General features: G+C 36.4%; 3 protein-coding genes and 1 pseudogene across 4 annotated transcripts in view; all 4 read right to left on the bottom strand.

The window, feature by feature from the left end:
- Positions 1-3,166: 3,166 nt before the first annotated feature.
- On the bottom strand, positions 3,167-15,453 carry LOC148096938 (scavenger receptor cysteine-rich type 1 protein M130-like). Of its 2 annotated transcripts, XM_087834036.1 has the most exons (19): positions 15,393-15,453; positions 14,037-14,357; positions 13,737-13,832; positions 12,920-13,135; positions 12,612-12,803; positions 12,336-12,490; positions 12,006-12,153; positions 11,451-11,759; positions 10,130-10,435; positions 9,547-9,843; positions 8,873-9,175; positions 7,986-8,282; positions 7,454-7,726; positions 5,656-5,822; positions 5,120-5,228; positions 4,719-4,907; positions 4,196-4,288; positions 3,477-3,626; positions 3,167-3,351 (listed from the first exon to the last, which is right to left on the bottom strand). In XM_087834036.1, the coding sequence occupies exons 1-19, from the start codon at positions 15,451-15,453 to the stop codon at positions 3,167-3,169; spliced, it is 3,867 nt and encodes a 1,288-aa protein (XP_087690162.1). The 2 variants fall into 2 exon arrangements, with proteins under 2 accessions (XP_087690162.1, XP_087690163.1); XM_087834037.1 differs by lacking the exons at positions 13,737-13,832; positions 14,037-14,357; positions 15,393-15,453 and having other exon boundaries at positions 4,193-4,288; positions 5,126-5,228; positions 12,920-13,117.
- A 13,543-nt stretch (positions 15,454-28,996) lies between these two features.
- LOC148096939 (scavenger receptor cysteine-rich type 1 protein M130-like) lies at positions 28,997-42,057 on the bottom strand. The gene is made up of 19 exons (XM_087834038.1): positions 41,984-42,057; positions 39,831-40,175; positions 39,563-39,661; positions 39,177-39,395; positions 38,925-39,104; positions 38,633-38,787; positions 38,296-38,443; positions 37,741-38,049; positions 36,368-36,673; positions 35,817-36,113; positions 35,090-35,398; positions 34,209-34,499; positions 33,649-33,921; positions 33,081-33,244; positions 32,550-32,652; positions 32,195-32,344; positions 31,065-31,160; positions 29,854-30,000; positions 28,997-29,713 (listed from the first exon to the last, which is right to left on the bottom strand). The coding sequence occupies exons 1-19, from the start codon at positions 42,039-42,041 to the stop codon at positions 29,529-29,531; spliced, it is 3,834 nt and encodes a 1,277-aa protein (XP_087690164.1). The 5' UTR covers positions 42,042-42,057; the 3' UTR covers positions 28,997-29,528.
- A 15,952-nt stretch (positions 42,058-58,009) lies between these two features.
- On the bottom strand, positions 58,010-58,721 carry LOC148096940 (uncharacterized; annotated as a pseudogene).
- Positions 58,722-67,338: 8,617 nt separating this feature from the next.
- The window catches only part of LOC102786222 (scavenger receptor cysteine-rich type 1 protein M130-like), a 13,452-nt gene continuing 10,187 nt past the window's right edge, over positions 67,339-70,603 (bottom strand). The window contains exons 15-19 of the mRNA XM_087833747.1: positions 70,485-70,593; positions 70,148-70,306; positions 69,649-69,744; positions 67,792-67,944; positions 67,339-67,645 (exon numbers count right to left, since the gene is read on the bottom strand). Of these exons, the coding sequence (XP_087689873.1) occupies positions 67,461-67,645; positions 67,792-67,944; positions 69,649-69,744; positions 70,148-70,306; positions 70,485-70,593 (702 nt within the window). The 3' untranslated portion in view covers positions 67,339-67,460. The remainder of the gene's footprint in view (positions 67,646-67,791; positions 67,945-69,648; positions 69,745-70,147; positions 70,307-70,484; positions 70,594-70,603) is intronic.

A 70,603-nucleotide genomic window follows, 5' to 3' on the forward strand; every position in this document is an offset into this window, starting at 1 on the left:
GCACAGATAATAGTCAACTATCTGATCATTTGTGACCTTCACTGATGCTTTTTCTGTACTGTGATGAGTTTTAAATCTGGCTGAATAAACCATTCTAGGGATGCACCGATACCACTTTTTTGGAAACGAGTACGAGTACGAGTACGAGTACTTGCATTTCAGTACTCGCCGATACCGAATACTTAATAAAAACATGATTTAAATTTACAGGTAACAGCTTTAGTCCTATAATTTAACAAAAAACAAAACAAACAAACAAGGGACTGGTTTGGAATTAAGAACATTTATTTAAAATGAAAAGCATGTTGTATGCAACATATTACAGAATAAATAATTATGAAAAAAAAATTTAAACAGTGACAGTGCAACTCAAGTATTGTTTTCAGTTTATTGTAAACTCTGCCGCTTTGGACAACACAAGGGGCATTAATAAACATCTTTGCTATTTAGTGCACAATATTTGAATAAACTAACAACATCCACCAACATAGAACTGTGGCAGTCAGTGCAACTGAGGTAGGTATTAACATCAAGTCTAACATGACTCACTTAATGGAGAGAAAAAGTGAGTGGCAGTGAGTTTAAGAAAAGTAGCTTTTCTGCATTATCAGCAGTCAGACTGTTTCTGTTTTCATCTATAATGTGTGACACTGAGCTAAAAAGCCTTTCACTTTCCACACTGCTACATGGGGCTGAGAGGTATTTACTCGTCTGTTTCTCTGTTTAGACGTCTCACTAGCACAGTCACAGCTGGGATGACATCAGAGGCTAGTGCGTCGTAGCTCCTCACTTTTTTAGTTAGTTCCTCAAAGGGGGCGAGGATGGCAACAGTCGTCTCCATAAGAGCCCATTGGTGAGCGGTGAGATAGTCAGGGAGTTCATGCTCGGACACCCTCAGCACTCGCTTTTGCTCAATGAGGGACTGGAGCATGTAATACGTGCTGTTCCAGCGCGTCTGTACGTCCTGCTGCAGTCTCTTTATTGGCTGGTTGAGCTGTCCCTGAATGTCCTCGCGGCGGGAGTAGGCTAAGGCGGAATGTTTAAAATGCCCAACTATTTTCCGTCCCACTGCTATAGCATCAGCTATGCTCCTCTGTGCTAATAAGCATGGGTAAATAAGCGTAGGTAAACTCTTTGTACTCGTTGTTGTGTTGGGATTTTGGTGCTTGATTAAATTACTTGTGTTAAATGCGCTACCTTTTGAGCCTCCTCTGGACAATTTCGCTAAGCACAATTTGCAGTCCGCCTTTGTTTTCGCGTCTTCGTTCACTTTGAAATATTTCCACATGGCTGACTTGTCTCGCCTGCAGTGTTGCCAACTCCTCAGTAAGGAAAATCGCTATTGGTTGTCCTAAAAGTCGCTAGAAGTCGCTAAATGACGTCATCACCTAATTTGCATAATTGGTCATGCTAATGTAATTGTAACCTACGCTGCTGGAGAGAGAAATAACATCGTGGACGAGACATAAAGTGAGCAAAAAACGTCCTAAATGCATTTAGAGTTTATTTAGAACTACAAATTAAATTTCTTTTAGCAATTATTGTTTTTTGTAATGTCACAATTCCAACCCTTCTCCTTTACCTGGGCTTGGACCGGCAAAAGTGACCCGAAATAGGCACTCTGGTGGAGTTACTTTGTGTGTGTGTGTGTTTATAAGTAGTTTTAAACCTGATCCACAAAACAGCATAAGAGTAAAAGAAGAACTGACTGCGTTACAGCACCCGCTGCTTGTTGAGAGTAAAAGCGATATGCGCTTTTACATCTTTTTTAGCGACTTTTTTTAGAAAAAAAAAGTTTTCAGACCCCCTAGCGACTTTTTTTCTAAAAAAAGTCGCTAGGGGGTCTGAAAACTCGCTAAATATAGCGACAAAGTTGCTAAGTTGGCAACACTGCTCGCCTGCCCTTCTCTCAGCTCTGAGCTGCAGCCGGGGCCTGGGGGCGGGCATTCGGGGCCTGTGGGGGGGGGACTCGGCGCCTGTGATTAACCCCTTACATGCCGCTCAAACATAGACAGGTCTCAGACCGTGGTATCGGTCCCCGGTATCGGGGGACTTTTGACGAGTACCAGTACTTTAGAAAATGTGGTATTGAGGCCAGTATCGGTGCATCCCTAAACCATTCCTCTGCAGATGATCAGGTAGCTGTTTTATAACTACTCTAAACCCTTTATAGACTTTATAGACTCTTTATAGACTGCAGTAAAGGTTTATCATATTATCATATTTCTTCATATTAGACAGATATGCATCGCTTTCTGGAGAAGGTCTGGAGAAGTCTGTATCTATTTCAGCTTCAGTTACACCATGATCCCTCCGCAAGGCCTCTGACAGGGATGCTAGATGTGATGTTTACACGAGATATGAGGGGCACTGCTTACAAATTAGTCTCCTTGCTTGTATCGCTGTCTCTCTTCTCAGTGGTCTTCTAATAGCTGCACTAGCCGGTCTGTCAGTGCCTTAGCAATGACCTTATTCATGTTAACATTGGTAGCAAGCAATGACTCTAGCTTTGACCACCAGGAGAAATTATTAAGTTATTACATAGAACATTAAATTGTGTGATAATGAAATTTTATTCAAAATGCTCTGATTCGAAGCATTGATTAAAAAAAAGAAAGAAAGAAAGAAAGAAACAAAAACCTAACCTAAAAGAATGGGACATTTTATTTTCAGTTTTAGAACTTCAGAGACTCTAAAACCGACATCTTATGGATAAAACGGCTTATTGTGCTGTGTATCAAACTATATATAGCATACATAACATACAGTTTGATACTCAACATCTAAACCATTTCCCAAATTCCTGAGTCTCTGAGGCATCACTAGAAGTACTTAAAGGTTCAAACCTAAAAACGTAATAATTATAAAAGATTTAATTATAATAAATGTGACATATGAAACACTGTAAGGATGTTTATAAAAACCTTACATTCAATTATAGGTTTACAAACAAACAAAAAAATAGAAAGATAGAATACTAGTACTTAACATTCTTTTTATATATTATACATTTCAAGTTTTTATCAAAAGACAGATTTTGCTTCTTTTTACACTGAGGTTTTGGGTCAAATTGAATTTTATTGTAGTCATTTAAAATAATATCATTTAAAGAAGGCAAATTTTACATGATCTGATTTTTTAAGTAGGTGCTAAAGCCATATTTGGCTCACCCATCCACATCTGGCTCTAGGTAGTCCTCATCTCTCTCCACCAATCCTGGGGCTGCTGTGTTTAAGTCATCAATTGTTTTGGAGCTGTTGTGAACCTCTGCTGTAGTCTGTGTAGTTTCAGTAATCATACCAATGTCGTCATAACTTTCCTGTGAATCTTCCTCTTCGTAAGTCACCCCATCTGTCACAAAGAAAATCAGATTGCAAATGTTAAACATTGATTAGTCTCACTGATGCCATTTTCAGATTTACCAATACTGACATGTGAAAACACTGTGATAGTGCTAATACTTTCATTATGGACACCTTCATGAACGTTGATGTCTCGGGCAGCAGGAGCAGTCGTGCCTGAGAAGGTCAGGTGTCGAGCCTCATCTGCTTCAATATCCTCATAAGGTAAAGAGGAAACACTTTGCCCATCTTTCTCTGAGATTATTTCCGCCTCTGATCTGACTCCTGAATGAAAAATAACATGAGAACACTTATATAAAAAAAGTTTCCCCCAAAACTCCCACATCTCAGATATGTGCATATTTTTTAATGAAAACTGAACCTTGACTAGTGCAGAAATTTGAAATCTGTTTTATATCTCTGTTTAGGCTCACGCTGAAAGGGAAATTGTGCACCTTTAAGTGGACATCAGAGAAGCAGTAGCTCAAAGCAAGAAGACAACATCGAAAAGTAAAGCCAAATTTAATTCAGGTAAGGTTTTCGTTTCTATAGCCAGAACCTCTCAAGTTGATGATATAGTGCAATTAAGTAGACATAACTTCAATTGGCGTATTAATATGTAATAATGAATAATATTATCAGTGTAAAGTATAACAGTGTTTTAGGTATTACTGCTTCTTAAATGACCACATCATTACCACAACAAAAATGAGTTTTAGTTATGTACACATGTTTAAATGACACTAAAATCTAGACTTTGATTAGGATTAATAACACGAATATGAAAAAACTGAATGAATGAACAAAATAATCAATCAATCAATAAACAAATGAATGAATAAATGACACACTACCATGACTGAGGTCTTCCATCTCATTTTCCTTGTCTATGACATCCTCATATTCCCCACTTTCAAACTCCAGTTCTTTCCCAGGAAGCATTCTTGCTGAAAGATTAATGTATTACACATTAACTGCAGCTGTCTAACCAATGCACTGTGCTATTGAACCAGTGATGTACCAGTGTACCAGGGTACAGCACAAGACAAGGAAAATCGCAACACACGCACAGGTTTGGGTAATTCTACAAGTTCTGTATGTACATTTTCAATCAAGTAAGCAATCTTCGACATTGCTGATGTGCTGCTTGTTCAGTGAGCAACAGTGACTGTGTTATTTAAAATGCTGTCTGAAAAGCACAGAGAAGTCAAAATTCAGTCAGTATGCTGAAAGACTGCCCTCTTGTGGCAAAAAGCCTCCAATGCCTTTTTCTTTAAACTTGGATGATGAGGATGGATCTCATGTTCAGTTTAGTTTTTGATATGTTCTAAGGTAATTTGTTAAAAGAGAAACAAGCCATGTAATAAATATACTCACATGAAACTTTGGACTTCCTGGCTCTCTTGACACAAAATCGTATAAGTACAGAAATCAAAATTATTACAACAAGAAGAAATCCCACACCCACGATAATAGGTGCTATGGATGTAGAAGGAGGTGGTGAGGTTGGTGAGGGTGGTGGGGGTGGTGAGGGTGATGTTGGCGTGGGAGTCGGTTTCACATAGCCTGAAATAAAGCAAAGCCACTTAGGTTTTTCTGGATCCAGTCACAGTGAGAGCTGTAGTTGATTCATCATGTTTATCTGCACCACCTCAAGGTAAGTAAGCTCAGAGTTTATTTTAAAATTAAAAAAAAAAGCCTCTTCTTTGCAAAACATGTGAACGAATATTTCTGAAACCAATAGAACATATTAAGAAAGGATTCATGAATTCTCTTACCGGGACAAATGATTGTAGCTGGAGAAACTTTTACACATGGATGTTTTTTGACAGAGCGCTTGATGTCCATGGTAACATCAATGAACTCCAGTGTTGTTTCTAAGTTGATCTTGAATGAAATTTAAACTTTTCACATTTAGTGATACAACCAGAACAAAAAACACTAAAATATCTCTGGCAGTAAAAAACAGGCCTGACTGAAGCATCAAAGCAACACACAGCAAAATAAGTCACTAGAAGTCCAAACCAAAGGTAGGACAGTCCATTTCTTTTACGCTTCTGCAAATTTTGTGTCAAAAAGTGTCCAGTAAGTTTTTAACTTAAAAAACTTTGAGCATTTTGTATTTAGTCAGCTACACCTCCCATACATTTCTTTCCATTTCATAAACCTAAATAATATAAAAGTCACATTCCAGTCTTCATTATTAGATTTAAATAAGCTGAAACACAGAGCCAGGAAACTGTCCATGATTTTGGTTTGTAGCATACGAGATAAATTAGTGACTGGTTTCAAGAAACAGAATGTAAAGATTTACCTGTTTGTCTTCCGTAGAGATGCTATGGTTTTCTTTCTTAATCTCTTCACAGAGCTTTCTCTCTAACACTGGGGAATGATTAAATGGACAAACTCTTTCCCACTTATCTCGATAATTGACTTCAAGGACACCTCCATATTTTTCAGTAGTGCGGAACTTTACACTTTCTGTAAAAGCAAAGAAACAAGCTCATCCACTTCTGTCTGACAAATATGATGTTAGAGATGGTCTGCTTGAGTTCATAATGTGTTTAAAAAATGAACAAAAATAACTTGTACATTTTTAAAATTTTTGAGATGACTTTTCTAATGAACAAGCCAAATGGTCATTGTTACAGAAACTGGAATAAGTTCCTTAACAGTGGCATAAGCAATTTGAGAATGTCATTGTCATGTTTCCTTTTGCAAAAAACAAAGACCTGTAACAATCACCCCAAGATAATGAATTAAAATACTACTATAGTTAAGACAGGACATACATGTATGTACTGTATATACACTGAAAAAAAGGGATTGGCCAGCTCTTGGATTTATGTAAGCATCTTGCATGTATTTAACACAACTGCCTCATGCTTTAAAGTTAAGTGTAACTATATAGTGTAGAAACTACATGATATGCAGAGAGGGTAGATTAAATTGTTCATATCATGTTCAAGTGAAGTAAGTCAATAATATAGCAATGTTAAATCCCGCGACACTGCACGGGATTTCAGTCTCGCACTCTTTTTTGGTATACCAAAAACAGTAAATTGGGTGGTTGTTACATTAAAAAAGTCTACCTTGTAATTTGAACACAATAATTTCATGTTTTTATGAACGTAATTAAATCATGTAGGATTTGCATGGAATTCAAAAACTTAATTTGTTCTTGTTGAGATGACATGATACAATCTAGTAAGAGTGGTTAGTTGCTGAACTCATGAAATTCACAAGATTTCAAACTGCAGGAAAATCAGTGGAGTTATAAGAGGCAGAGAACTACACACACACACCACGTGCATGCTATTGCTATTTATTGTGGATTAACCTGTCAAGGATAAAAACATAAAAATTCTGCATCAAACACAGGAAATCATAGCTTTCCTGTGTTTCCTAGATTGTTGGCATGGTGGTTAGTGCTGTTGCTTCACAATAAGAAGGTCCTGGGTTCAAATCCACTTTCTGGCTAGTTTGCAGTGGTTTCTCTCTGGGTCTTCTGGTTTCCTCCCACAGTTAAAAGTCATGCAGCTATTAGAGCTAAGTTAATTGATGATTCTAAATTATCCATGAATGTAAGTGTAAATGGTTGTTTGTTTCTATGTGATAGACTGGTGAGCTGTCCAGGGTGTACCCTGCCTCGTAACCTATCACTTCAGGGTTATTTCCCAGCTCTCCTGCAACCCAGAGGATGGTAGTCATTGTAAATCCATTCAATTTTTATGGTAACCAGGATCTAGACTTTGTTGAACATTATGTAATATGAAGACAACATGTAGTATTTAAGTGACCAAGTAGTATTGGGGTAAAAGTTATTGAATAGTGTTGAAATAAAATGACAAAATTGTGAAGGATTAAAATATTCAAAGAGCTCAACTTACTTCATCTGAACATGTTTCAATCGCGTTTTAGAAACACAAAATGCACAGGTTTATTGAATATGAAAAAGTTGTGTTGATTTAACTCAGTTGTTTAAGTTTCTGCCAAAGCAAAACATTTGTGTGCAACAAATGTCCACTATTGAATCAAGTAAATCCAACATGGCCTTTTTTTCAGTGTAGGGATGAGTTTATGGAAAGAGAGGTGTATGGACTCACACTTACCACTACAAGTAATGAACACCACATTTGTGCCACACTGTCCTTTAGTCCTCCTGCACTGGTCAATGATGGAATGGTACTTTTCACAGCTGACATGGTAAAAGTTACCTGAACCCTTTGATGGAGCTTTGGGTTTAATGAAGACAGCATTGCCACAAAGCTTTTCTTGGCAAACTTTGTGTGCATAGGATAGATCCCAGTTACTATCACACACTGGAATGCCATCTATCCTCACTTCCCCACGACAGCCCTGTGAAAGGCTGACATTGGGCTCCTCTGGGAAGGAAAGCAATAAACACTGCAGTCAAGTATTGATAAAGACATAAAGCACTGAGGTAGAAATGATCAGTTAATCGTCTCTGCACTGCAAAGTCAAAATATTCATTTAACACTTTTAGCTTTAGTTTACTTTATCCAGTGTATCTGGAATAATTCTCTTTCACACTCCTTGTGTCTTGTTTCACTCTTCAGTGTTTCCAGTGCAAATGTAAAGTCTGTGATCATTAAAGATCAGTCCTGCTGATATAAATCTTACTTTTGCATTCAATAAAGACTGGCTCCTTCCTTGAGGGTGTGGTTTTATTTTCACATTCCCAAATGCTTCCTGGATTTTCACCACAGCTGAAGCTTTTGTTCCAAAAAGAATCTATTTCAGTTGTTTGGGGGTGTTTTTTATTTGTTGATTGGTATCCACCACAGTCCATATCCTGGCAAAGCTTTTCCTTCTCAGTTTCATTGAAGTTTTCCCTGGAAACAGCACTGAGTCCCTGTCTCCAGTGAACCAACACTGTTCCACTACAGGCCTTTTTGTCAGGTACCATCGTCCTCCATTCTGAGACAGACAAGAGAAATAAAAAGTTCACAAAACATGATGTAACCAACAGGATCTGAATGATATAAATAACACACTCTGCACACAGAAATGACATTATGATCCTTCATCAACTTAAAGTTTTTAAAGTTTAGCTACCCTTCTGACTGCTGTGTAAATAAAATGATTTTATAGAGTGATAACAAAGAGATGACAACTGATGACAGCGATATTTTTATAACCATCAGACTGCACAGGCTAGCTGTTTCCAGCTGATTCCAGACATTAAGTGAGTCAGACTGTGTGGCAGAGCCATACTGGTGACATGGACAACAAGCAGAAAAGAAAAGAGTAAAACTGAGTAGAACAAATATGATTAATGGAGGTGAGGATGTTAACATTCTAACCTTTATTTCACTAAAAGTAACCTTTGAAGGCGAACATGTCAAAGTTTGAACGCAGCATTATTTTTATCTCAACATTTTTCTGAAATACAAACTAATCTCAGTTTGTTTCAATTTCAATTCAGTTTCAAAGCCTTTATTTTAAAATTAGGCCGAAGGAGCAAATAATAATTAAGAAACTGCTGACACAAAGATCATTATACACACCAGAGCATCGGAGGCCACTGTGTTTGCAGGCAGCTGTAGAAGCAATAATACTGCTGCATGCAGATAATGGACTGTTAGCATTTGCAGTGCAGTTTAGATTTGAAATGGCTAATTTATCTGCTGGTGCAGGTCCAAAGTAGGGAAGAGTCTCGACAGCATCACCACATTTAAGCTCCTGACAGATGGTGTTTCGATTGTTAGTGAGAGCATCCTCGCACACAGGGATCCACTTCCCCTCATACTCCACCTCTACGTTTCCAAAACATTTGTAACTGGGAATGCTGAATCTGGGCTTGACACTACCTGAAAGAAATTAGTAATGTTGTCATTTTATTTTTAATTATCCATCATAGTCGTAGTGAAAACATTAAAAGGTAACTTCAGAAAAATTCAAATTTGCTTTAACATTTTTTGATGATTTGATGGAATATTTAAAAACAGATTCATGTTAAAGCAAAAATCAGTCTCTTTTTGTTTTTTAAATTCTGGTATCCTGTAACTTAGTGACAAAAATTCAATAATCCAATAAACTGCAACAATAAAACTGGCACTTTTTTCCAAAGGAGGCAAATTATTTGAAAATGAAACATTCTGCCAAGGAAAGTCACGACATTTATTATATGTTTGCAATCTAAAAATAGTTTTTTTTAAAAAACAAACAAACAATTAATTACCTGAGCAAACAACATAGGCTGGTTTTTGTTTACAGGACTTATCATTGTCCTGGTTTTTGACAAAGATGCTCTGTGTCAGGTCAGTAGTCTGATTTGTCGGGTGTAAACTCTTAAAGAGGATATCACCATCTTTGGGACTATTGTGGGCTTTTATGGGCGTCCCACAGTTCAGCTTTTCACACAGCTTCACAGACTTGTCTTCTGTCCAGGTGTCTGCACACATATCTCCTTCCTTCTCTTCTACATGAATCCTGACTTTTCCCCAGCAGCTGTTTGTCAACCTCATTCCAATATTTCCTGTTGTGACATGAAAAAGTTAAATTTAAGAGGAAACTAGTATCAGCAGATATTTCACAACTTCTTAGACCAAGCTAGGTTTCAGGAAAAAACTGAAAATAGTAGAAACTTGATTGAGAGAAAACAAGGAGGTGAATGTACATCTATGGACATTAAAAGGTAAAGTCTGTTATAAACAAATTGTGTCCTCTGAGTGGATCACATTACAACTAGTGACACAATAAATCGATTCCACAATGACCTTATTCTTAGTTTTATACTTTGACTCATTCACATTTCACATTACCTGAACATTTCACATAGGCAGTAGAATTATGGTGGTCAGGAGGCAGAGGTGTAGTTTGGTTACACTCAAAAAGAGACTTTTCTCTAGATGAGCAATTAAAAGAGTCTTTCCAGACTTTAGTAATCATATCAACTGTAGAGTTTGAAGAAAAGTTAGCAGCGTTCCCACAATGCATCTGCTGACACACTGTGTTTGCAGACTCGTTTTTCCATGTCTCGTTAGACCCAGAGAGCCAGTAGATTTCTCTGCTATGCTCTATCCCCACATGACCAGAACAGGTTCCACTTAAAAACACCACCTTATGACCTGATGGACACAAAGAGAGAAACATGATATGTAGTAAGTAGCTATGCAGGTTGTCTACCTGTTGAAAGGTCAGTGGTTCACAAAGACATAGACACAAAAATAGGAAAGTGGTGTATAGACACATACTTGGTGAAAGAAGCTGAATGGAGATATACCACAGTCTGGGCTTATTTCAGCATAACTAGGTGATTATTCAGGGTCACCTTATTGAGCACTAATTATAAGCTTTATCAAAAAAGGAAGGTTTGAAGCCTAATCTTAAATGTAGACAACGTGCCTGCCTACCAAATCCAAACTGGGAAGTAATTCCACAGAAGAGGGACCTGAAAGCTGAAAGCTCTGCCTTCTATTCCACTTTTAGGAACCACAAGTAGTCTGTAGTCTGAGAGGGAATTTGTTCTAGGGATCCAATGAAGAGAAGCCAATATATCACAAATCTGCTCTCTATTGTTAGTCCATGTCAGTACTCCTGCTGCAGCATTCTGAATCAACTGTTTTTTACTGGTGGCCAATTTAACGTTTACAAGGTTAAAAGGTGCTCAGTTTTATCTCTATTTATAGGCAAAAAATTAGCATTGTCTGTAAGACTTTCATTCCTAAGCATGTAACTGTGCCAAAATAATCTTTTAATTAAATTTTTGTGTAAACAGTCAAGTATTTGAAAGAAAAAAAATGTTAAAACGGAATGAACAATGAAAATTAAATTGTAGGCATGGAAGGACTTTTGAGCCTGAAGGAGCTGTAGGAATAAAAAGAGAAGTTAACTAAGCTGAGCTTTTCTTCTGACTGACATTGATGAATGAAAATGTTGTTTTCCTGGTTTTAACAATTTATCATATTTTAGTATGTCTGCAGCTTTTCCTGTTTTGATCCATCTTCACCAATATCATCTGTGACTTGTTCAGCAACTAAAAGACCAAAGATACAAAAACTCTTCCTTTAAGGAAGGAAACAGTTTTTCTGGCTGATGACACTGAAGGGCAGAGAAATAATAATAAAAAAAAATAACACTCACCCTCACAGGTGATTCCAACTGCTTCCGTTTCCTGATCTGAAAATTGGTTGTTTGATTTTTCTGTTAAACACTCAGATATCTTTGATATCTTCTTATCTCTCGGACACGTTATTGATAGGAAGCTACCAGAACCCTGACTGAATTTTTCAGTTTTGCCTTTTTCCCCACATTGCCGTTGTTTGCAGACAGCTGCTGATTGAGCCTCTGTCCATCCTTTTGCAGGAACTTTCTTCCACTGGCCCTCATGCTTTATCTCCAATCTTCCAGCACATCTTCCAGGACCATCTGCCAGTTTCACCTCCACACTGTCTGTACCACGACAATAAGAGATTTATCAGCCACGAAGCACAAAAAGAATAAATACATTAAATTAAACTCTTACTGGACACATTTTGGAAAAATTTAATCAGAATTTAACAATGTCACAATTTCGTTGAATGAAGTTACAGATTTTCTCTCCCGACAGAGAATTTATTGCAGGATTTAAAATCCCATTATAATAGGAGACAAAGGCCATCAGCAGCCACTCTGTACATTTCCACTGCTGTATCTCACCTGAACACACCACATAAGGTTGGTTTGAACACTGGATATTGTCACCATGCTGAGCCTGACAGTGCCACAGTGAGGACTCGCTGCCTTTGCAGCTCACATGGTCCATTATCCCTCTTGAATTTCGACGTTCGACTTTAGTATAAATCAGCTAGAACAAAGCATTTATGAGTTTATGTTATTTCATTGATAATCATCCGGTATTAATGGTGCACTTTAATACACTTATTACAATAAACCCAGTAGCACTGCTGTATGGACAGTTTCTGATACACTCAGTATCCATGTATCAGAACAACAGGTAACTTATGGTGAGTAAACTTGAACACTCACTTCCCCGCATCCAAGCTCCTTGCAGACCAATTCAGCTTCCTTTTTAGTCCAGGAGGAGGCACACACAGGATTAACTGAACCATTCACTTTAATATTAACTATACCATAGCACTTGCTGTCTTTACCAGAGAGCTTCAGAACTACTTTAACTTCATCTGAGAGAGAGAGAGAGAGAGAGAGAGAGAGAGAGAGAGAGAGAGAGAGAGAGAGCAGTTTTACAGTGTGAAGTGTTTGCTTGGAAGTTGTTTGTGTTGGAATATAGATGTGTTGAATTACCTGTGCATGTCACATTAAGGTTTTTGTTTGTGCTGTTTTTTGGGCTGAGAGAGTTACCACAGTGCATTTGCTGGCACACATCAAAATCAAAGTTGTCCTGTTGAACAGGTGCCCAGTTGTTATTTTCTTCTTTTTCCAGCTGCCCAGAACACACATTTGATGGATTTCCTTTGAGCTGCAGTCTCGTATAACCTGTTCATAAAAACACTTTCTGAATTCACCACCATATTCAATATTTAACAGTTTTTATCACAGCTTTAAAATCGGTTTAAATAATGTGTAAGTGTGTGCGTGTGTCTGTGTGTTACCTTCACATATGACAGAAACAGGTTTGCATGATGCTGAATTGTGCTGTTTGCCATTCACACACTGCCACAGATGATCTGGGTCTGCATTTTTAAAGGCTGAACAATCGAGCTCCATCTTTGATGAGCTTCTTTCACTATCCATCCATTTTAAGGTAAGAATTTCTTTGAATTCACCACACCCGAGATTTTTACACAGAAGATCGGCTTCTTTTTTTTCTTTAAGAGAGAGGAATTATATAATCTTTGTTAATCAAAAATAGTGTAAAACATTTTAAAACGTGATGGAAGTAGTACACCATTAAATAAGAAGAAGAATCTTTCACAGTAGTGGAACTCTTCTGTCCTTTGAAACACAGAAGACATTTGATTGTAGAATGAATCTGATAATTTAGCACAAAGAGATTTTCTTTAGTGTGATACTTTAGTATTTCAGGCTTAACAAGACAATGTTGAAGCTTCTAATTCTGCGACTATAGTGTCTGAATATAAAAGTATCAATGGTGAAAAGCAACTTTCCTTAAGTATCTTTCATTTTTATTTTTGATTGGGATTATACATTAAAATATATCATCATTATTTGTCTTAGTGAAAATCTTCACTGCATGATATTTTAATAAGTAACTTAATTACAATCATTATTGGAAAATATGAGTCAATTAAAATTTAAAACTATCTGACATTAGTTTAGAATTTATTTAACCATAATTGCATTACACTGATCTTAAACGCTGTCTCTAAGTTGCTGTGTATTGTTTACTGCATTTGCATTTTACTGAGAAAACGTGATGTGAATGACATGAATGAATCACACTCTTACCCAATCTGTCTTTACAAAAGTAACCCGATTTGCCATCAATGGAGTACTGGACAGCTCCAGCACATTTGGGTCCATTCAGGCTTATTGTGATATTACCTTGAAGAGCACAATCATAAACCAGCCAAATACAAACACAGACAAAAAACCAACAAACATCACAATCGATCTTATCAAGTCATTTCCAATATAGTTAATGTACCTTAACAACCTTTAGCTAAGAGTCATTGTCACTGAGCTCACTAACAAAGCCCACCACCAACAAAAAAAAAAACAACAGAAACAAAAATCTGAAAAACTTACTTGAACATGTAATTTTTTTCACTGTGAGCTTTGGGTAATGGCTGGAGTTCCAACCAGGATGTTTACATTCCCACAGAGCGCTCTCGTGTCCTTCACACTTCAGTTCATTGAGCCAGATCGGTCTGTCTTCAGAAGGCTTAAGAGTATCTATTACTGAGTTCTCCACAGGTTCCCCACAGTGAGTGCTCTTACAAACCACTTTTTCAGTGTTCTTGCTCCAGAGTGTATCCCCAACAAAGCCCCATATGTTGTTATGGTAGACTTCAAGGTAGCCTTCACATGGGTAGCCTCCTTTGTTTTTTAGAATCAGTTTGTCCTCAGCTAGGAACATTTATACAGCAAAGTATTATTATTATTATTATTATTATTATTATTATTATTATTATTATTATTATTATTATTATTATGATTTGTTTCATGACTTACTTTTGGGAACTGCAAAGGATACAATCTTAAACCTTTGTTCGTGCCATAACATCTGAATACAAGTAAAATAATAATAATAATATTTTTTTGTTTTGTATGCCTTTATGTTTTACTTTATTATTGTAATATATTTAGCAAGATATTTCTAAACACATTGTTTTTGTTCATTAATATTAATATTAATATTCAAACAATTCTTCTTATAAAATTTCTGGGAGGTCGGAATCCAGCCGTCATGGGGAAAGAGGCAGATAACACAGGTCACCAATCTGTTAACATATGGAGAAACTCGTGTTTACACACACAGTTAATTTAGATTTACCAATTAACCTACTGCACGTATGTGTTTGTACTGTGAGAGGAAGTCAGAGTACCCAGAGGTAACCCATGCAGACACAAGGTGGCTGTGCCAGCTCCACACAGAGAGGATTATGCAAAAATCACAATAAAAAAAATGCTTAAAGTGGACCTCAGGCTAGATTGGAACCTGGTATTTTCTTTCACCGCCATGCTTCCCACTATGTTTGTTTATACGTCTTTATAAATAAAAACATACATAGATTTAGCAATGGAAGCTTTTAGCAGCTGAGAATTTTTGGTATTCTGTATTTTGTGTTCACCCCCACAAAAAAGACCAATTTTTACATTAAGCTTTGAAAGATATTGTAGCGATTCCTTATTTAAATAAACACACGTGTAAACAAATACCACTGATTGTTTTCTTTGTTTGAAATCTACATTCTAACTCTTTTAAAGTATTAATATTGTATACTAATTATCAATTAATTAATTAATTAATTATTAATTTCTATAGGTTTTTTTCCCCCGTAAATTTCAAAGACATTTTAAAGACTCATTCGTAATTCAAATTCATAATAATATTTATTACTATTAATAACATCCAGAATTAAAGAAACTAAACGAAATTACCTTGTGAGATCACCAGCTCAACGTGAGCAATGTGAAGAAACAGGAGCAGGAACCACATCATCACCACAGCTCATGACTTGAGAGTGAGACAGACAAATGATGTGCTGGGCTTTATATTGCCGTGGCTTCGCCCACCAAAAAGGAAATGAGCAGCATACACGCCAAAGTCACAAATATCATCTTAGGCTAAAAGAAAACTAACACAAAAGTGCTCTGATTTCATATACAATAACCTTTTCAATTTAAACTCACTATGATGCTGCGACATTGAAAAAATGTTTAAACACATCAACGGTAGAACATACAATAACGTCCATAAGAATGTGAAATTGGTCAACTATTGAGAAAACATAAATTCAATAAAGTTGCATATCAACCTTTTTCAGTAATTCTGATATGTAAGAGCATTATATCCATAAATGCAAAGGCTGCTTTAGGGAACAGCAACTACAGCAATCATCAGGAAAACCAAACATCATCTTAGAGAAATATCAGATTTTTTAGAAACTGGTCATTCCATCTCACATCAGCCAAATTTCTGCTTTAACTTGTCCATTTCACATAAACATTCTATTGCACAAAGTTTGAACATGTAAAACAAGGGCTGTGAAATGTTCCTTTATACATTGAGCCCCTTTCAGGCCATTGTTTGGAACATTTAAATCTGAAACCATATTTGAAGACGAAGATCTCTTCTTTTTCTTTTAGAGAAAAGCCTACAATTTTCACTGATTTTTCTTACACTCAGCATGAATCAGTTTCTGGTACAAATTAGCGTATTTTTTGTTATGGAGACCTGGGTCACTTGTCTCAAATTATGAAATTTTTTAGAACATCTTCTGTTAAACCTTCGACAGTTTTTATGTCAACTGTTGAACATACATAATGATTACTGTTCATTTTTTTAGCTTTTATACTTTCCAAGATACATATTTAAAAAAACATAAATACAAAACAAACAAAAAAAAACCCTTTCGGTCCATTTCTTCACGCATTGTTACAACTATTCTCGATGTAACCGAGGAAATATTTTGCTAAATATATGAATATTTGCCTCTTAGTATAAATTATCTTGAGGGCAGTAGTAGGCAGTATTGTAGGTAGGCAGAATAGGTTTTGAAAATTAAAAATATACACATAATTAACAGAATATGATTTTGAATATTAACTGGAAAATTCAGGTTAGACTATGTACTAATTTATTTATTCATTTTTTGTTTGCATGTGGTGCAGCCTTTGATATTGTGACTATGAATTAAATGTTAAATAATATTCTGTTTTAGCATTATCATGAAATATAACTTTATACTGTTCAAAATTGTGTGAAGTTGTATTTTATTCATGTGTGTTCAAATATGAAACTGCTTGAATTATTGTTTTTTAATATATATATATATATATATATATATATATATATATATATATATATATATATATATATATATATATATAATTTAATTAGCTAACACACAGGCAATACCCAAATACAGATGCCGATCTTTGTCTTTAATATTGAGTAAACATTACCTTTGATTTCAATGTGCAAGAAAAATGCCATGAAAGAGCGTCAACAGGTCTTTTAAAAAATAGATGTGTAAAAAGGTGTTTTATATATGAAGCTAAAATTAACAGTAATTTACATAGACTGTATATTCAAACTTTGAACCATTTTCTTTTTTTAAAAAAATCGGAGGTGGCAGAGAAGACAATATTTACAATTTCTTTATGATTTGAGAGCCCACCCTGTTCTTTAAAATGTAAATTTGCATACATTCAAGTTATTAAATTATTTTCTGAGTTAAACAAGTGTACCATCTGAAAACTCCAATATTTTTTTTCATCCTACTAAATGAGACTTAGAATTTAATATTAAAAAGTATGCTTCATTTTACTGTACTTGGGAAATTCTGCTACTTTTGGAAATTGTCCAAATTTGTCTCTTCTGCACAAAATGCAGAAAATTTGTGTTGAATTTATGTTGAAAGAAAATGACTTATGTATCCCTATATATGTAGCCTTAGGAGAAGTAAATAACTATCCATGCATATCATGATAAGCTGTGAGTACAGTTACTAATGATAATATCCATTCTGATGTTTACAAGTTTTACATTTGAATTTGCTTAAACTGTGGTCCCAGGTGTAAACTGAAAGTATGAGAGAACTGCACAGGGCTGTGGGTTTGTGGCTAGAGACTTTTCAGAGCTGTGACTAACTGCAAAAAATATTCTCAAGTGCACTTTAGTAGCTTGCTAAACTACATTCACCACCAGGGCAACAAAACTCCAGGTGCTACTGGTGGCATTAGACAGAAGAGAAATAAGTCATTAAAGGAGTTATCTGTTTTTTAAGAATTATCTGCTATATGCTGGCTGTCTCAAAGGATCAAAAAACGTCATACTTTCTTATACCGTGCCAAACATGCGAAATGTACAGGATTCTGGGTAAAGTTGGAAGTTGTAACTAATGTGGCTGCAGTAACCTTCATTATAAACCAGTAAACCTCATCCACTCTGGAGGCCTGGCCACCAAGTAGTTGTTTAACTGCCTTTTGTGTAAAATTGGAGGATAATGTTAGGATTAATTGGAAGATATTAGTGTGGCGGCAGGAGTAATAATAGTAGAACAAGAGCCTATGCTTGCCCTTAATGCAGCATGTGTATGGATGCAATCACTGTCATTGTGCCATATGCTGCATGTGCTGGTTGCTGCTGTTACCCCAAGTGTTAGCAACTGCTAACTGATATACTTGTAGCATTAAGATTATTTTTACTTTTTTCAGAAACTGTAGACCACAAGGAGGAACACATTACACACACTTATCATGTCTGTCTCTAATGTTACTGCACTGCTGTGTAAAATTCTTTATTTTGCTTGGAAAGTGGGTGCCATGAAACATGACAAGATGGAGATACGGTATATAAGGCAAAAAGAGAGTATGTAGAATTCTCAAAAGCTTGAAGGTCAATATTTGATATGTCCACCTTTAGTCTTCAACAAATTATGAACTTGTAGTTTCAATATTTAGTGTAGAGAAATAGTTTTCCAGGCTTTTTGAAGGACATACAAAGTTTTTCTTTGATTCGAACCAAGCTCTTCATATTTGGTTTATGGCTCTATAACCCCCTTTTGCCATTGATTTTTACTCTAGTTCTTGTGTACTTTGGCATACCTCAACAGTTTTCTCCCGGTTTCCTTATGGCTTCCTGACAGTCACCCTTCCACTGATTAAACTTTGGTAAACAGTAAAAAGAACAACTGAAGTGGCAGATGCATCAGTCAGGTCACAGATATCAGGTCTTTCCTGGATTTTTTCCTGTCTCCTGATGACATGTGTTTCAGATACTATTCATCTACAATAAATAATTATTTAGGCCTGAAACTTCTTCTCACATAATAGTTCTTTGGGACTTAGAGTGTTGCTGCAGAAATATTGCTTGATGTCTAATAAACTGTTATATTTGTCAATTTTAATTAAATGCAGCCAAAGAAATGGAAACACAGCTAGTAACATGGTGTCTAAATATGCATTTTATGCTCACCTGTATGTTACGTGTGGGCACAGTCGTTCATCTTTTGAGTTAGGTGCCTTTTTTAAGCTTAAATGATTTACAGGTAGTTTAACAAATCAAATAAGTGATCTCAAGGTTCAGAGCTAATACAAATACTATATCTTCCTTTACATTATTTTGCTAGTGTCTAAAAATTAAGACACTAATGCTAATGCAACATAAAATTTTGGCATCAGTTGGTGACTTTTTCAAATATGCATGCCCCCTAAAAAAAAGGGTTGCCTTTATTTATTTATTAATTTATTTTTTAATAAATTGTTGGTGTGAAAATCTGTTTGATCTTACATCTAAGCGTAAGACTCACACAGAGGTGTCTTGACCACATTTACCAGTGATGTGATCAGAAATGAAGCATAACTGACACAACCATGAGCTCCAGTTTGGAGGTAGCTTAACAGAAATGAAGCCACAAACCTCTGGGTTGTATTTTTGAAACCAGAACGTCTATCTAGGCAGGAAACTGTGATCACATACGCTTCTGCTTCAGATATATTCTCAGAAAAATATGAAAGTATCAACTCCTACTGTACCTGTGTTTAAAAGTTGTTGTTTTTTAAATAGATCCTATATTGGGTTTTAATTTGCTTTAAATATTTACTGTGAATATTTGTTCAATATTCGTATGTTTGTATGACATTGAATACAATATTAAAGGGCACGCTAACCAGCAAACAAGACTCTCTGTGTGCACAGCCCCCAACACACTACAGATACACACAGTGTTAAACAAAACTGTGTGACTTTTACACATACCATACATTACCACAAACTGTAGCAACTGCCAGGAACTAATACATTGCTTGGTTTCAAGTATTTCAAAATTAAGAAATCACATGAAAATACAAAAATTAATTAGTGCAGTGATGATGTATATATCTGTGCAAACCTTGATAGAGTCACTTCAGAAGTTACTCAGACATCCTCTTTTACAACATGCATAAAAATCATAAAATGCATTTTCTCTTGTACCAGCCACACCCTGGCCTGATTACTGCCAAACAAGTTCAGTTAAATAAAACCTGTCAACACATCATTCCACAATCTAAAGAAACTCAAGATGAACTGAGAAACAAAGATATTACATATCGGTCTGGAAAGTTTTACACAAATTCCTTTATAAATTTCAGAAGGCTGAGTAGTATAGCTGAATATCATCAGCAAAAAGATGATAAGAAACATCAGGAAACTGCTGTATCATCTGGCCTCAAGAAAGAATGTATATTAAAAACAGAATAGGTCCCAGCATGGAGCCTTGAGGAACTCCACATAGAAGTTCTGTAAATTAAAAGGATAATGGATAACTACATAAGTTACCTCAAATTTCCCAAGACAAGAACAAATCACCATCATCTAAACAAATCAGTCCATGACAAACTCAAAAAAAATGGCATTATCATAAAGATAGTAGAAAATGAATTAATAAGTAAACTGTAAATAACAGAAAAGTACAACAATACTTTTCTGTTGTTTACTGTAGCATTAAATGACTTTTTAGTAGTTTACAATGTCATTAATTTAGTAAATCACACTAAATTAATTACTAAAATTAATTAATTACTGTACTAAATTAATTAAATTTCAGTCACAATTGTGCCGTTACTTGGATTGCAAAGGTTCTTCAGTTATCTGCACACAAGGTGGATAAAAGAAACATTTTCTTTCACCTGAAGTGCCAACTAACACAACTTCGGCTCTTCATGCAAGCATCTGCACAGACAGCATGCTTACACAAAGATAGCCAGGAGCGCAGAATGATGTTAAAGCTGAGTGTGTGCCGACCTACATGTACATGTTTTAACAGTATAATCACTGTGATGAGCCCTTGAGTTAGCAATCAAAGTCTGTTTTGGGCTAAACATTAAAAATGTTACTTACTTACTGTTAAGTACAATTAACTTGTGATTCAGCTTAAATGAGATTTTGTGATTGGTTAAATAATATTAAATTAAAAAAACATGTTTGTTAAGCATTCCTGTTGATGAAGGGGAACATCTGCCAGGTTTGGTTGTGAGTTTACACCTGAAGTTCAGAAACCACTGTTTAAACAACAAGTCAGTTTTGTTATGCAGCACGTTTTATCTCAAGTCATCTTAACGTGCTTTGCATTCAGATAAATGCATTTAAAAACATCTACCCAGAAACCACATCTAACCCAAGCATGTACCCCCCCCCCCAACACACACGCAAACACAGTGTACTGCCTACACGCTCATGCATGCACACAGAGTAAGTAGAGTAAGTAACGATAACACTGAGAAATGTTCTAGAATGCAGATGCAGATATGGAAGCTTTCAGGTCATGTAGGCAGTTTGTTCCACTGAACAGACACCAAACTAATCAATAACATCATCAGTCTGGAGCCCACCACTGATAACTTGAGAGACTTCAGTCTAGAAGCAGGTTTCAAACTTTCTGAAAACATAAACATCAGAGTATTTTTCTTTGGAAGAGGATTAGGGCCACTGGAAAAAACAAACAAACTGGAGACATCTTTAGTTTGGGTTTTTTTTGCTGGGGGGGGGGTGTAATTTTGAGTACATAGTCTCAAAATTATAGTCAAATAGTCAAAAAATTATGGTCAAAATTATAGAAAATAGTCAGAATTTGCCTTTTTTTCTCAGAATTCTGAATTTTTTCCCCCAGTGGCCCTAACCTTTTTCCATATGTCTCTCTGTATAACAATAAAACATCAAATTAAAACAAGACAAATGAAAGCACTGTCAAAGAATAATTATAAATAAGAAATATTATGGTCCAGTGGCTTCATAGCGTAGTATTTGCCTAAAAAGATTTCTAGTTTGATCCCACTAGGAGATCAAATCCCTTTGAACTTAAGTTTTGATTGTTTGATCAGGGACTTTCACACCAGTGACTTGCTGGACGTAATTTTGCAGCTCTAGCAGTGCTCATCCTGTTCCTCCTTGTAGAAAGGAGCAGACACTGACAGCAGTTTATGGCATATTTTCAATGTCAAATTAAACAGTGTCAAAGATTTTACTTCTTACCTAAGGCTGTCAATACATTAAAAAAATAACTAATTAATCATAATTTTCTGTAATTAATCACGATTAAACACTATTACTTGATCAATAGCCTGGCTGCAATTACACTTCAACTTTATATTTAAGCTTGTAACAGACATTTATACAATGTAACGAATTAAATGGAGAATAAACACAAGGAATGTGTGCCTAAATTCCAAGAGAATTTGAATAGTTTTCTTTTTGCACAGGTTCTCTCCTGTGAAATACAACTTTTTTAAAAACCTACATACTAGTAGGTAAGCATATACTAATATATAATATATATATATATTAGAGCTCTCAAACAATTACAATTTTAAATGAGATTCATCACACGTTACTGTGGATTAATTTTGATTAATCACGAATAAATATCATTCATTTTTATTCTATATTAATAACATTTCATTTTGCATGAGCAAACAGACAGAGTAAAAACATTGAACATTTTGAACATTCAAAAAAGCTCTGTAAACATTTATCCACTCTCTCTCAGTCACTCTTAGGGAGGCACTTCAAGTCATTGAGACGAGGAACCAAAGCTATGTAAAGCGTGTGTTCTCAACAGGTCTGCAGTTTGTTGCAATTCACTTGGCAGTTGTGTCAGTCAATATGCCCGAGGTAGACTTACTGAGCCCCCGATGCTCCGTGAGAAGATAACTACTTGGACAAACTGCCCGAAATGCGTTGACAGAAACATTTTAGGGATTTTGAGTCATGCTGCACTCCAGATACATTGATAGTGTTCATTTTTTTTATCGCGTTAATCGTGATGACGCTTAATCTATGTTAACACGTTAATTTTAACAGCACTATTCTTACCACATTAAATTATATATATAGGTATATAGGTAATAATAATTACCTTTATGATGTACAGTATTTAAATAACACAAAGCTCCAGACTTTGATCAATAACATGTTTAAAAATTTTAAAAAATGGAGATAAGAAAAACTGAACAAATTGATCAATTTTACACGTCATATTTGTTTCTCTGTTAATGACACATGGTAAAATGGAGGCAAAAGTGAAATTATGTACCTTCAAGTGGTCAACAGGGAGGAGCAGTAGCATGTTAAATTCAATTCAGTATTATTTATATAGTGTCAAATCACAATAAGGTTTGGCTCAATCACGACTGTGTCAGGGCACTAGGTCTTTGACTCAGCATTTTTAGTTTATTTTGTATACATCATTCTTTCTGTTGCATAATGCAGATGTTCTAAGTTCACATTCATATAGTTTAGCCTGGAGTTTAGTTCTTTTATGTCTGTGAGTTTTTTGTATTTCTTTTTCTTGTCTTTGTGTCATCCCTGTGTCTCCTGTAAGAGTCTGTCATGTCCTCTGTGTATATGTTTCCCCAGTCACGTCTCTGTTTATTCCCTCTACATCTCGTGTTTGTTTTCCTCGCTTCCCTTGGACTCAGTCTCTTAGTCACGTATGTGTTTCATCTCCCTTACATGTTCCCATGTTTCTCCCCTTGTGTTTCAGTCTGTCATTATGCATCTATGTATGCGTTTCCCTGTTTCAGTGACAAGCTTGTGTGTTCCTGTCAGTGTTTGCGTGTTTGTGTACTTCTGTTTTATTTTGACATTCACTTGTTCTGTGTTCAGTGTGTTCAGTTTTGCTTCCCTTGTCTTGTTATTTCAAATGCATTCTTGGTGTTTTCCCATGTGTTTCCACTTCCCTCGTCACTCTTCAGTGTACACATTGTCTCTGTCTTTCTCAGCCCTTTGTTGGATAGTTTGTTAATCCTTCTCCATGTTGTCAAGGTATTTCCAAGTGTTGGCTTTCTTGTCTGGTTTATGTTTGTAATCAACTAACATAAACAAAATGTCTCACTTTTTGTTAAGTTAACCTCTGCTTGTCAGCATTTGGGTCTTCATTCTCTACAACACGCATCCTGCAGCCGCATTCTGCATGACAGACTGAAGTTGTCCATCTCATTTTCTTTCTTCAGACAGCTTCATATTCCCCACTTTTAGACTCCAATTCTTTCCCTGACAGTGATCTTGCTGAAAGGTTACAGTATTACACATTTACTGATATAGTACATAACAGCTGTTTCACTAATACACTGTGCTAATGCACCAGTACACAGCACAAGAACATGAAAAACACAAGCACAGATCTGGGTCATTTTCCCAGTTGTGTTTTTGCATTTTTAATCAAGTAAACAAATGATTGGCTGACCTGATGTGCTGTTTGTTCAGTCATCAGCAGTAAAGGTATTATTAGAAATGGCTGTAAGCTGAGGAGTACAGAGGAGTCAGAATGCAGTCAGTATGTTGAAAGACTGCCCTCTCCTGGCAAAAAGCCTACAACACATTTTTACTTTAAACTTGGATGATTAGGATAAACCTTTTGTGCAGTCAGGGTTTTTACACTTCATGGCAATTCATTAAAACTTAAATTGTTTGTATATTGAAGAGGTTCGTTATCGTTTGGCTGACACCCATTTTAAGTTTGTCGAAACCTGGGGCCCTTTTCTCAATCATATTAATGGGAATTTAACATAAACTTTAACCCATTTGACTGCACTTTGTGTTTGTGTGAAACTGCACTTCTGCCGGACCCTGATTCCTTCCTGGACTTGTTTCCCACATCTTCTGGTCTTGGTGAACTCTCTGTTGCCCTGTCTAAACTCACACAGAAGATCATCTTTTTTGGACATTGGTGTTTCTTTTGAACTTTTGATTTGTACTGGCTAACTGGTGTATTTTTATTTATTTATTTATTTATTTTGTTTTTATTTTTTTCCTTTTCTTTCCTGTTTTCCTGTTTGGGGTCTTTTTTTGTTGTGCTTAGTTTCTGTTTTTTTCTTTTTTTTTCTGTGCTTAAATGTTATTGTTTTTGAATCTTATGTCCTTTGTCTGGTGTGACATTATGTAACTTTGAACTTAAAATCTTATAAATAAACATTAAAAAAAACAAAAAAAAACTGAAACAAGCTATTAGTCAGTTAATTCTAACTGATGCAATCAATATACTCACGTGAAACTTTAGACTTCTTGGGTGTTTGAACACTCAGAATTTTATATATACAAAAACGGTGTCTCTATAAGAAGTCTCACACCTACAATAACAGGTGATATGAATATAGAAAAGGGGCATTGGTTGTAGTGGAAATGTCATCACATAGCCTGAAATCAAACATAGTCCTATTTAATTTTTCTACATTCACTCACAATGAGAACTGTGACTTGATTTATTTTGTTTATCTATATCACATCAATCGAAGTAAGCAAGTTCAGATTTACAGAATACACACCTAGGTAAACACGTGAATGAATATTTTGAAAACCATTATGAGTGACTGGGAAAAGATTCATAGTTTTAGCACTTCAGGAAACAGGTTTATCCACTTTCAGTTTGACAAATATACAAATATGAAACTACAGATGGTCAGCTTACCTTAGCAAAAACACTGGGACCAGAGGAAACAAGAAAAACAAATATAGCTAGTTTCATGTACAGATTATTTTAAGGGATTCACTGTCTTAAAAAGACCCCCAAAATTTTTATTTTTCTAAGGAAATTATTATTTTATTTTTATAAAAAAATATTGGAGTCTAGCACGGCTCCACAGCCCCATTATGGCTGGGTTTTGTTTCCTTCCTCGAGGGTGGGATTTTCTTTTCCTGCTCCCAAACACTTTCTGGATTTTTACCACAGCTGAAGCTTTTGCTCCAAAAAAGAATGTGTCTCAGTTGTTTGGAACAGGCTTTCATTTGTTGATTGGTATTCACCACATTTCATATCCTGGCAAAACCTTTCCTTCTCTTTTTGTTTTGCCAGCCTTTACTGGAAAGAGCGATTATTGTTCCTCCTGAGTAACTGACTACTAGTCCACCACAGGTCTTATTGACTTTTATTACTGGTGGTACAAGTGCCCTCCATTCATAAGTTAAGCAGCAGGGATAGAAAGGACATTCGGAAAATTTATAAAAAGAACATAAAACATAATATATTCAACAGGAACTAAAACAAATCGATTAGACACTGCCCGCACAAAAAGAAACAGTATTAGCTACCACAAACCCCACATAAGAAGGCCCCAGAAGGCCAGATGATTCAAAACTGGGACCTTGTTGCTGTGAGCTAACTTAGTATGTTGCTAAGTTTCAACATACTGTGTTAGGCTGGGATTATCCTTTAACTCCAAGAAATCAACTGACTGTGATGACATTGATATGGATTTAATTAAAGATTTTATTGGATGTATTGTGAAACCATTTACCTACATTTGTAATCAGTCACTACAGAATGGTTTATTCTCTGATAAGATGAAAATTGCAAAGGTTATTTCCAATATATAAACCTGAAGATAAATGTCTTCTCACAAACTGTTGGCCCATCTCTTTACCACCGCAGTTGTCTAAAATACTGGAAAAAATATTTTACAATAGATTGTATGACTTTATCACAAACTCACAAACACTTTATCATTATGGCTTTGCCATACTGGCCCACTTGATTGATCTTTATTATTTGGTTTGTTTGTTTGTGTATTTTTATCTTTTAAGTTATTACAAATGGAACAGACATGACCGGGGGATAAAAAAGGGAAAGACAGACAACAGAAACTGAAGAAAAGGAGAGAAAAGAAAAACAGAGGGGAAGAGGGACAGTGAGAAAAGACACAAAAAATCTACTAGATCACCTGCTGGGAAAAAAGAAAACAAGCAAAAACAGAACAACACAGTAGGGAAACCACAGCAATAACCAAGATAAGCATAAATAACCGTAAATAATAAATATTGAATGCTACTGAGCAACACACAAGATGAAATGAAATGCCACCCAATCAATTTGACTGTATTTAGCTGGATTTGAGCAGACAGTGTGTCTCCTAACACCTCAGAAAACACCAGTCACATCATCAATTAACTAGCCAGCGTGCTCTAATGTCAAGGGTGAGCATTGGTTAATGGTCATCATGTGACTGATGCAAGCACATCCTTTTATTTAGCAAAATTGTGATTAATAGTTAAATGTTATTGTTGAGGGGCACAGGCAGGACTCCACATGCACACACAAATAAATAAAAAAATGTCTCAAGAAAAGGTCACTTGGGGACACTCATCACGCTTCACTGTAAATTATTTGAAAAAGAAAACAATTAGTTGAAGTTACTCCTGGTGCTATGAGGTAGTTCTACAAGCTGTGGCGTCATGAAGTTTTTCATGCACTGCTTTCATATTTATATTCAGTTTTTGTGAAATAAACAGTGGCATGGTGTAATAATATGTTATATAATGTTCTGAGATTGTAACTAATTTTATAGCTTGCAGAGATTCAAATGATTATTTTTTGCTGTCATATGTAAAACCTAAGAACTGAAGAAGGCTGTGTGTGTTGGATAGACACACTCTTTTTTTTAACTGCAATTAATGATTAAATGTTATATAGTTATTATGGTTATTTGAGAATGCATTCATCTGCTTATTCTCCCTCCTACCTTCCCGTTGTGTTCGGGTCAAATCTGACCGATTTACAAATGAAAACACTCAGAAATATTGGGGGTGGGGGGGTGTTACATCCGATTGCCTCGAGGCATTATGACATCCTCCACACTATGCACTTGAACATCTAAATGCGATGAACACCTCTTTCATTGAATTTTGAGTGTTTTAATCAACTTTGTTACATCTGTGGTGTTCCCATAGGAATTGAATCGGAATCCACGGAGGCAAAGTCACCCTGAGCGAAGTAGGCAAAAGAAAGTAAAGGTATCTTTAAAAATTCTCCTTCCTTTTCTCTGCTTGTGTTTATATATAACTGATTCAAACTGAATACATTGTATGTAAGTTTTCATTTTAATCAAACTCTAAAAAGGTTTGTATTATCATGTACTAATAACATTTTATTGCATTTGGTTAAGTTTGCTTTGCACAAATATTTAAGTCCAGAATGGATTTGCCACCTTTGCAGACAACTATGCTGAATCTATCTCAACTTCAGCTACACAGCAGACTCAATCCTACATCATGGCTCCTCAGCAAGGCCTCTGACATCAGTGCTGCTTGTGACAGAATGCTCTTTACAATTAGTCCCTTTGGCTCTATTCTCACTGGCCCTTTGCTCTGACCAAACATCTGAGGCCTTAGTAAATCTGTCAATGTCCTAAAAGCTGCACCTCAATGATGAGCTTACCCATGTTAACATTTGCATCAAGCAGTTGCTCCAAGTTTAACCACTGGGGAAAATTATAAATTGCAATAGAGAACATTAAAGTGCATGATGATATAACTGTATTCAAAATATTTTCAACCCAAACACTGGTGAAAGAGTCAACAACCTGTAAGAATGGAACATAACAAGTTTCAGAACTTCAGAGACTCTAAAAGTGTTGTCTTTTTGATAAAACGGCTTATTGTGCTGTGTATCAAACTATATATAGCATACATAACATACAGTTTGATACTCAACATCTAAGCCATTTCCAAAATCCCAGAGTCTCCGAGGCTTCACTAGATATTCTTTAATTATTAAACCTAAAAATGTCAATAATTTAAAGCTCTGTGAGTAAAGCAGTGTTATTCATCCCTCCAGTGACTCATGGTAAGAACAAAATAATGAGTTAGTAGCTAATGGTCATGATAGCTAGTTAGTTCTGTTAGCAATGTACATCCGTAATTCACAGAGATTTCTAATCACATGCTACTGTTGACTAGTTTCAAAACAAAATGTACGTACCCAGAGAAGCTAAACAGGATGAAACATGTCATTCACATCAATCACAACCTTAATCATGCCGTAATTAAGTCTCAATACAAACAATACACAAATTGGGTGAGTTATAGAAAAATGTGTACTGTGAACAGTTGTCAGGAATGTGAAAATTAGCCACAAAAAAGCTGTAGTCATGGGGGAAATAATCAAAAAATAAAATAAAAATAATTGGGTTTTGGGTTTTTTTGTTTTGTTTTGTTGTCAAGTTGAGCATCGTTAAGATAAGCTGTTAACAGACCAGTTAAGAAATACCAACTGCAGTGGAATTTCATGTTTGACCATTTAATGACACATTGCATAAAAATGAAACAATATCACAAAAGACGACAACCACAAGATATTGAATTCTTTATATTTATGCTTTAAAGAATATACTATATTTAGAACAATAGCTTAATATTGTGAGAAATACACTTGTATTTTTATACTCAGAGTTTAATGAGAATATTGATATTACACACATTTCTATGCTGAATATAAAAGTAACAAGACAGTTAGCTAAGCCTATAGACTAGAAGCAGGAAGAAGCGGCTGGCATCATAAAACATAATAAAATGATGTCTTTTTTTACATTGTACATTTTAAGTTTTTTTGCTATATAGTATCAAAAGATTTTTAGTCGTTTTGCACTGTTCCTCCATCAAATGGAAGTTTCCTTCACCCATTTCAGTAAATGTATGTTCAATTTAAAGATTTTAATATTGCTTTTCATTTTATATTTCTTTGAGAGAAATGAAGGTGAATTTGGACATGAGCCACTTTTTGAGACTGATTTTTAAAAGTAGTTTCTAAAGCCACATTCGGCTCACCCATCCACATCTGGCTCTAGGTAGTCCTCATCTCTCTCCCCCAATCCTGGGGCAGCTGTGTTTAAGTCATGTGATGTTTCAAGGCTATCATGGACCTCTGCTGTAGTCTGTGTGGTTCCAGGGATTGTATCGATGTCGTCATAATTCTCCTGTGGATCTTCCACTTCGTAGGTCACCCCGTCTGTCACAAAGAAAAACAGATGACATGTGTTAAACAGAGATTAGACTCACTGATTTTCCAAATTGCCATTTACTGTTATTGAAATGTGAAAACACTGTGATCGAACTAGTTTAGAACTCCAGTGCTTTCATTATGGACACCTTCATGCGTGTTGATGTTGATGGCAGTAGTGCCTGGAAAGGTCAGGGGTCGAGCCTCATCTGCTTCAACATCCTCATAAGAGGAAACACTTAATCCTTCCTTCCGCCCATCCTTTTCTGAGATTAATTCAGCCTCTGATCTGGCTCCTGAATGAAAAATAGCAAGAGAACCCTTACATCATGTTGGCTTTTTAAAAAGAACTCCCACTTGGAAACAATCTGAGATAAATCTAAGACAGGCAAATTGTTTTATAAAAACAATTATTTAATTAATTAATTTTTGCAGCTTCTCATGCTGAAAAATAGGTCCCCCAAGGATGTTTATACCGCACAAAATGAATTAAGTACTGCAAAAGATAAACCATTAAATCATAGAGAAGTTCCTGTCTTTATGATTTACTATTTCGTTTTTTAGAGTCGGTCTAGATTGAAAAAAAAAACCCCATCAGGGTATTTCCTGTGAATTAATAGAAACTTTCTATTTTTCTGTAATATTATACATTTGATGATTGCAATTCAAATTGGACATTTACTACGGCAGCATTTCTTTTTTTTATCATGCAGAAAACTAAGAAATACTATTTAAAATGCCCTTATTATTATTTTAAATGTGTAGTTACATTTCTTTAAGCTGATAGAAAGGGGGATTTCACTGGTTCCTGTAAGTGGCCTACCATGTAATTTAAGATTGACAGCCATAGACTTTCACTAAAAACTGCTGCTCTTTGTATCCAGAGGCTTAACTGTTATTACCAATGATCTCTGCCATGAAAGTCAGTTTGAAAGATAATTTTTAATTTCATATATGTTTTATATCTCTGTTCAGGTCCACGGTGAAATTGAAATTGTACGCCTTCAAGTAGTCAGCAGGGGGGAGCAGTAGGGCTGCACAAGGAGACGACATCAGACGGGGTAAAATCCAGATTTAACTGAGGTAAGGTTTTGTTCTTGACACAGTATGATTAAGCAGAAATAACTTGTAAAAGCAGAAAAAATGGAATATTGATATGCAGTGATAAGAAATATTTGTGTAAAATATAACCATGGACATGGAAATATAAGAAGCAGCAAGACCTAGAACAAACAAACATGGTGTACAGTATTTAAACGGCACTTTGATCAGAAGCAATAAAGTATTTCGAAAACATGAATGAATGAATGAAAAAAATAATCAATCAATCAATAAACAAATAAACAAATGAATGACTCACTGCCATGACTTAAGTCTTCCATCTCATTTTCTTTGTTCGTGACATCTTCATATTCCCCACTTTCAAACTCCATTTCTTTGTCTTGCAGCATTCTTGCTGAAAGGTTACAGTGTTACACATTTACTCATACAGTACATAACAACAGTGCACTGTGTTAATGTACCAGTGATGTACCAATGTACCAGGGTACAGAAAAAGACTAGTACGGTAATCTGGAATCAGCCATAAAAGCACTGTCAGCAGGCAATTTATGCATTTTTGATACAGGCACTTTGAATGTAAACAACAGTGTTATTGTTCAGATAAGATTACTTTTTGTTATGAAAAAACAGGGTTACATTTTCCTTTCAGGTTGTTGTTTTCAAATCTTTAAACTAGGCCCTCCCCTACTTTCCATGTGTGCTCACACAACTTGCAGAACAGAATTTACGGACGAAGTGGCAAAAAGGTGGAGCTGAAAAGCTGAGAAAAGGAAAAGAAACGTAAAAATAAATGCAGCAAAATATATCATATTAGGCCACTTGTTATCGGGGCTGCTGCTGTTCCAGCAACAACTGCTGTAGCAACAAACCCTCACAGTAACAGGAGGCTGCCGTGGAGAAGTGCAGGGGGAGGGACAGCAGTCCCAACAAAAGTAAAATGAATGGCCACTTTGTCCATGAGCCACTGTCAACAGATAAAGTTTAGCTATTAATTGTCACATACTGTAGTGCAGTTCAACTAAGAACTAACCCAAAAACAACTTTAGCAAGGAGATTAAAAAGAAAAACTAAGGGCTGATTTTTTGTAACAGTCCAGCCCTGAGTATACGAGCAGGAAATACAAGACACAAGCACAAGTTTGGGTAGTTTTCGCAATGTTTCCCTAAGTTTTTAAAGTGAGCAATGTTTGAATGAGCTGATGCGTTCCTTGTTTTGTCGGCAGTAGTGATGGCACTATTTGAATTCAGAATTCAGTCAGTATGCCCTCACCAAGTATGTGTTTGCAGACTGCCCTCTTGTGGCAAAAACTCTCAAACACCCTTTTCTGGATCCTGGTCTCATGTTCAGGCAGGTTTTTTACACTTTTTAAAGTAATTCATTAAAAGTGAAACATGCCATGTGTTTAAGTCATGTAATAGAGATACTCACGTGAAACGTTGGACTTCCTGGCTCTCTTGAGATAGAATCGTACAAATACCAAAATTAAGATCACAACAACAAGAAGAAATCCCACACCCACGATAATAGGTGCTACTGGTGTAGGAGTTGGTGGTGGAAGTGTAGGGAGTGGGTCGTAGCCTGAAATAAAAAACAATCACTTTATTTATTCTGGATTCAGTCACACTGAGAGCTGTACTTGACTCATCTTGTTTATCTGCACCACCTCAAGGTAAGTAAGCTCAGAGTTACCCATTATAAAAAGTCTCTTCTCTGCAAAAAAAGTTGAATGAATATTTTTGAAAACAATAGAACTTATTGAGAAAGGATTTGTGGTTTGTCTTACAAGTTATTTCAGCTGGAGAAACGTTTCCACAGGAAAGTTGTTTGACAGAGCGCTTGACATCCATGATATCGTTAGTGAACTCCAGTGTTGTTTCTAAGTTGACCTTGAATCAAATTTAAACTTTTTCAAATTTAGAGATACAGCCAGAATAGAAAACACTGAAATTTCTCTGGCAGTGAAAAACAGGCCTGACTGAAGCATCAAAGCAACACACAGCAAAAGAAGTCACTAAAGTGACCAAAAGTATTGGGACATTCAATTTCTTTTATATTTCTGCAAATTATGTGTCAGCAAAGTGTCCAGTAAGTTTTTAACTTAAAACTCTTTGAGCATTTTGCGTTTAGTCAGCAACACCTCTCATACATTTCTTTCCATTTCATAAACCTAAATAATATAAAAGTCACATTCCAGTCTTCATTATTAGATTTAAATAAGCTGAAACACAGAGCCAGGAAACTGTCCATGATTTTGGTTTGTAGCATACGAAAAAGATTAGTGACTGGTTTCAAGAAACAGAATGTAAAGATTTACCTGTTTGATTTCAGTAGAGCCGCTATGGGTCTCATTAATTTCTTTACAGAGCTTTGCCTTTAAGTCTTCGGAAGGATTAAATGGACATACTCTTTCCCACTTATCTCGATAATTGACTTCAAGGACACCTCCATGTTTTTTAGCGGTGCGGAACTTTACACTTTCTGTAAAAGCAAAGAAACTGTGTTTAAAGAAGGAAACAAGCTCATCCACTTCTGTCTGACAAGTATGAAGTTAGAGATTGTTTGCTTGTGTTTGCAATGTGTTTAAAAATGGACAAAAATAACTTGTACATTTTTAAAATTTCTGAGATTACTTTTCTACTGAACCAGCCAAATGGTCATTGTTACAGAAACTGGAATAAGTTCCTTAACAATGGCATAAACAACTTGAAAATGTCATTTTTATTAAAAAAAACAAACAAACTTTCCTTTTGTAAAAAAAAGAAAAGAAAAATTACTCTAAGATAATGAATTAAAATACTACTATAATTAAGAGAGGACATACATGTATGTACTGTATATAGGGATGAGTTTATGGAAAGAGAGGTGTATGGACTCACACTTACCACTACAAGTAATGAACACCACATTTGTGCCACACTGTCCTTCAGTCCTCCTGCACTGGCCAATGATGGAATGGTACTTTTCACAGCTGACATGGTAAAAGTCACCTGAACCCTTTGATGGAGCTTTGGATTCATTGAAGACAGCATTGCCACAAAGCTTTTCTTGGCAAACTTTGTGTGCATAGGATAGAACCCAGTTACTATAACACACTGGAACGCCATCTATCCTCACTTCCCCACGACAGCCCTGTGAAAGGCTGACATCGGGCTCCTCTGGGAAGGAAAGCAATAAACACTGCAGTCAAGTATTGATAAAGACATAAAGCACTGAGGTAGAAATGATCAGTTAATCGTCTCTGCACTGCAAAGTCAAAATATGAAGCACAAGGTCATAATCAAATAGTTCATTTAACACTTTTAGCTTTAGTTTACTTTATCCAGTGTATCTGGAATAATTCTCTTTCACACTCCTTGTGTCTTGTTTCACTCTTCAGTGTTTCCAGTGCAAATGTAAAAAGTCTGTGATCATTAAAGATCAGTCCTGCTGATATAAATCTTACTTTTGCATTCAATAAAGACTGGCTCCTTCCTTGAGGGTGTGGTTTTATTTTCACATTCCCAAATGCTTCCTGGATTTTCACCACAGCTGAAGCTTTTGTTCCAAAAAGAATCTATTTCAATTGTTTGGCTTTCATTTGTTGATTGGTATCCACCACAGTCCATATCCTGGCAAAGCTTTTCCTTCTCAGTTTCATTGAAGTTTTCCCTGGAAACAGCACTGAGTCCCTGTTTCCAGTGAACCAACACTGTTCCACTACAGGCCTTTTTGTCAGGTACCATCGTCCTCCATTCTGAGACAGACAAGAGAAATAAAAAGTTCACAAAACATGATGTAACCAACAGGATCTGAATGATATAAATAACACACTCTGCACACAGAAATGACATTATGATCCTTCATCAACTTAAAGTTTTTAAAGTTTAGCTACCCTTCTGACTGCTGTGTAAATAAAATGATTTTATAGAGTGATAACAAAGAGATGACAACTGATGACAGCGATATTTTTATAACCATCAGACTGCACAGGCTAGCTGTTTCCAGCTGATTCCAGACATTAAGTGAGTCAGACTGTGTGGCAGAGCCATACTGGTGACATGGACAACAAGCAGAAAAGAAAAGACTAAAACTGAGTAGAACAAATATGATTAATGAAGGTGAGGATGTTAACATTCTAACCTTTATTTCACTAAAAGTAACCTTTGAAGGCGAACATGTCAAAGTTTGAACGCAGCATTATTTTTATCTCAACATTTTTCTGAAATACAAACTAATCTCAGTTTGTTTCAATTTCAATTCAGTTTCAAAGCCTTTATTTTAAAATTAGGCTGAAGGAGCAAATAATAATTAAGAAACTGCTGACACAAAGATCATTATACACACCAGAGCATCGGAGGCCACTGTGTTTGCAGGCAGCTGTAGAAGCAGTAATACTGCTGCATGCAGATAATGGACTGTTAGCATTTGCAATGCAGTTTAGATTTGAAATGGCTAATTTATCTGCTGGTGCAGGTCCAAAGTAGGGAAGAGTCTCGTCAGCATCACCACATTTAAGCTCCTGACAGATGGTGTTTTGATTGTTAGTGTCTTTGAGAGCATCCTCGCACATAGGGATCCACTTCCCCTCATACTCCACCTCTACGTTTCCAAAACATTTGTAACTGGGAATGCTGAATCTCGGCTTGACACTACCTGAAAGAAAGAAATTATGAAAATCATGCTATATATTTATAATACTCTTGTTTTATTTTTAATTAGAATTTTAAGCAACAAGAACCATCATCATCTTAGTGAAAAGAATTTCAGTTTGATAGCTTCAGAAAGATTTATATTTCCTTCTTTAACATAAATGAGCTTAATTATAAAAAACAGTATTTACAAAGATATTTTTAAAACATTTGAAGGAACATTTAAAAACAGACATGTCTTTTTGTTTGTTTTTTAAATTCTGTTATCCTGTAACTTAGTGACTGAAGAATCAACAAACCAATAAAACTGGCACTTTTTTCCAAAGGGTCCAAATCAGTTGAAAATGAAACGTTTTAAAAAAGCAAAGTTATGACATTTATTATATTTTTGCAATATAAAATTACTTTTAAAAAACAATTACCTGAGCAAACAACATAGGCTGGTTTTTGTTTACAGGACTTATCATTGTCCTGGTTTTTGACAAAGATGCTCTGTGTCAGGTCAGTAGTCTGACTTGTCGTGTGTAAACTCTTAAAGAGGATATCACCATCTTTGGGACTGTTGTGGGCTTTTATGGGCGTCCCACAGTTAAGCTTTTTACACAGCTTCACAGACTTGTCTTCTGTCCAGGTGTCTGCACACATATCTCCTTCCTTCTCTTCTACACGAATCCTGACTTTTCCCCAGCAGCTGTTCGTCAACCTCATCTTAATATTTCCTGTTGTGACATGAAAAAGCAAAAGTTTAAGAGGAAACTAGTATCAGCAGATATTTCACAACTTCTTAGACCAAGCTAAGTTTCAGAAAAAATAGAAAATAGTAGAAACTTGATTGAGAGAAAACGAGGAATTGAATGTACATCTATGGACATTAAAAGGTATGTTATAAATAAATTGTCTCTTCACAATAAATCAATTCCATAATGACGTCAGTCTTAGTTTTATACTTTAACTCATTCACATTTCACATTACCTGAACATTTCACATAGGCAGTAGAATTATGGTGGTCAGGAGGCAGAGGTGTAGTTTGGTTACACTCAAAAAGAGACTTTTTTCTGAATGAGCAGCTAAAAGAGTTTTTCCAGACTTTATTAATTTTATCAACTGTAGAATTGAAAGAAAAGCTGGTAGCGTTCCCACAATGCATCTGCTGACACACTGTGTCTGCAGACTCTTGGTTCCATGTCTCTTTAGACCCAGAGAGCCAGTAGATTTCTCTGCCATGCTTTATCCCCACATGACCGGAACAGGTTCCACTCAAAAACACCACCTTGAGACCTGATGGACACAAAAAATAGGAAAGTGGTGTATAAACACATACTTGGTGAAAAAGGCTGAATGGAGATATACCACAGTCTGGGCTTATTCCAGCATAACTAAGTGATTGTTTGGGGTCACCCTATTGAGCACTAATTATAAGCTTTATCAAAAAGGAAAGTTTGAGGCCTAATCTTAAAAGTAGAGAAGGTGTCTGTCTAGCAAATCCAAACTGGGAGGTGATTCCACAGAAAAAGGGCCTGAAATCTGAAGGCTCTGCCTTCTATTCCACTTTTAGGAACCACAAGTAAGCCTGTAGTCTGAGAGGGAAGTGTTCAACTGCCAATGTAGTTCTTTAAGATGATTATTCAAGACCTTGTATGTGAAGAGAAGGATTTAAATTTGATCTAGGGATCCAATCAAGAGAAGCCAAGATAGGACAAATCTGCTCTCTCTTGTACTCTCGCTGCAGCATTCTGGATCAACTAAATATTTAACTGGAGGCCAATTTAATAGTTATAAGATTAAAATATACTCAGTTTTATCTCTATTTATAAGCAAAAAATGGGCATTGACTTTAAGACTTTCCTTACGAAGCATGTAACTTTCCAAAAAAAATTTTGTAAATTACATTTTTGAGTAAAAAGTCAAGGCAGCATGTTAAAGAAAAAATGTTAATATGGCATGATCAATGAAAGTTGTAGTGTCTTATTTCCCTTTTCTGATCAAAACAGATTAACAAAAATCCCTTTCTTAGTTTGCAAGTATTAAACTGTAGGTATAGAAGGACTCTTGAGCCTGAATGAGGTCAAGAATAAAAAGAGAAGTTAAATAAGCTGAGGGGAAAAAACACATTTTCTTTTCTTCTGCCTCACATCGATGAATGAAAATGGCTTTTTCCTGGTTCTAAGATTTTATCGTATATTAGAAATTTAGTATTTCCCGTTTTGATCAAACTTCACCAATATCATCAGTGTTGAGCAATTAAAAAGCCAAAGATACAAAAACTCTTCCTTTAAGAAAGGGAACAGTTTTTCCGGCTGATGACACTGAAGGGCAGAGAAATTAAAAAAAAAAATAACACTCACCCTCACAGGTGATTCCAACTGCTTCCGCTTCTTGATCTGAAAATTGGTTGTTTGATTTTTCTGTTAAACACTCAGATATCTTTGATATCTTCTTATTTGTCGGACACGTTATTGACAGGAAGCTACCAGGACCCTGACTGAATTTTTCAGTTTTGTCTTTTTCCCCACATTGCAGTTGTTTGCAGACAGCTGCTGATTGAACCTCTGTCCATCCTTTTGCAGGAACTTTCTTCCACTGGCCCTCATGCTTTATCTCCAATCTTCCAGCACATCTTCCAGGACCATCTGCCAGTTTCACCTCCACACTGTCTGTACCACGACAATAAGAGATTTATCAGCCACGAAACACAAAAAGAATAAATACATTAAATCAAACTCTTACTGAACACATTTTGGAAAAATGTAATCAGAATTTAACAATGTCACAATTTCATTGAATGAAGTTACAGATTTTCTCTCTCGACAGAGAATTTATTGCAGGATTTAAAATCCCATTATAAAAGCAGACAAAGGCCATCAGCAGCCACTCTGTACATTTCCACTGCTGTATCTCACCTGAACACACCACATAAGGTTGGTTTGAACACTGGATATTGTCACCATGCTGAGCCTGACAGTGCCACAGTGAGGACTCCGTGCCATTGCAGCTCACATGGTCCATTATCCCTCTTGAATTTCGACGTTCGAATCTAGTATAAATCCACTAGAACAAAGCATTTATGAGTTTATGTTATTTCATTGATAATCATTATTAATTAAGTATTGATGGTGCACGTTAGTACACTTATCACAATAAAGTCAATAGCACTGCTATATGGACAGTTTCTGATACACTCAGTATCCATGTATCAGAACAACAGGTAACTTATGGTGACTAAACTTGAACACTCACTTCCCCACATTCAAGCTCCTTGCAGACCAATTCAGCTTCCTTTTCAGTCCAGGTGGAGGCACACACAGGATTAACTGAACCATTCACTTTAATATTAACTGTACCATAGCACTTGCTGTCTTTACCAGAGAGCTTCAGAACTACTTTAACTTCATCTGAGAGAGAGAGAAAGAGAGAGAGAGAGAGAGAGAGAGAGAGAGAGAGAGAGAGAGAGAGAGAGAGCGAGCAGTTTTACAGTGTCAAGTGTTTGCTTGGAAGTTGTTTGTGTTGGAATATAGATGTGTTGAATTACCTGTGCATGTCACATTAAGGTTTTTGTTTGTTGGGCTGAGAGAGTTACCACAGTGCATTTGCTGGCACACATCAAAATCAAAGTTGTCTTGAACAGGTATCCAGTTGTTATTTTCTTCTTTTTCCAGCTGCCCAGAACACACATTTGACTGGTTTCCTTTGAGCTGCAGTCTCGTATAACCTGTTCATAAAAACACTTTCACCATATGTGTGTGTGTGTGTGTGTGTGTGTGTGTGTGTGTGTGTGTGTTACCTTCACATATGACAGAAACAGTTTTGCATGATACTGAATCATCATTGCCATTCGCACACTGCCACGGATGATCTGGGTCTGCTTCTTTAAAAGCCGAACAATCAAGCTTCATCTTTGATGCTTTTTTGAATCTTTCCCTATCCCCCCTCTCTGAGGGAGGAATTTCTCTGAGTCCACCACACCCCAGACGTTCACACAGAAGCCTGGCTTCTTTTTCACCTTTTTAAGAGAGGAATAATTTATTGTTTGTTCATCAAAAACATCGCAAAACATAAAAAAAAATGATAGAACTTATTACAAATCAAATTGAGAGAGAGCAATGTTGACAATATTTAAACAGCTCTGCCCTTTGACACATATAAAATTAACAAAAAGAGAAGACATACCAATGTTTTTGTTACAAAAGTAACCCTGAGTTATGCCATCAACAGAGTACTGGACAGCTCCAGCACATTTGGGTCCATCCAGGCTTAATGTGATATTACCTTGAAGAGCACACTCAATTATCAGCCAAATATAAACACAGATAAAAAACAAACAAACAAACACCACAATTGATTTCCCTTAACAACTTTTAGCTAAGAGTCATTGTCACTGAGCTCACCAAAAATAAATAAATAAATAAAAAAACAGAGAAAAATTTGAAAAACTTACTTGAACACTTAAGTTTTTTCACTGTGAGCTTTGGGTAATGGCTGTAGTTCCAACCAGGATGTTTACATTCCCACAGAGCGCTCTCGTGTCCTTCACACTTCAGTTCATTGAGCCAGATCGGTGCTTTTTCAGAAGGCTTGAGAATATCTCTTACTGAATTCTCCACAGGTTCCCCACAGTGAGTGCTCTTACAAACCACTTTTTCAGTGTTCTTGCTCCAGAGTGTATCCCCAACAAAGCCCCATTTGTTGTTATGGTAGACTTCAAGGTAGCCTTCACATGGGTATTCTCCTTTGTTTTGTCTTTGTCCTTTGTTTCTTTGTTTTAGAATCAGTTTGTCCTCAGCTAGGAACATACAAGGTTTATACAGCAAATTATTATTATTACAATTATTATGATTTGTTTCATGGCTAATTTTGGGAACTGCAAAGAATAAAATGTTAAAATTTTGTAAAGAATTTGAGCTCCTGCCATAACAAAACATTTTGTTTTTGTTTTGTATGCTTTTATGTTTTACTTTATTATTTTAATATATCTAGCAAGATATTTCTAAACACATTGTTTTTGTTCATTATTATTATTATTATTATTATTATTATTATTATTATTATTATTATTATTTTGAATCCACTAAGTCTTAATCCAAACAATTCTGCTTATAAAATTTCTGGGAGGTCGGAATCCAGCCGTCATAGGGAAAGAGGCAGATAACACCCTGGACAGGTCACCAATCTGTTGTAGGGCTAACACATGGAGACACTTACGGAGCCCCGCAGGGGACATGGGAAAAAAAAAAATTAAGACGGACTTTTGCGAGATCTCGCAAAACAAACTCGGGATGTCGCAATGAATTCCAACAATGGCGGCAGCTACTTAGTTGTAATATTACTCTTTCTGGGTCACAAAATACACTTTTAAGATATTTTGAGGCGTGAATGTAGTTGTGTAAACGTCAGATACCTGCTCGGTTTACAAGACATCACATATTTGCAAAAGTGCTCCGACGTTTTCGGAGATCTGACACCCACTAGCTCGAAGCTAACGGGAGGTTGAGACCTACTACAGCCGGGAGGAACACCGCTTTCCCGGCACATCGTGCCTCGACCTCCCGGTCGGCTTCAAGCTGGCGGCCTCCAAAGAATGCGGCTAAAACTTTTGCGAGATCCCGAGTTTGTTTTGTGAGATCTCGCAAAAGTCCGTCTTAATTGTATTTTTTCTCCCATGTCCCCTGCGGGGCTCCGTAGACACTCGTGTTTACACCCACAGCTGATTTAGATATACCAATTGACCTACTGCACGTATGTCTTTGGACTGTGAGAGGAAGTCAGAGTACCCAGAGATAACCCATACAAGCTGGCTGTGCCAGCTCCACACAGAAAAGGCCCATCATTGATTTGAACCTAGCACTCTGTAAGGTGACAGTGCTCATCACTGGACCTCATGCTGCCCTTTAAGTAGTCATTTTCTCTAAATAAAAAAATAGATCTGCACATAGCTTTTTGTTGACTGTGAATTTTTGAAATTCCGAATTTCCCGCAACACCTCATCTTTGCAAAAAAAGCTATATAAATATAACCATTTCACATATTTTTTTTAAAGTTTTTGAATTGAGAGAGGGATTCCCATTGTAGAACATTGTTAGGATTTCAAAAATATTTTAAAGATTCCTTCCTGTAATGGTGACTGATAATGAAACAAGTCCTCTGCAAGGAACAAGTGGCTCTTTAATGATCGCAGCACATAAACCTACATAGTTGGATGTAGCAGGGTGTTACAAGCGCATTCATCAGTTCTCTCAGATGTTTTTCATCTATTTTCTCCACTGCACTTTTTCACAATACTACCCTCTAGTGGTGAAATTTGGTATATCACATTAGAGGACACAACACTTCCTACTTCGACTTTGACACAAACTTACTTCAATATATTTTGCAAGCAAATAGCACGCTTATTTATTTAATTACTTTGGTTTAAATTGAGTATTAAATCTCGACTCAGTTCAGATTCATACACACACAGACACACGGAGCTTTTTTTAAAACAGTATTTCAAAGATGTTAAATACTTCACAGACATTTTTAAGATACTTTCTTAAATCTAACAAATAACAATAATTAATCGTATTCAGAATGAAATAAATTAAATTAACTTGCCTGAGATCATCAGCCCAATGTGAGCAAGGTGGAGAAGCAGGAGGAGGGACCACATCATCACCACAGCTCATGACTTGAGAGTGAGACAGACAAATGATGTTCTCGGCTTTATATTGCCATGGCTTCGCCCACCAAAAATGGAAATGAGCAACATACGCGCCAAATTTAGACTGCCGAATATTGTCTTAATTTTAAAGAAAACTAACACACAAGTGCACTTATTTCTTATACAGCACCTTTTTATGCTTTTCTCTTTGTTGAACTCAAACTCACTATCATGCTTTTACACACACTAGAGATTTTATAAAAATTGTGAATTGATCAACTATTGATTCAATGATTAATAACTCACTGTTAATTAATTAATTCCAAAAATGTTGACGCAGGCTCATCTAGAAACGGAATTCTAACTATTTACACATTACAGATTTATGACATAGACTACTGATTGCAGTATAGACTTCACAATCATTATATAATATCTGCCTCAAACGGGGTCATATTGGGTATTCCACTTAAAATCAGCCAATTCTTTAAGATTTTCTACCCAACTATCTCCCATTTTGGTCTAAATTTTGAAGATATTACAAGCATAACAAGTACTGTGAAATTTTATTGTTAAAAAAAAAAGAAAAAAAGCTTGGAGTCTAGCACTCCTGCAAAAATCAGTATGTAAGCACATGCTAATGAAAAAAAAAAGTAATATTGCAAAAGACTGTGATGATTTCTGAATGAGGTATTTACAAAACTGAAGACTGAAGCTAAATTCAGCAAATAATAATTGTTCCAATCAAAATAGAATAAATTCAAGTCTATAATGGAATCCAAATAGAACGAAATTCAGGAGTTTCTCAATGATACCTTAATTATAACTAAGACAACAATTACGTTAAACATGTGCATTTCCCCCGAAGATCTGATCCAAAGTGTGATGATCATTACTGTGAAATTTTTGCTTTATATTTTTTGCATGTTGAAAACTTTGGAAATATGTGAGCATAAATATCACAAAAACTATTTTTAAATGTACTACCTTATTACTATATTACTATTACTGTTTTAACTAGTCATTCTTACCATAAAACTGAATCAGGATAACATATGGTGACAATTTCTAAATAGTTAATTTTGAATGCAAAATAAAGCATGTTGTATGCTTTATTTCAACAAGAAATTCTTCATCAGAAGTGACAAAAATCGTGCTGATTGCAAATATGACAAGTTGTATCACAAAATCAAAATACATGAGCAGACTGTCTGAAAACAATACAATTCTGGAGTTCTTAGATTATTCTGACTAAAATTTAAAAATAATATTTTTTGTTAAACATCAGCAAAGCATTTCTGAACATTTTCTGTTAAACCCTCTCCAATTTGCCTAAACAGTTTTTATTTTTTTTAGGTCAGTCAACCGACTTTTAGGCCACTATGGTATTTATCGACTATGGTATTTATCACAGAAGGCCTCAAAATGGTAGGTAGAATGGTTCTATGTGTATTTGTTTAACAAATGTATTTTCTGAATCAGAATTCGAGTGCCATCTTGAAATTCAGGATCTTGAATAGCCAACAGATTTCTATTTTTTAAATATCAGTCCCAGAGAACACATCCTGACTCATGCTGACTGTAAGAAAGGAAAATAGGAGATATTCATGCCCAAATAAAATCAACAGCAATCCATATATAAAATATATATTCACCCTTTGTACTATAACATCTTTATGCAAAAAATATATAGCAGAGCAGAAAATATTGAAATTGGAGTGGTCTTGAATGGAAAAATGTGTACATATTTAACAAAATAATTTTCTGGGTAATGATTATTGATATCTGATATTTTTGTTTTTGTGGCATATGTTTCCATAATTTGTCAATCTACTTTGAAAATTGAACAACAATGACGTTTTTTAATTTTTGCAAGAATTAAAATTGAAAATCTAAAATTCAGAAGTATGAATCAAAAGATTTGGGGGAATATTTATGTTGATGACATGATTCGGCTGTGTTCAGGCAGGAGAAGGACCCAAACGCAAAACTCACCACATAGGAATTAAACTCAAAAAGCTGCTTTATTGGAGAACGGCACAAAAAAATATAACAAAACTAAACTGGGACATGGATAACTAACACACAGGGACCCACAGCCATGAGGGAGACTACAACACTAACAAAGAGAAACACAGGGCTTAAATATACTGAGGGATAACGAGGTAATGAGACACAGAAGGAGAGCACAGCTGGGAGTAATCAGGCTGGACGAGACAAGGGAAGCAAAACTAGAAACACTGACATGAGACACGGACCTTCAAAGGAAAATAGGACTGAACTCTAGACATGTAAACTTAACAGCAACTGGGGAGACAGAACATAGGAACCTGAAACATGGTACAGAAAGGCACAGTAGACACAACATAGAACACAGGGAAGCCATATTATAAAACCTAAGAAATAAACCTATGATAACCATAACTAAAACCTAGAGAAATAACAAACACAGTACAACAAAGGACTCAAAACATAAACCATAATATAAAAACACAAGAACTCAAAAAGCTGGGTCAGAAAAACCCAGAACCGTGACAGATGAAATGTTGGGTCATAACATTTTTATGGAAATCAGGGACAGTTGAGCAGACGGCCCATGCTGATTTCATACTAAATGACCATATTCCTTTCTTTTTTTCAAGCAAAGACAGATTGCCAAGTTCTGATACTAAAATAATAAAATTAATAGGTAGAAAATATCAAAAAAAACATTTTAAAGTTTTAATTTGAACAAATTGCCATAAAGATTGTTGCTGTATCATCAGCAACAATAATTTTTCTTGAATAAAATTCTACCAAATATCAACCTCTTGATCTTTTATATGTCTGAGAACATTATATACTAAAAAACTAATACTGGAAGCAGCACATATAGCAATCATTAGCAGAGCAAACATCAGCTCATATCAGCAAAAAAAATTCTTAGAATGGAAAGATTATTTTAGTGAGATGACAGAAAAACAACAAACCAGGTATATTTTATCACACAGCATCTAGAAGTTGCATGAAAATTGTTTTTTTTAAAAAAGGCATCCTTAAAATAGAGAGAATGGCATTTGCGTAAAAATTACACTGACATGAAGGGAATTATAAAGGCTGTGCAATAAATGTAAATATGAATATTTTGCATATATAGCAAGTAAACATTCATTTGGAGTGAATGTTGCAGAGTGTAGAAAGATTATATACAAGATATAATATATAAAATATGCATAAAAGCACAAGAAATTTGCTTTAAAAACACACCCAAGCGAATGGTAATGTATATCTACTAGTCACTCTAATGAAATTATCCATCTATTTTACAGTCAGATTTTACATGTGAATGTTGCCTGAACTGTGGTCACAGGTATAAAATGAGTATATGAGAGAAAATGAGTGTGACTGTGGCTTTGTGGCTGGACACTTTTCAGAGCTGTGAGTAACTGGAAAAAAATATTCTCAAGTGCCCTTTGGTTAGCTGCGGAAATACATTTACGCCCAACCGCACATTAGGTGAAAGCAAAATAGGTCACTAAAAGACTTCCAAGAGATGTCTGATTTTCTAAGAGATACACTCAAGGTCTCAGCAGGTTGAAAGAAAAGACTTTTTTCATCCTACTTTGATGCACATTAATTAATTCACTTTTAATGCAGTTTGATTTTATTAATATAGTAAAGTAAGATTGTTTATATAACACAGACATAACATTTACAATGCAATATCAATAGAGAACTATGTTAGAAAAGAATTTAAAAAAACATAGATTAAAAAAAATGTCAGCACAAGGCCTGAATAAACAGAAATGTTTTTAACTGTTTTATAAAAGACTACGAGGAGCCACCAAAAAAAAAGCCGGGGAGATGAGGTGTTTCAAAGCCTTGGTGCCGCAGACTGAAAAGCTCTGTCACCTACAGTATTCAGTCTTATATTTTGAGCTTGTGAGGGAAGACAGCAAGCAGCAGTGTTTGTACCAAGAAGTTCAGATAAGTAGTCACGAACTTGTCCATTTAGTGCTCTGCATGCAAGCGTGAGAATCTAAAATCAACTGGAAGCCAATGTAAAGAAACTAAAATAGGGGTCATGTGAGTGTGTCTATGTTTTGGCAGCATTTAGTGCCAAATCACAAGACCTCAAGGTAAGGTAAAGACCATAGAATAGTACAGAGAATACCCCACAATCAGACGACCCACTATGAACACCACTGGCAACAGTGGGAAAGAAAAACTCCCTTTTAAGCCCCAGCAGAACCAGGCTCAGGCAGGGGCAGACATGTGCTACGACCAGTTTGGGGTGAAGGAAGGGAGACAGGACAAAAGACACAAGAGTGAGTGAAAAAGAAACACTCACCATGGGAAACTGATTTATTTTTCCTCCTTAATTATAAACCCCGTTATTTAGAAACTGCGTTTTGTGTTTAGTCATGCTTTTTTTTGTCTAAAGAAGGATCCAAAACCTTTCCACGTCACAGTAAATGTGTAAACATTGTGACATGTAAAGCATTCAGGGTAAAGTTGGAAGCTGTAATTGATGTGGCATCAGTAACCGTAATCATAGAACGAGGGCCGCTGTTCTGATGCTGTTAGCTCAACATGGATATAATCACCTTTACTGCACCACATGCAGTTAGTCTAGGTTCCTTTTTTATGCTTGAATGATTTACAGGTGTTAACAAAGCAAATAATGAATGTCAAGGTTCACACAAGTTACATATTATAACTCCTTCTAAATCAGTTTGTGTGCATCTCTGGCCCTTCTTCATATCTGTCTGGTTCACTAAGAGACACTAACATAAAGTGAATTAAATAAAATTGTAAAAATAAATTAACTAGTTTTAAAGTAACAAAATGTTTTTCAATTCCATTTTTTATTGGAAATCTGTTTGATTTCTTCTTGATCTCACTTTGAAGCGTATGACTCACACAGTGGTGTCGTGACCACATTTATCAGTGGCCCGATCAGAGTTAAGGCATAACTGACTCAACCATCAGCTCAAGTTAGGAGCAAGCTTAACAGAAATGAAGCCACAAACCTCTGGGTTGTATTTTTGAAACCAGATCGTCTATCTAAACAGGAAACTGTACTCGTACATATGCTTCTGCTTCAGACATATTCTCAGGAAACATAAAAATATCCATAACGAACTGGGTTTTAAAGTGTTTAAGGGGGAAAAAATATGTTTTTGGAGCTTTCACTTGTTTTGAATATTTACTTAAACAACAGATTCATGAATTTCAGTGCTTTACATCTGTATCAAACTGAATGCAAAATTAAAGGGCATGCTAACCAGCAAACAAGACTCTCTGGATGCACAAACCAACCCTGTTGTCCTCCAACACACGCTGTAGAGACACACACTATTCAACAATGTATCACATATGCCATAACTACCTTTTACACATGAATATTTCAGGCATAAAACACTGGCTTTCTTTCAACATTGTATTTATCACCACAAAATTAAAACAGTCGATCATGACTGGTATATCTCTATCTAAATCCTCTTCTCTCAGTTTATTTGCATAAAGCTGTCAGTACTAATATAATGTTTGGCTTTACATATTTGAATATTAAGAAAATTAAGATTAAGAAATCACATGAAATGACAATAGTCCTTAAATAGTGCACTGATGTGTGCAAACCTTAATATAGTCACTTAAGGAAATACATAGACCTCCATTATTTTAACACTTTATTTTCTATTAGATTTAAATTAAAATAAATAAAATTACAACTATTTACAAATAAACTTACGCACCAAAACATAATCATCTTTTGAAAATAAATTTTCCATTTCACTAGCTGCATCACGTCTGATTACTGCTGGACCTAATTACTGTAGGCTAAGTCGACCCCTGAGCTTAAATAAATTACATTAAATTCAATTTAAAAATACAAAATTTTTTTGCAGTTGTCTATTTAAATTCCAAACTTAAATTTGATTGAGATACTTTGGCCTGATCTTAAACAAGTTTTTCATACTGAAGCCATGGCTGTAGCCAAGACAGCAAACAACGGAGTAATATATATATATATATATATATATATATATATATATATATATATATATATATTGCTTTATTTTATTTTATTTATTTATTTAATGATGTTCACATGTGTGATGTGAGCTGATTGAGTTAAACACCACTACAGCTCTGACAGTCTTTAGCCATAAAAAGAAAAAACAATGTTAATATCTTAGCAGACAGCAGATGCCAAAACCAAAATTAAAATATCTTATGTACTGAAGTAAATTCAAATACACAGCTCACATTCATCAATAAATGTAATGTTTTTTTAAGGGATAAAGTTTGCAACAGGTATCTCTCGTAAATGAGACCCTGAGTCTCAGTGGGACTACATGTGTTACGCCCCTCTGCAGCCCCTAATCTCTTCAGTGTGTTCAGATATTGCTAATTGACCACACCTAGTCAGGTGTGGATAAAAGCATACCTGAGGCAGGCTTTCAGGGAGGCTCACTAGTCTTTGGCGTTTCTGATGGCCCTTCAACATTTCCATGTCTACCTAGGGTCCAGTTCGTTACCTATTGAGGCGTTTACTGATCATAACCCTCTTGTACTCTTGGCACACATGTTCAATCACAACTAGCGCCTTACGTGCTGGGCCCTCATGCTGCAGGAATACAGTTTTGACATAAAAGACAAGAAAGGGTCTGAAAATGTACTGGCTGATGGGCTAGTTTGACTGTAATCTACTATGCCTTGTATGAGAAATGTGTTTCCTATGTTGTTTGTTTTGCCTCTGTATTTATATTATTTTGTTAGCAAAAATGTTCTAATGTCACTGAATATAAATATGCTGCATTAACAGAAAGAGCCAGAGATTGATAATAAATAATGGTTAAACACAGAGTGGTCTATAAACACATACCTCTACTGCAGTGTAACTAAAAGAGGATTAAGGGTCACCTGAGCCAACCTTAACTGTAAGATTTACCAAAACATTGTTTGTATTGATAAATGAGTTAATCTGGCTGGGTTGGTTGTGAGTTTACACCTGATGAAAACGTTGGTTTTTGGCGCTCAAATTATCTTAACATGCTTTGCATTCAAACAAATGCATGTGAAAACATTTACTCAGAACCCACATCCAACCCAAAGACAAACCACAAAGACCCCCACCCACCCACGCTTGCATGCAGACAGAGTAACCAATGAGAACCTTGAGAAATGTTTTTAGTTTACATTTGCATGTGCATGCAGATGTGGCAGATCTCAGGTCACGTAAGTAGTTTGTTCCACAAGATAAGAAAAAAAACATGATCAATTCGGAGATTGCCGCTGGTGATTTGAGAGACTTGAATCTATGTGCAGGCCTAAAATTTTCTGTAACACAAACTCGTAACTACTTTTCTCTGTATTCACAAAACATCACATTAGAACAAGAAAAAAAAGCACTGTCAAAGAATACTGAAATATTACAGTCCTGACGGGAAACATCTGCACCTGGTTTGGGAACAGCACCAAGCAGGACAAACAAGATCTGCAAAGAGTGGTGCGCATCATTCAGCTTCCTGACCTGCTGTCCATTTACACTAAGCGGTGCAAGACTAACGCCAGGGAGATTATGATGGACCTCTCCCATCCCAACAATGGACTCTTCTCTCTGTTGAGGTCTGGGAAGCGCTTCCACTCCCTTAAGCCCAAAATAGAGAGAATCAGGAGGAGCTTCTTCCCCCAGGCTATTTGGGCCCTAAACCAGGTGTAGGACTGAACTCGCCCACACACATCACATCACTGTAGGACGGGACTCTGTCACACGCATCTCCACACGCACTCTAGTTTTTCCTTTTGCACACTTCTTATGATTTATAATTTATTTTTATTAATAATTTCATACGCAAACTGTTATTTGCACATCTTACTGTAAATTTCTGAGTTAAATCTGTAAATATTACTGTCAGTTCTGGTCGGGCATTGCACAGCAATAAGCATTTCACCTCATGTTATTCTGTGTTTGGCTGTGTGTGTGACAAATAAAATTTGAATTTGTGTAAACTGTGGCTCTACTGTTTACACATTTGTCTAACAAACAAGTTGCCACATTATTAACACTTTCTGTTGTTGCTAGTTATTAGTACTATATAACCATTATCACTGTTTATAACTTGCACACTACCTCAATATTAATTAAGCAGTAATAAATTGCTTTTACCATATTATCCCCATATGTTCATTCTTTGTGTTAATTAGCTCACACTCTAGCATCTTTTCACATTTATTTAAGATTTCACAAAACAAGTATTTAAGATTCATTTTTTTTAAACAAATAACTTTCATCATCAAAAATACAAGGATATAACAAATACAAAAATAAATGACACATGCAAATAATATAATTGTTACAGAAGAAGAACGTTATGAAAGTAAAAAATGAATTTTGGGTAACATGCAGCATTTTTTTTTGTAGGTTCTATTTTTAAACTGACCTCACTCTGGCCAGAAAAATGAAGAAACACATTTTAGATAATTACTGAAAAAGAAAAACAGTCAAAGTTTATCATTCTACATTTGGCTTTGATCAACTATCTCCAGCCTCTCAGCAATTGCAGTAATGCAGTATTTTCTCGTGTTTTATTTAGTCATAATCTTATATATATATATATATATATATATATATATATATATTTATCAACCAATTTAACTAGTCAAACTGTGTATAAACAATCATGTTGTTAGGTAACTTGGCAGTGCCTTTATTATGGGTTCAAATTTATGTAGGGTTAAAATCATGTCCTCATATTTGATGAATAAGCTCACTGTAGGAAAAGGCATGAAACATGAGACGATGTGGTTTTAAATTAGTTACAGGATGATTAAAATGACAAGGGGTCAAAATGAGCCTGGTGAAGTATGTGACTGGCATGGTCAAAGATTTTAAAAATGGTGGTACCGTAGCAGCAGGAGACAGAGAGGGAGATAATTTTTTTTTATATGTAGGTATATGAATATATAGTGGAATAACAATTAAAAGCTTAAAACCCTTTGATTGTTATGTTTTTAGCATTTGCATGGAAGTTTTACAGGATGTATACACAGCTATTTGTGATTTTCTGAAACTAAGCTCTTTTTGGGGGGTGCGGTGGCGGGTTTCATATAAAGTAAGAATTTAAACAACACGTGTTTTAGGTTCCAACAGCTCATTTCATCCAAATGACAGATGAAAATTTCCTTTTCATCAAAGATTCTGCCACTGTGGTTCTGAAGTATGAGAGTAAATAATCTGTCAGTTTAAACTATACTCATAAGCATCTTGTGCACATGAGTACAGTTTTATTAACCCTCATCCTATACAGAACGTTTGATATCAGTGCAGCCAGGATATATTGTTCCAGACAGTATTGTTCCTCATTTTAGTTCTATGACCAAATTATCTTTAAAAATAAGTTTATGTTTATGTTTAGTGTTTTTGTCAGCTGCCTTTTTGATTTCCTTTGTCTTCAGGATTGAAAGGATCTAGTTCAGGAGAGGGAGTCAGTGAGAAGCCCACTGCAGCTGACCTGGTTTGTCCTTATGAATGAGGTGCTGGGAGAGAGCTCTTCAACTAGGCCTCCTGTCCTAATTGTTTCTATCCCCGAGGACACTGCAGGGCCAAAAGGTCAGCCGGTTCTCCTTTTGTCTTGTGCCTGGCTACAAATATCATATTTTTAATCTTTCTATACAACAGAACACTTTAGCAGGGATGTGGCGGTGCACCTTTGTACTCCCCCTATGGAAAGGTGGTGATTCTTCCATGACTAATAATTACTGGCCAATTTCCAAACTTTGTGTTGTACCTAAGGTTCTTGAAAGGCTGGTAAATAATTAACTTAAAAATTATCTGGTTTAAAATAGTATTTTATTTCCTTTCCAATCTGGTTTTAGGAAACTGCACAGTACTGTAACTGCCTCCCTAAAAGTTCTCAGTGAAGCCCTGGACGCAAAGATCTACTCTGCAGCTCTTTTTATTGATCCATCAAAAGCGTTTGACACTGTTGACCATGGCACTTTATGCCAACGATTACTGGAAATAGGCCTTTCAAACCAGGCATTTGGCTGTTTCTCTAATTATCTGTCAGGTTTCTGAAACTCAGGACTCCCTGAGTTGAAGACAGTGCGCTTATTTACAGTAAATCAAAATAAATGGTGCAAATTATCCACAGTGAGTGATCTCTCCTTGTGATGATTCCCAGTTCCCGTGCAGTGACTTCTCACCATGGTCCGTGGTGACAAAACAACTTCCAGCTGTGTCTATGTAAAATGGTGCGCAGCTCCTTCCACACGTTTCCGTAATTCACCTGGAAACAATAAGACACTGCAGTATGTACTCTTATCACAAAGACTTTCACCTGGCGAGCTGGAGTACTGACTGTGTACAACAACAATCCAGCATCGTCTGTAGCTCAGCTACCCTGTTTGATAGTGATCCCTTGCCAAGGTTAAACAGCATCAGGGGACTGTGATTACTCCACGGGTGTGGCTGGCTCCAAGGCGAGAAAACTATCCAGGCCTAGTGTTGCACCAAAACGTGAACATCGCCACACACTCACAAACTTGCACAGAGGAAAGTAGACAACACAAATCCAAATACATGGCAGGTCGACTGGCGAGGACTGGCGGACCACGACATTATCTTTCGTACTGTAAGCAGTGCGTACAGCTCAGTGGTCTCTCTTCCAGTTTTTAAATGTCTCTAATGGAGTGCCACAGGGTTCTCTCCTGGGGCCTACTTTATTTACTATTTATGTCAATGGGGGAAATCTAGATGCGGCTGTCCATTTTTATGCAGATGATACAATTATTTATTGTCGAGTTGGTTTTTAAACAACAGCAAGCTTTTGATAGTATTCAGTCTCAATCTCAGTCAGCTTAGACTGGTTTTAAATGCAGAAAAAAACAAACTCATGTTGTTCTCAAAAGAAAGAGCGTGCCAGCAGTATTTCCTTCTCTAGTATCTGCTCCAGGCATTTCTATTGAAACTGTAGCCTCCTACAAATACCTAGGTGTTGTAATTGATGTCAATCTTTTCTTAAAGCCACAGATTGACTATCTGTGAAAGAAACTGAGGCTGAAGGTTGGGTTCGTTTTCAGAAACAGATCATGTTTCTCACCACAAGTAAAAGTTTGTTTTTTTTACCCCTCCAGGATTACAGTGACATAATTTACATGAATACCTCTGCTCACTCTCTTTATCTGTTGGATTCTGTCATGGAGCATTAATATTTATAACTGGCTGTAGACCTTTAACACACTACTGTACTGTATATGTTCTGGTTAACTGGGGGCAGGATGTTTCATTGGTATCACTTTATCTGTAAATCTATTTCTGGTTTACCTCCCTCATATTTATCAGAGTACATGTTACGCAAACATTTCTGTCATAGACTGCAGTCTCAGGACATCATTACATTCATCATTACATTCAGAGCCGTCTTCATGAAATACATTGCAGAAGGATTTGAAGATTGCAGATTTCAAAAGACGTACAAATGATTTTGCAAAATCATCACTAGGAACTTGTTCTTGTCTGTGTACACAAGACAAATTGAGCTATTTTATTGTATCTGTTATTTTTGTAGTTTTAATATGTTTGGCTGGAACAAATCTCTCTTTTAAAGAAAACATTGAGCCGCAATGGCACTGCTTGTATAAATAAAGGTTTTAAAAAAACAGCAGGGAAAACATGGATTGATTATTTTCAACACAGATTAAGCTGTGTTCTTATAAATTAATTAAAAATAAGTTCAAGAAGTTATTTTAACTTCTAAGTGATGTTTAATGAATAAACAGATTTAGACAAATGGTAATTTTCATCAGTGTGTTTATTTACAGTATTTGTTTAACATCTCTTAACTTATTTGCTAAGTAATCTGTTAGCTAACTAGAAACATTTTTAATGGCTGATTGCTGAATGAGAAGGAAATGGAATTCTAACAAAAAAAATCCCAAGAATAAAAAGCTTTGAATTTTAATAGAATAGCAAACCTGATATTTGCCTGAACAGGAAGTCTTGTTTTGGTAAGCACAGGGTGGTCACACAGGGTGGTCTGTAGAGAGTGTTTGGGATGCTTCTTTCCATTGTCCACTGCCACATCACATAGATGGATTCAGAGAAGTGCAAAGATAAAAGATGGTGGATACAAAATATTACTACTATAATATAAAGCCAGGAACTCTTCAACAAAAACAACAACAAAAAAAAAGATTAACAAAGCACTGTGAAAAAACAGGAACCCTAGATTTATTTTTTTTTTTTTGCTTACCTGCCTGGTAAACGGACTGGTTCTTATATAGCGCTTTTCTACTCATCTGAGCACTCAAAGCGCTTTACACAACTTGTGCATTCACACCATAGCTAACATTCACACACATTCATACTCTGATGGATGCATCGGAGAGCAATTTGGGGTTAGTATCTTGCCCAAGGATATTTGGCATGTAGACTAGGGGAAGCCAGGAATCGAACCACCAACCTTCCGATCAGTGGATGACCTGCTCTACCACCTGAGCTACAGCCACCCTTAGTAGTGATGGTGTGGTGGTTGGTCATTACTTACATGAGATACCAAGGTGTGATGCATCTGTTTGCAGGAAGATGGCCTCGAACCTGGTCTTCATCATTCCAAAAGCATGCTGGATTCTAGAGTGTGTCCTGGAATCATGGCTGTTGAAGTGATGGGCTCCACTGTAGAGGTGTGGCCTGGTTAAGTTGAAGGTGGAGAACAACATAAACATTTTTTATTATTATGGTATGAGGTGGGTTATTTTAAAAAATCAACACATTTGACAGATTATTACACTTAAAACAGTGTATTCCACTGTGAAAACACTCCAATGTACTTCGCAATTTCAGGGTTGCCAGTCGACAGAGGCTATTCTAATGTAAGGGCAGTGATTGGTGGTGACAGAGCTGAAGGCTAGACAGCCTGTTGCTGTGGGTCATTTCATTTCATTTTTTATTTTGTTTCACACATGATACAGCAGTAGTTCATTTCCTATACACAACCTTCCTTTCAATTAAAGTAACACTGTTTCCATGCATGAAAAGGAGCAGGAAGAAGAATAAATTCATAGCGCGAGAGTATGCAGGCAGTTCCTGAATGATTGAATAAATTGATACCACTGACTGGCCCCCACGCGCGGCTGACCAAAATCCAATTGAAGTTCAGTAAAGACAATCTTTAATCACTATTCTGGCTGCTTTCCTGGGTCTTCAGGATGTTATTTCTTCCTTAATAGATTCAATCATAGTTTAAAAACTGTATTTTGTACTTACCCGAGTGATCTTTGTCTGAAGTGTTTATCTGAAGCATGTAAGTGTAGCAAATATGTGAAATCAGGGTGGGGCAAAATGTTTTTTCAGAGAACTGTGTGTGTGTCGTCAGGAGCAGTTTAGGGGGCTGAGACTCATCACTATCATCATGATAAAATGAAATGCTCCGTCCATCGTTCTGATCTGAATCCTGGATAAAAACTAATAATGCAACCCTTAAACCATTTTGGCTTTTTAAAACTAATAAAATATTTCCTCAAAAGCTCCAGTACAGGGACAGTGTAATAGGAACTATCTAAAATAATTAGGTATTAGACAGATGGCATTAAAAAAGTGCCGTATTTATTGCTTAGTAACTTAGAGATTAAGGTGAGATGGGCAAATACTTGCAAAAAAAGTCCACATTAGATGAACTCTTAATGAAACTTGAATTAAAAAGGATATGGATATATTTTTAGTTTGTTACAGTGTCAGAAACAAGATGACTCTATGTTAGGGTTATCACTAACCTCCTAAGAACTCTTTCATGGCATGCATTTTTAATTTCGCTTTGATATTTGGGCTGATTGGGACCCGATGAATGTAAAAACAAAGAATCACCAGATTTTTTTTTTTTTTAGCAGATTCTTGTTTCTAAGAAAAATGAAAGCCACATATGACAATATTCGTTTTAACATTTGATAAAACAGAAACAGTACAATGTCCTCGTAAGTGGATATCAGGCCCTTGTAGAGTAAAATATTGTATTTTGGTCTAGACAACCAAAAATGTGATGTACACATATGTGGACGGCAGGTCCTAGGAGGTTAAAGATATGAACAGCGTTGTATTTAAAAAGTTCTGCATTTCTTCTTTACAGAAAGATAGATCAGGTGTGTGACTTGTGTCTGTGCAGCTGACAGACTAGCTCACACAATAGTAGCTCATGTAATATTATCAGTATCAAATAAAACGATGTTAAAGATTTTTCTATTTCTTGTTCTACATAAATACTTCTTGTTTATAATGATTATAACAACCTTAGTGAAGTACAGTATTTAAATGACACAAACTTTCAAAAATGAGGATCAGTATGAAAAAATAATTAAAAAACAAACAAACAGATTAATAAATTTGATATTTGTTGTATTTCTGTTCAGCTCCACAGTGAAAACTAAGGTGAAATAGAAATGATGCACCTTGAAGTGATCAGGAGCAGTAGCACTTTTTATGGTTGGAGCCTTTGTGCTTACTTGATACAGTTATAGTAGTAGTAGTAGGTACAGCAGTAGTTAAGTAGAAACAACTTATGGAAGCAGAAAATTGGAGTATTAATATATCGATAATATTATCGATGTAAAATATTAAAATGTAATATAATACCATGCCTAATCCAAATGAATGACCTTATTGATGTACAGGATATAAATCACACTAAGCTAAAGACTTTAAGCAGAATCAGTAGTGTTTAGAAATACATTTTTAAAAAGTTAAAATAAATAAATAAATGACTCACTGCAATGACTGAGGTCACCTCATTTTCTTTGTTCATGACATCCTCATATTCCTTACTTTCAAACTCCAGTTCTTTCCCTGGAAGCATTCTTGCTGAAAGGTTACAGTGTTACATATTTACTCTTACAGTACATAACGTGTTCAGTCAACACCAAGTGATGGCATTATTTGAAATGGCCATGTACTGAAGGGCACAGAGACGTCACAATTCAGTCAGTATGTTGAAGGAGCGCCCTCTCATGGCCAAAAGCTTCCAAAAACCCTTTTCTCTTTCTCTCTGACTGTAGTGGAAATGGCATCACAGTCTGAAATCAAATACAGCCACATTTTAGTTTTCTGGATTCATTCATAGTGAGAGCTGTACTTTATTTAAGTTCATGGATGTACAGTCCCTTTCTATGCAAAACAAGTGAATGAATATTTTAAAAACCAGTATGGCATACTGAGAAAGGATTAATAGTTTTGACACTTTAGGAAACACGTTTATCCATTTTGAGTCTGATAGACATACAAATATGAAACTGCAGATGGTCAGCTTAGCTAAAACACCAAGATAAGATAAGATAAGATACCTTTATTAGTCCCACAAGGGGAAATTTCATGTTAAGGCTGCAGACCTATTGCACGCAATGGCGGCGCCATCTTTCCCTCCAACCATACATACATAACACAAAAACATCACATGGGGAAGACAGGTGAGAGAGGTATAACAATGGAAAAAGCACCACATGAGGAAAGATAAGTAGAAAAAAAAATAACTCCCCCCAGACTGAGCTACAAAATGGACATCAGTTTGAGAACAGAAAAAAAACACCTCTGCACATAGCACATGAAAAAACTCTCAATACACCAAAGAAACACATGACAAGCAACAGGGGTGGGTAAAGAGTGAGAGACAGCCAATGTAGACAGTACATCCAGGCCTGCAGCCAATGCGCTGGTCTCCTTGATCCACCGTCAGTATCGGAAGGGAATAAGCGTCGAAGGCGTTTGGAGGGGGATGAGTGTACATCTGCATGTGTATATATATATCTGTGTGTGTGTGTGTGTATGTCCAGAGTTCAGCTGAGACAGTGTTCTTCACCTTGCATAGAATGGGAAGAACAGTCTAAACACAGTCCGTATCAGGGTGTTGTTGTTCAGCTCCAGCCTTGAGACCGCAGCTGGTGCCGAAGGGGAAGTGATGGTGGTTTTTACTTTAGTGCGAACATCTCATGAGAATTTCAAAGTTGTTCTAACAGTCCGATACTGGTCTGTCAATCTCCCGTTGGAGAGCCGTGAGCTTCTCCATGATGTTATCAACCTTACGTTCCGTGATGTTGTCATTCTTGTGCTCAAAGAGCCAATTCTGAGAACTCACGACTGCAGTGAGCTTCTCCAAGATCTGATCCAATTTTCACTCAGAGGTGTTATTCCGAGCAAGCCCCTCCAAGATGTAATCCAGTTTGCGCTCAGAGGTCTTATTCTGAGTATTCACGGCAGCCGTAAGCTTCTCCAACATCTTATCCGTGCTGCACTCAATGAGCCCATTTTGAGAACTCATGCCTCGTTCCATCATTTCAGTCCCAACGGGCAGCCTTGTGGGGGTTTGAACAGCCGGTTCCGCTTTCTTAATTCTTTGATAAGCCGGGGCCAAGCCAGCTCCAATCAGCAAGAACCCTGTTATCATGGTTCCGAATAGATAGATATCTTCAGCGTCTTCGATCGACAGTCCCACCAGGCACACGATCCTCCAATTCTGCCACCTGTCCATTGTGTATCCGGCAGGGAACGTACCTGCAGGACACTCAGGCTCACCCGAGCCCAGACTTCTCGTTGAGAAAAGGGTGTCAATTGCATTCAGGGACCAGTTGATCAAATCCATAATTCCTCTTTTAGGTTTTAGAGAACAGACTGTGAGAGAGTGTTCCAGGGAAAAGTAATACAAAAAGCACGAGACTAGACAAGGACACAAGAGGCTAAGCAGGGAAGCTAAGGGAGAGGAGGAGGTCACTTGCTTCACCAGGCTCCAGCCTAAGCCAAGTTAGACACAATGTGCCCTGGCTCTAGCTAATGTGTGAGTTACATCAATCTTAAAATCCTAATTCTGTGCTAGAAATACTAAGGAAAAATCACATCACCAAATATTATCACTACTTCATATACAGATTATTTTAGATCTCTCCCACAAAGACCCTGAAAATGTTATTTTTCTCAAATAATTGTTTCATTTTTATGAAAAAAAAAGTTTTTAAAATAAGTGGACTAAGAAAACCAAGCAAAAATGAAAGTGGTTTAGCAGAGGAAACACATAGTGGGGATGTATGCATGGGAAGACAGGTGTATGGACATATACAGACTACTACAAGAAATTTACATCACTCTTTCCTTTAGTTTTCCTGCACTCGCCAAAGTAGTAGTGATGCGCATCACAGCTGACATGACAACCATGACAAACTCAGTTTGAATAGCTTTTGTCTCCGCCACTGTCACACACTAAAAGGACCTGTGAGGGTGAGATATGCAGCAACGAGTGAACTGGTACCTTCAGTTTTGGGCAATGTATGGGATTTCTGTTAGAGGAGAGAAAATATTAATGCAGATTCCAGGATGGTAGAGACATAGCAAAAGAATTTTTGATCTTCATGATTGTCTAAATTTCTACCTGAGTCTGAGTGATGGGGAGAGGCAGCAATGGGGAAGAGGTGATTTGCACAAAGTTACCTACAAGGAATAATGGCAGTATGCGGTGTGAAGGCTGATTGACCTGAAGGCAGGCAGAAAGATGATTTAACAAGACCAGTGATGTCACAATCAGCTTGATAGCCTGGGAAAGTGGAATTGATGTAAAGCTTAGATTAGCCGCAAACACCTGGGAAACAGAGATGTATTAGAACTTAGCAGGTGGATTTCCAGAGGTTGTAAGGTTGTACAGGTGAAGAGCGGCCAGGCAAGGTATGAACTGTCACCAGCGCAACTCCCCCCGATCAGAGTACAGAAATCCTGTACTTAAGTAGAAGAATAGAAATCTGTCATAAATAATACTGTGGTAAAAGCTAAAGTACTGAATAATTGCTTTATTTAAGTAAAGGAGAAAAAGTACCAGCACTGCACAGCACAATTTACTCAAAGTAAGAAAGCAAAGGTAGCAAATGCATTGTAGAGGGTGAATGTGCCTCCAGACATACACAGAAAAATGAATGTTGTCAGTGCTTAAAGCAAATTTGGGCCAGTGGGGAAACACCAAAATCAGCTGTAGCAGCTCAGGATAGGGGAAAGAATCACAATGCACAATCATTTCTATGTGAGGTCTAGACGTTTTCTTTGTATACAGTGTTGTGGAAAATCTTAAATAAAACTACAACCACCAGGTGAGTGTGTTTTTGAAGTGAAGTTTATTAAGAACACTGCAGTGGAGAAAACATTCAAGTCAAACTCCAAAATGGTTTTCTGAGGAAGGACACCGTCCCCACCCTTGAACAGGGTGCCTGGATGTCTTCAACTCTACAATAGGCCCTCTGTGATAACATTTATGCATACAGCTAAATGAGAAAGTGATATAATATGTGACCAATACATAGAATAAAGAAATTTCCAGTACAATTGGCTATGATCAGCTGACCTTTACAGGAATTTTACAGAAATTCCTATACACGCCTCTGAGGGAAAATTGGATCAGATCTTGGAGAAGCTCACTGCGGTCGTGAGTTCTCAGAATCGGCTCTTTGATAAAGACTGGCTTCCTATTTGAGGGTGGGTGTGGTTTGTGGCTCAGATGCAGAGGAGGAGCGAAGCAGTGGGTTCACAGGTGGTCAGGAGGAGGCTGACCAACACAGCCAATCCCCATCGTCTAATCATGTCTCCCCTATGTGAGCAGGGGGGAGGGGTGCCTGAGATGAAGCTGTGTGTGACTGCTGCGAGTATTACAAATAAAAGTAAAAAGACAGTGAAGCTGCTCCCATAGTGTGACAGACAGATAGTCATGGACGGGAAACATATTTGTATGGCATTGAGTTGGAAATGTAAAGCAAATCAGTATATTCATGTAAAGTATATTCATATGTGATTAAGTTGATGAAAATCATGTTGAATCATGTACTCACTGTACACTTGTGACTATGTAGCCACAGACACCACCTCCATTGTTAAGTTTGCTGACGACACTGTTGTTGTAGGCCTGATCTCCGACAACATCGAGACGGCCTACCTGGAGGAGATTAGGAACCTGGAGACCTGGTGCCAGGAGAATAACCTCCTCCTAAACATCAGCAAGACTAAAGAGCTGATCTTGGACTTCACTACAAAGCAGGCAAGGAATTACAAACCCCTCATCATCAGTGGAGAGAGTGGACAGTTTCTGATACCTGGGTGTCCACATCACTCAGGACCTGTCATGGTCCTGCCACATCAACACCCTGGTTAATATAGCCCATCAGCATCTCTTCTTCCTCAGAAGACTTAGAGACTTCCATCTGCCACTGAAGGTGTTCAAGAACTTCTACTCCTGCATCATCGAGATCGTCCTGACGGCAAACATCTGCACCTGGTTTGGGAACAGCACCAAGCAGGACAGACGAGATCTGCAAAGAGTGGTGCGCTCAGCCGAACGCATCATTCAATCAGAGCTCCCTGACCTGCTGTCCATCTACACCAAGTGGTGCAAGTCCAAAGATTATGATGGACCTCTCTCATCCCAACAATGGACTCTTCTCACTGTTCAGGTCTGGGAAGCGCTTCTACTCCCTTAAGGCCAAAACAGAGAGAATGAGAAGGAGCTTCTTCCCCCAGGCTATTTGGGCCCTGAACCAGGTGTAGGACTGGACTCTCACACACATCACATCACCACACGCACCACCACACATTTCCTATAATTTATAATCTTTATAATCTCTTTCTGCTATTTGCACATTTTTTACTCTAAATCCCTAAGTTAATTTGTAAATTTTGTAGTAACCTGTAAATTGTAAATACTGTAAAACTTTTTTTCTGTCATTTAATGGTCGGGCATTGTACAGCTACAAGCATTTCACCCCCATGTCATACTGTGTATGGTTGCGTGTGTGTGACAAATAAAATTTGAATTTGAAATTAATATTCATGTGAGTCATGTTGAATTAAAATACAGCATGGAGCTGAGTGAGAAAAGTAACCAGTGTACTGACATTATTTTAATGAAATAATCTCTGCCCTGGTTAAATTAGGTGAAAAGTCAGAGAGGGAGAGAATGACAGGGTATGGCTGGACATCGTGTGCATTGTTTTACTGCATAATACTGCTCAGGCACGTGCAGAGGGGGGGGGGGGCTAGAGGGGCTTGAGCACCCGCCCCTTTCCTGATGGGTGCCCAAAGTGCCCTTTTGTTGAGGCAACTTTTTAAAAAAAAATTTTTTTTTTTTTTTAATGTGTGTGTGTGTGCGGAGTCCTGTCTGTGCCCCTCAGCAATAATATTTAACTATTAATCACAGTTTTGCTAAATAAAAGGATCTGGCTTGCATCAGTCACATGATCACATTTAGCCAATGATCGCCCTTGACGGCAGAATGCGCTGGTTACGAGCCGGGAACGAGCTCACAAAGAGCACGCGCATTTTTAGCGGTCCGGAGCTGTAGGAGAAACACAAATTAACTCAGAGACAAAGACTGATGCGACAAAACCAGTAAGTAGGTGTACAGCGTACACTGTAGTGTATAGCACACAGGAGTATTAGCTCATTACGGACACGTTGGTAAGTTGTCTTGTTGCAACTGACGAACTGAAACAAACGAGCGTGCTGTGTTTGCAACAGCACGACAAACATTACCTGTCCTTTTATTAACTGCACAAGTAGTGCTGGTCATAGCTGCTGGCTACCTGGGTAAGGCTGTCATGGGTCTGTAGCTCTGTCACCGTTTTAGGGAACATATTTAGTTTTAAAGTAAGTTTCCGGGCTTTTCCTGCCTTTCTGGAGGGATTATATTTCACTAAAAAATGGTCTAATATGCATGTCCACATAATTATGCATTATTATAATTATAATATATTAAAAAACACACGCTGTATTTTAAAGAACATACATTAAGAAGCAGATTATATTAGATTTATATTTTAAATAAGACAAAATTTGGTTTTTACAGCAGTAAAATGATTTTATCTCTACAGTTTAAAAAAGCTTTCCCCCCTGCACAGAGTGGATAGTGAAACAAATGGAATCATCATAAATACATTATTTCATATTTATTACTTCTCCCTCCTCATTGCTTTATTATTGTAGCTCTAGTAATAAATAATAATGTAAGGATTCTGGATCAGCACAGTGATGCCCATTGTATATACAGTATTCTGAAGAAGGTCTAAAATGTCACTGTGTGTGCGTGCATGTGTTTATTTTATGTATATGGTTTTTTTTAAATTATTACTCATGATATAACATTGTCCAGACATGCCTGGTAAGGACATGAGGAGGGAACAGTAGGCGCTGTGTGAGGCTACTAAAGGCAGGGCTATAACATTTTTCTGTATTTATTTTATTATAGATTAAGTGTTAGGTGTGGATAATTAGATTATAGTTTATTGCAATAGCAAGTTGTGCCTTGTTCTCAGATAGACAGCACGTGGAGAGTGATATATGAAAAGATGGGATGGAAAGAAGAAGAGAAGCAAAGAGTGATTCACAGGCAGAGCCTAAATTATTTCTCACAGTTTTTTTTGTTGCCTTATGGTTCCAAGCGCTGTCACCAATCTTTGCATTTTGTTATTATCTCATGATACTTGTTTAATCAGCTACCATCTCTCCTATGGACTTTTTAATGTCTACAGTCTCAGATCAACACAGCCCTGCCCTTCCCATATTAGATTCTTGATGAATGTGTGTTGTTGTTATTCAGCCTGGTTCAATGTGCCCCTTTTTAACTTTGAGCACCTGCCCCTTTAAACCTCTCTGCACGGCCCTGATACTGCTAATTGGTGATGCTTAGTTACCTTAATTTCAGTATTGAGAACAGGTACATTTGTCCACTTTAATTTTAACCAGCCAAGAGAGTGATTTGCCTTAAATACGTATTGCTGTAAGATGCACTGTCGATGTATTAAAGCTTTCAATCCCTTATGAAGTAAATGTAAAGAGATGGAACATTGAAGTGTGAATGCATTTATTTTTCTGCTTATGACTTAAAAGATGGACATATGCAACGTGTAAGGTCACTGAGACTGAAAGCGAGTGATACACATGGATATTGTTACTGTTAATGAAACTTGAATAACAGATGCAGTTTGGAAGGTAAACCGAGTGCACTGTGCCTTTATTGTTCCTGAACTTCACTTGTATTTACATTAATTTCATCTTTGTTATAGTGACACCACTCCTGGGGCCTGTAACAAATACATCAAATATAATACTATCATATATATAATACAAAGCTTAACGTGTATGAATGCAGGAATAAACCCTTTCCAAGCTAGCATGAATGTAAAAAGAGTTTGCATAAAGTTAGTGGAATATTAACATGGTGATTAAATGACTAAAATATCTTAGAATAGCTTGTCCCATTTCACACACATTTACATGAGGCCTGATGATAGTTTTTCCACAAAATAACTGTTTATATGCTTTATTTTACTGCTGACATCAGAACAAACAAATCAGAAAAATTATAAAATGCTAAATATGTATTTATCCAGAGATGGTAATGCTAAATTAATGGAGTACTAAATCAGCTAAATATAATCAGCAGGTAGCTAAAAGCAGCGTTTACATGACTCTGACATGAGTTAAGAACTTCGTCTCAGCTCATGTTCTCTGTTCGTGGTGTGCCCCGCCGCTGGTTCCAACACCCCACAACACTGATAAAGATAAGTGGAAGAGGATGGATGTATATGAAAGAAAACCACATGGCTGCTGTGGAGATGTTGTGTTGCATTTTTGTTGTTTATAGCAGTGATTTCCATAGTGTACTCAGGTGGGTCACAATGGTATTGCAATTGGGCCACAATAGTAACAGAATTTCTGGTTGAAATTACTCACAAGCGTGTACAAAGTGAATTAAATAGGACAATATTACTGATTACCCTGACCTAAATTTACTACTCTTGTATTGAAGTTTCCCAGTGGCAGTTTACAGCCAATAGTCTTTATTGTTGATGTTTTTGAATACAACTTTCAAAATAAATAAGATTGGGTTTTAATTTTGCTGGGCCCCAGAGGTATCAAAAGCACAAACATGCTTTAAGTGGAAGAACAAAGACCTGTGTTAAAAACACTGCAGTAAGTTGCAGTATTGAATCAACTATTTACTTAATTGAAAGTGAGAAAATGCAGGCTTCTATCATATATTTTATGCAAAGGTATCTACACCTTGTGCCATTCTAATATAATAATGAAGAGTTCGTCCTGCACTAAACTACCGTGTTGGAATAACACAAAGCTAGTATGTATTTATTTTACAGGATGTTTCACAATTTGAAAATACATTTAATGTATTTATTAATTTATCAAAACAAATCATATATGGATGCAATATATGAAAACAATGATGATGATACATGTAAGCTTCACATTTGCACTTTATCAAGTCTTGCTTACCTTTGAAACTTTCATCTCTGTCCTTCCTTCTTACATCGTTCTCCATCCCTGTATGAAATTAGCTCTATTCCTGCTCCAACTGGAAAATACAGCAGCTGGACCTTTAGCTAGCAGAAACACTGTGTGTGAAACGACACACAAAAATGTGTGTGTACTGATGTTTGTTGAGCTAATAGAAACATGTTACATTCTCCATCCTCACTCCTTTCCCGTAACACTAGATGCTGAATTACTGTGACTACAGCTTACAGACATGTGCACTCACTCTGGCTCACTTTAACTCTGAGTGTAACACTATAAATTATTCCACTGATACCACCTAAAGTAATGACCCTGTTTTGAAAATATAAGGAGTTGAAAGTACAGATATCTGTGTAAAAATGTAGGGAGTAAAATTGAAAAGTTGTCAGACAAATAAATACTCAAGCAAAGTATAGATGCCTGAAAATTCTACTCAAGTACAGTAACAGTAACATGTATTGTTTTTTTGTTTGTTTGTTTTTGTTGTTTTTGTACCTACCACAAACTGACAGGTCGTCACATAGTCATCACATGCGACTTTTCCCAGGACAATAATAAAGACACCGCAAGGATTTATTACATATCAGCTAAAAGTCATAAACAGGACAGAAACTAATGGAAGTTATAAACAGTTATAAACAATATAAGCGGTTTGACAACTATTGGAATAGATGATCAGTGCAGATAGCTATAGTAACTGCTAAAATTTAAATGGCTGTTATAGTTTTAAGAATTCAGCTGAAAATTATTAATTATAATAGAGAACATTAAAGTGCATGATCATGAAAATGTATTCAAATTCTTTTGAACCCAAACATTAGTGAAAGAGTCAACAACCTGAAAGAATTGCACGTAATATTTTCAGGTTCAGAGCTTTGGGTGACTCTAAAAGCGACGTCTTATTGATAAAATGGCTTATTGTGCTGTGTATCAAACTATAAATAGCATACATAACATACAGTTTGATACTCAACATCTAAGCCATTTCCAAAATCCCAGAGTGTCTGAGGCATCACTAGATGTACATAAAGGATCAAACCTAAAAATGACATTCATTTTTGTCAGTAAAGCAGTGTTATTCATCCCTATGAACAGAATGTAATCTCAACTGGGAGTAGGGTAGAGCTTGGGAGTTAGCAGCTAATCGTAGTGCTGGCCAGTTAGTTCTGTTAGCAAAGTACATCCGTAATTCACAGTGACTTGAAATCACATGCTAATGTTGACTAGTGCTGAAACAAAATGTACCAGCGAAGCTAAACACGATGAAAGATCACACACGTGTCACTCAGATATTTTCCTGTGAAGTTGAGCATCTTTAACATGAGGACTAAAGGGACCAGTTTCAAAATGCCAACAGCACTGGTATTTCAGGTTGGACCATTAACTGATGTGTTAATTGAAACAAAATCACTCAGAAAGACAAAAGATGGCAACCAAAACTTATTGAATTCTTTATGTTTTAAAGAGTATACTATATTTAGAACAGTAGCTTAATATTATGAGGCATACACTTGTTTGTTTCTACAGAGTTTGATGAAAATATCGATATTACACTCACATTTATAGCTGAATATAAATGTAACAAGACAGTTAGCTTAGCTAAGCCTGAAAACAAGAAGCAGGAAGAGGAGGCTAGCTGTCTCCCTGCCTTTAAGAAACTGTAAGCTAAGCACACCTTTTTAATATCTATCTATCTATCAGCTAGCTCATGTGTTGCATCAACGTCATGCATTTAAACAAAGAAAACTGAATAAAAAATGTAATACCACACAGTACAGACATGTTTGATAAAAGCATTACATTCAACTACTATTAAACCGAATATCATGGAATGATTTATTTATAACACTAGTATCTGTCTTTTTTGTTACATTTTACATTTTAAGTTTTTTGGATCAAGGGATACAAGGATCAAGGGATGAATTTAAATTCTGTTAAAAATAAGTTCTTGCATTAAATGTCGTTTTCTTCAAGGAATTTCAATAAATGTATGTTGCATGAATATATTTTAATATTTTTTGTCCTCTTAATTTAATTACAGAAAAAGAACAGTTAATTTTGTCGTGTTTGTCATGAGCCACTTTGTGAGACTTTTTTTTTTTTAAGTAGTTTCTAAAGCTGAATTTGGCTCACTCATCTTGATCTGGCTCTAGGTAGTCCTCATCCCTCTTCACCAATCCTGGGGCTGCTGTGTTTAAGTCATGTGGTGTTTCAGGGCTGTTGTGGACCTCTGCTGTAGTCTGTGCAGTTTCAGGGATTGTATCAATGTCATCGTAACTCTCCTGTGGATCTTCCACTTCGTAGGTCACCCCGTCTGTCACAAAGAAAAATGTTTGGCACAGTTAAACACTGATGAGTCTCATTGATGCCATTTTCAAATTTGAAATTTACTGGTACTGAAATGTGAAAACACTGTGTTCAAACTGGTTCAGAACTTTCTAGTGTTTTCATTATGGACACCTTCATGAACGTTGATGTCTTGGGCAGCAGGAGCAGTAGTGGCTGGAAAGGTCAGGGGTCGAGCCTCATCTGCTTCATCAATATCATCATAAGGTAAAGAGGAAACACTCCGCCCATCATTTTCTGAGACAAATTCAGTCTCAGACCTGAATCCTGAATGAAAAAAAATGTTGGATTGAAAAATAAACTTCCACATCCCAGATCTGTGCCTGTTTTTTATTTTTTTAAGAAACTGGGAGCTGTCTGAAATAAATCTAAGGCAGGCAAATAGTTTACTATAGAAAAAAAGGAACACTTTAATAAACCGGAAATGTATTACTTTTTCAATTTGTGACAGTGTCAGAAAGGTGATAATTCTATCTTAAGGTTATTATTGAGCTGGTAGCAGCAAAGTCTGTCAACTCTATGAAAATAAGTGATGAGCTAGTGATACTGCTAAAGACTCAAAAAAGTATACTGTGTGTGCAGTCTTATCTGTTTTACTGAAACATGGTTGAATCAAAGCATGTCAGACTCTAATGTCTGGACAAACAGATAAACACAGTGGTGAGAAAAAGCTTTTTTCAGCTGAGGCAGCTCTCTAAAGTAAAACCTTTTATTTCTTTTTATGACTTGAAGAGAGTTTTACATGCATTTGTGACCACTCGCCTTGATTTTTGTAATGGACTTTATATTGGTATTGATCAGGCTTCACTATCACGCTTGCAAATGGTCCAGAATGCTGCTGCTCGCTTGTTGACAGGGACACGCAAACGTGAGAACATTACCCCTGTTCTTGCCTCTTTACACTGGTTGCCTGTCCATTTTAGAATTCATTTTAAAACTAAATTTTTTTGCTTTTAAAGTTTTAAATGGCCTGGCTCCTTCTTACCTGTCAGACCTTCTACAACGATACACTCCACAAAGGTCTCTCAGATCAACTGACCAGTCACTCCTTGCTGTCCCCATATCGAGACTGAGCTTTCGCTGTTGTGGCCCCCAAATTATGGAATAAGTTTCCCCGCCATCTCCCCTCCAATTTTATTCATTGTATATCTTATTGTCTATTTTACTGATGTTTTAATATTTAATATATATATATACTGATTTTTACCTTTTTATCTTCTTTTTCATATTTAAATATGTATTACATAAAATATGTATTTATTTTATTGTTATTTATATTTATTTCTTTGTCTGCTTAATGTATGGTTTTTAACTGCTATCTCTGTTTTATTATTGGAATGCACTTTGGTCAACTTTGTTGTTTTTAAAGTGCTATATAACTAAAGTTGGATTGGATTGGATTGGATAATGTGTATATACCTGATTCCACTCTGATACAATCTGACAGAGAAGCTAAAGCTAGTGGGAAGAAAAAAGGTGGGGGTCTGGATATATATGTGAACAAAAGATGGTGTAATCCTGTCAAAGAGAAGATGTGTTGTCCTGATATTGCTTTTTTGAAAGATAATTTTACTTTTTATATCTGTTTTATGTCTATCTTTTTGAAATTTAGGTGAAATTTAAATTTGTGCACCTTCAACTCGACAGCAGGAAGGATGACGTTGAAGAGGATAAAAAACATATATATGTTTTTATATAAAACATATAAAAACAGGTAAGAATTTAATTTATATGGGCAGAGCAACTGACGTTCATGATATAGTACAGTTATTTAAAAATAAGTTATGAAGACAGAAAACTGTAGTACTAACATGCAGTAGTTAGTGTAGGTGGTGCAGCTTCTTATATTATCGTGTCCAAATTAAAATAACGATAGTAGTGGTGTAGAGTATATCAAAGGCCATTAAGCTATGGACTTTAAACACTGTTTAAAAAAAATACAGATAAGATAACACTGAATGAATGACTCACTGCCACGACTGAAGTCTTCCATCTCATTGTCTTTGTCCATGACGTCCTCATAATCTCCACTTTCAAACTCCATGTCTTTCCCTGGCAGCATTCTTGCTGAAAGGTTACAGTGTTATAAATTTACTCATACAGCAACAGCTGTCTCACCAATGCACTGAGCTAATGTACCAGTGAAGTAACTGTACAAGGACCACAAGAGCATGAAAAGCACAACACAAGCACAGGCGTGCTTAATTTTCCCTGTTTTGTATTTACATTTGGTCGAGTTTGGTGGAGCTGATGTGCTCCTTGTTCAATCAGCAGCAGTGACGGCATTATTTGAAGTCAGAATTCAGAGAGACTGCCCTCTAAAAGTTTCCAACACCTTTTTCCTTTAAGCATGAAAGATCTGGATTGATCTCATGTTCAGTCAGGATTTTTATGCCTTTTAAGGTAATTCATTAGAGCAAAAACAAACAAAAAAAACCATGTGTGTAAGTCATGTAATAAATATACTCACCTAAAGCTCTGGACTCCCTGACTCTCCTGAAATACATTCGCATAAATGAAGAAATCAAGATCACTACAACAAGAAGAAATATCACACCCACGATAACAGGTCCTGTGGGTATAGGCGGAGGTGGTGGCGGTGGTGGTGCGGTAGTCACTTTAATATAGCCTGAAATCAAACAAAGCCAGGTTATTATGTTTTTTTCCGGATTCAGTTACAGTGAGTTTGAATTCCACTTTATCTGTATCACGTTGATCAAAGTAAGTCAGCTCAGATTTTGAGAATACAAAAAGTGTCTTTCTGTCAAAAACAAGTAATTGATTGATGGATTCATGGTTTATCTTACCTTCACAAAATATTGTAGCTGAAGAAACTTTTCCACAGGAAAGTTGTTTGACAGAGCGCTTGACGTCCATGGTAACATCAGTGAACTCCAGTGTTGTTTCTAAGTTGACCTTGAATCAA

Source organism: Neolamprologus brichardi, chromosome 20 (assembly GCF_056152115.1).
Source record: "Neolamprologus brichardi isolate AB-2024 chromosome 20, ASM5615211v1, whole genome shotgun sequence".
Lineage (NCBI taxonomy): Eukaryota > Metazoa > Chordata > Actinopteri > Cichliformes > Cichlidae > Neolamprologus > Neolamprologus brichardi.

Coding starts and splice junctions, on each gene's coding strand:
- LOC148096938 (XM_087834036.1), bottom strand. CDS start 15,453: ATGATGTGGTTCCTGCTCCTGTTTCTTCACATTGCTCACGTTGAGCTG. Junction 13,136..13,736: donor CTTTTGTAAAGACAGATTGG/GTAAGAGTGTGA, acceptor TCTCTCTTAAAG/AAAAAAAAGAAGCCGATCTT. Junction 5,823..7,453: donor GGTGTTCATTACTTGTAGTG/GTAAGTGTGAGT, acceptor TTGCTTTTACAG/AAAGTGTAAAGTTCCGCACT.
- LOC148096939 (XM_087834038.1), bottom strand. CDS start 42,041: ATGATGTGGTCCCTCCTCCTGCTTCTCCACCTTGCTCACATTGGGCTG. Junction 40,176..41,983: donor CATTGGGCTGATGATCTCAG/GCAAGTTAATTT, acceptor GTATGTTCCTAG/CTGAGGACAAACTGATTCTA. Junction 32,653..33,080: donor GCTCTACTGAAATCAAACAG/GTAAATCTTTAC, acceptor ATTTGATTCAAG/GTCAACTTAGAAACAACACT.